General features: G+C 35.3%; 2 protein-coding genes across 2 annotated transcripts; both read left to right on the forward strand.

The window, feature by feature from the left end:
- Positions 1-26,654: 26,654 nt before the first annotated feature.
- On the forward strand, positions 26,655-37,661 carry LOC141395244 (uncharacterized). The gene is made up of 2 exons (XM_073970869.1): positions 26,655-27,958; positions 35,711-37,661. Exon 2 carries the CDS (start codon positions 35,713-35,715, stop codon positions 36,652-36,654), a length of 942 nt encoding a protein of 313 aa, XP_073826970.1. The 5' UTR covers positions 26,655-27,958; positions 35,711-35,712; the 3' UTR covers positions 36,655-37,661.
- On the forward strand, positions 31,609-34,441 carry LOC141392513 (uncharacterized). Its single transcript, XM_073965451.1, has 2 exons — positions 31,609-34,374; positions 34,424-34,441. Exons 1-2 carry the CDS (start codon positions 31,609-31,611, stop codon positions 34,439-34,441), a joined length of 2,784 nt encoding a protein of 927 aa, XP_073821552.1.
- Positions 37,662-72,089: the final 34,428 nt, after the last annotated feature.

The raw sequence follows: 72,089 nt of genomic DNA on the forward strand, positions 1-72,089 counted from the left end.
ATCATGTTTTTGGTGAATGCCACAATAAAACTGCAACACTTCTTTTATGCAAAATCAACAGAAAACTAAAAAAAAAAAAACAGGAATGCTTTATGAACTTTTTTGTTGGATTTTAAATTAAAAGCAAATTTCAAATATTTATAGCCTGAAATGATGTTCTGCAAATTGATATTTATTTATTAGTTTCAATGAGTTCCATCAACAAATCAGTCTTGTGAAAAAATATAAACATGCCAAATAAATCGATTTCCCTCTTATGCCTATAGCAAAAGTTCTACAGAGATATATACATTAGGGTTATGACTTTTTTACAACTCGTATCTTTATTATAAGGTAATTTGATAAAAAAAACTCACCCACAAAGTCATTTGAAAATTTTCTACATGAGTTTTTTTGACAAACTTTTGAAACTACTGTGAGCAAATATTATATTATTGTTCCACAAACATCCCATGCGGGACAAGGGAGACTTTTCACATATCAGTGAGTGCGCCCCGATTCATATTAATTTTTATACAGAACAAATATCAGAAGGGTTTTAGTAATCGCAGTCGATGCGGAAACTTTTTTCACCGAATCGAACTAAAATTTGCGTTTTCGTTATCAGGACAATATTCTACACATGGTATTAGAGTGGTATTATGTTGGCTATAGCCCTAATATACATATATGTATGTGTTTTATTGTGTATTTTTTTAAGGTTTTCTATAGATGTAATTCCAAATTTATTCATTGAATTGGAAAAAATTAAAACGCCTAATGTACAGATTGAAAAAACTCAGGATTTGATTACACACAAAGTTACATTCACCGTTTTCAAATTGAGAGACATAGGTCGAGTTCGAAGATGGGCTACATTCGTCCTCTATAAAGACAGTACCCATTCGGGCATTAGAAAGTTTCATTGGAAACTTCGCTACCAAATAAGACGGCATATCCTAATTTAAGGAATGTTTTATCTAGGGGAGTTCTGTGTAAAAGTTTAGCCCGGATGAACTAATGGTCATATTTATTTAATTTTTCTCATTCATCGTGAGTTGTTCTATAGTACTGTACATACCCGATTAGGAAGTACACTTTCAAAATTATGGTATTATTATATTGCCATATTGAATTCCATGAGCTTCGAAAAAAATTTCTTTTCATGAACTTTCCATAATAACGTGTTACTTCCAATAAGCTTGTGTAGTGTTAACAGAAGTACCTTAACAGGCTGACTACAGTTTACTTTTATTTACTTTTATAACATGTTTACATTTAATTGGACAAACAAATGTTGGCTATAATAGATTTACAAAATAGTTTATATTTTTTGTATATTTACTTTTATTGCAACATTAATAAAGAATATATGTATGTATGTAGGTATGTATGCTGTGTATTTATTTAGGCATGGAAAGAGAAAAATCTGTAGTGTCAATGTATTTCATTAAATTTTCAAGCAAAAATATATTTTTTAAATGGCCTAAAGGTAAAATCATAAAAAAACAATTGATAGACATTAAATTCGGTGGAATTGATTTGAAAATAAAATACTTCAATAATGAGTTTTTGTTGTAAAAGTTAATGAAATGTCCGTTTAAATATAAACATATGGGGATTTCTAAGTGAAATCGGACACTTTTTCAAAAGCGGTTTTGGCTCATCAGCAAAACATTTCAGTATATTTTCAAATTTGTTTGACTAACGGTTAGAGATGTCGCTCCTTGAAAAAGTCTAATTTAATAAACAATATATGTAAAGAAATACTCATAACTTCTTTAATATTGGTCCAAATAAAAAAATCTTTTTTTATTAAAAAATATGAAAAAAGTGCACAGTGTGCTTGGTTTCGATTTTCGCAATTTTATATGTAAAATCAATTTTTATAAATTATTGTACTCTTGGTTTTTCTTGACAAGTTTTAAAAAATGCACGAATTTAAAAAAAACCAGTAAGGAAAGGATCAAAGTCGGGCGGGGCCTACTATATGATACCCTACACCACTGTGAATATGTAAAATATAAATCGGAGCTATATCCAGATCTTAACCGATTTTGATATAATTTGGCACATTTATTTCCAGACCGAATTTAGTCACACATTCCAAATATCATTGAAATCGGACTTATATATCGTGTTTGGAGCAGAAAATACACGAAATCGGGCGAAAATATATATGGGTGCTATATCCAAATCGGAACCGATTTCGATATAATTTGGCACATTTATTTCTAGACTGAATTCGGTCACACATTCCAAATTTCATCGAAATCGGAAAAATATAGCGTGTTTGGTACATAAAATACGTGAAATCGGCCGATAATATATATGGGAGCTATATCCAAATCGGAACCGATTTCGATATAATTTGGCACACTAATTTCTAGACCGAATTCAGTCAAGCATTCCAAATTTCATCAAAATCGGACGTATATAGCGTGTTTGGTGCAGGAAATACGTAAAATCGGGCGAACATATATATGGGAGCTATATCCAAATCTGAACCGATTTCGATATAACTTGGCTCATTTATTTCTAGACTGAGTTCAGTCACACATTCCAAATTTCATCGAACAGGTAGGACAAGTGTACGAAAGCGACTTATTGGTAGACAAGGCGTCCAGTAGTTCATTAGATAACCCAACACATGCTGGATGCACCCAAAGGTTACAGCGGCAACATTGAACTCCTCCCTTCGATTTGCAAATATAACCAGAACAAACAGAGCACTTGGCTGCTGACGGCATTGTCGATTAGGTTATAATAAACAATCGTTCGTGTAAACAACAACAAGTGCAAACAACAGAGCAGCAATCGAAGATCAACAATTAAATTCAAGTAAAACACCTTAGAACTTGAAAATTTTTATATCATCCGTAGAAATCGTAGTTATAAATCAATAATTCCAAAATTTGCAACAATAATTATCCAAAACTTTATCAAATAATGTATAATTAACAAGAGTTCGATCAGCCAAACAAAAAACGCGTGCTACTCAGGCATAGTGTTGTCAACTTTTTTTCTTTGTACAGTTGGATAGGTAATGAGGAGATTAGCAACGCATTTTAAATGCTTTAAATTCAAACTCTTTTTACAATCAAAAAGTAAAGCAAATAAACTCGTTTCAAAGTTAAAGTTATTATTAAATTTATAAAGTAGTCCCAATGCCCATGATATTTTACGCTGTACAAATTTTGTGTGGCTATACTTTGTAATATTAGTCCTAGATACCTTAGGGAGCCTATCGATTTATTTCTAGACTGAATTCGGTCACACATTCCAAATTTCATCGAAATCGGAAAAATATAGCGCGTTTGGTACATAAAATACGTGAAATCGGCCGATAATATATATGGGAGCTATATCCAAATCGGAACCGATTTCGATATAATTTGGCACACTTATTTCTAGACCGAATTCAGTCAAGCATTCCAAATTTCATCAAAATCGGACGTATATAGCGTGTTTGGTGCAGGAAATACGTAAAATCGGGCGAACATATATATGGGAGCTATATCCAAATCTGAACCGATTTCGATATAACTTGGCTCATTTATTTCTAGACTGAGTTCAGTCACACATTCCAAATTTCATCGTAATCGGACATATATAGCGTGTGTGGTACAGGAAATACGTGAAATCGGCCGAAAATATATATGGGATCTATATCCAAATCCGGACTGATTTCAATATAATTTTGCACACTTATTTGTAGACAAAATTCAGTCACACAAAGTTTCATCAAAATTGGACGTATGTAGCGTCTTTGGTGCAGCAAATAGGTGAAATCGGGCGAAAAATATATATGGGAGCTATATCCAAATCTGAACCGATTTTCACCAAAAGCAATAGCGTTCTTCCTATGGCTGAAAAAGTTGTAATCCCCAATTTTCAGCTGAATCGGACAAAAAATGCGACCTGTATGTTGCGAACAAAAATACATGGACAGACGGACAGACAGACAGACGGACGGACGGACACGCATAAATCGACTCAGAAAGTGATTATCCCCATAAGGAACTGTGGGTCTATTTCGTTTCCTTTTGTATGTTACATACAAATGCACAAAGACATAATACCCCTTACCACTGTGTGGTGTAGGGTATAAAAATAGAAAACATAGTAATTATTCGAATCCCATTACCTAATAGGAATTAAAATTGTTGTAATTAATCGTAGTTTAATACAACAAAAATTCAAGAAAATCGTAGGGTACAATCATTGAGGAAATCAAAAAACCACTGTTTGAAAAAAGTTTGATCTCACTCAGAAATCCCCAATATACTTTATAGGGTCGCAAATGATTATTTCAATGCGTTACACACGGAAAAACAAACCTATGGCGGAGATCATAAATATATTAATCTATTTAATTGTTATTTATAAAATGGGCATATTAATATTTAATATCATACGCTCAAATGCCATGTTAATGAAAATAATAATTCTTCTATTGTGAAGACTGTAGATTATGTGGAGATAAAGGAACTATCAAGCATCTACTTTGCATTTAACCCTTCCTACATAAAGGAAGACATTCTTCAACTATGCAAACTCTATGCATCAACTAGACAACACCATATCCGATGATTGGAACTTAAGCATTCTCTGCCTCAAAAAAAATTCAAAAGAGTGTTTCACATAGATAACAAAACGACTAAAGCTTACTTACAAGAAAATAATTACTTTATTATAATCCGGGTTTAGACTTGGGAAATCTGGCTTCCACCATCGATATCAAAATTCCGGCTAATTATGTAGGCTACTCAAGAAACTCAGTTCGATACCTTTCACCGTTTAGTCGACTATTAGGCTGCATTTGACCGCCTACTACTTTCAAAGATATCAAAATTACGGCTATTTAAGTAGGCGACTCAAGAAATTCAGTTCGACATCTTTCACCGTTTAGTTGACTATAATGCTGCAAAGATATTGCAAAATATTTTATTTTGATATACCCGTAAGCTTAAAGCAGAATATGTTATACCCCCAATGGAGACAAAACACAAACTTTTACCGATTTCAGTTGATATAAGGTGGCTATAAACTTAAAGTCCAATTTACATATGCACATTAAATGATTTCGTTTTACGAAATCCTAGAAACAAATGAAGTGTATTTACATCTGTTTTTTGCGTCATTTGCTTACGCACACAATCGCACATACACACGGATACAATAACACATACACACGCACACAATAATTTTAATTCCGAAAAATAAGAATTTCACAACATTAATGTTTACCAAATAACTTGACTTAATTCAAAATTGAAAAAAAATTATTTTTTGCAAGTTTTTTAAACATTTATTTACACTTTTGTCATCGTTTGAGTATTTTTGTTTTTATACAACACACACAAACAAACAAAGACATCATAAAACAGTTGCATTTTTTGGTAGTTTATGACGAAAAAGCAGGGTTGCGTATAATAGTATGGTGTTTTCGTGCGTTGTTTAGAATAAATGACACAGCTATCGTCATTTAATTTTGTATGGTAAATGACGCAAAATGTTGCCTGTTTTAGCAAATAAATGACGAAACAGCTCTAAATGACGAAAAAGTTGCCAATGTAAATTGGACATAAGACTTCTCGGAGGGAATGTCTTATACCCCTTATAAATACCTACGTACCGTTTTTGCGGATGGATAATGCGACGCACAGTGGTTCAGAATCGACTTTTCCTGGTCAAAATTCTGAACCTTTTGGACAAATACTTACTTACTTACTTAGCTGGCCTTTTACAGAACATTTGTTCCATAAGCCGAACTAAGAAAAAATCTCCAATCCTCTCTGTTTGCTGCTGTATTTTCCCAATCTGGGATATGTAGCTTTGTGATATCTCGTTTCACTTGTTCGCTCCAACGAAGCTTTGGCCTTCCAGATCTGCGAGAACCTCCATGCGGCCCGTATTTATACGCCTTTTTAGCGGGTTCATCATCACTCATTCTTATAACATGGCCTAGCCATCGCAATCGTTGTATCTCGATTCGTTCAACTATATTGATGTCATTGTATAGTTGATACAGCTCGATGTTCATACGACGCCGATATTCGCCGTCAACACAGATTGGCCCGTAGATCTTTCGAAGAATTTTTCTCTCAAACACACAAAGCACTGCCTTATCTGCTTGAGCAAGTACCCATGCTTCGGAACCATACATTAGCACGGGTAGTATCAGTGTTTTTGTACAGTGTTATTTTTGTTTGACGAGAGGTGGCTTTATTCCTAAACTGCTTACTCAGCCCAAAGTAGCATCTGTTAGCCAACACTATTCTTCTTCGTATTTCACAACTGATGTTATTTGTTGTGTTTATGGCGGTGCCGAGGTAGACGAAGTCCTTTACTACCTCAAAATTATAGGTACCAACATTCACAGATGGTGAGGTGTTTATGGACATATTACGCGTCGATACCATCAACTTGGTTTTTACGCCGTTTACTGCCAGACCAACTTTAGCAGATTCTCTTTCGACTTTTGCAAAGGTGTCAGTTACTTCCTTTACCGATCGACCCATGATGTCAATGTCGTCGGCATAAGCCAGTAACATGTGGCTGTTCGTGTATATCTTTCCATTTCTTTTGACTTTCGCGTCTCGTATGACCTTTTCCAGCAGGATGTTGAATAGATCACACGACAGGCCGTCTCCTTGTCTGAAACCTCTTTTGGTAGTAAACTCTTCGGAGAGGTTCTTTCCAATTTTAACTGAGGATCTCGTCTCAGTTAATGTCATTCTACAAAGTCGAATGAGCTTTGCAGGAATACCAAAATCAGACATGGCTTGGAACACCTTTGAACGTATAGGGCTGTCGAATGCTGCTTTATAATCGACGAAAAGATGGAAGGTGTCGATCTGCATTTCTTGGGTCTTTTCCAGGATTTGTCTCAAGGTAAATATCTGGTCAATGGTCGATTTGCCAGGTCTAAAGCCGCACTGATAGGGTCCAATAATTTCATTGACCATAGGCTTTAGTCTCTCACACAATATGCCAGATACTATCTTATATGCAATAGGGAGCAGACTTATGCCCCTATAATTGGAGCACACAGTCTTATCACCCTTCTTGTGGACTGGACATAGGATGCTCACGTTCCAATCGTCGGGTACGCGTTCTTCCTGCCAGATGGTGCTAACTAGCTGATGCATACACCTTATCAGCGTGTCGCCTCCGGTTTTGAACAGCTCGGCTGGTAGGCCATCTGCTCCTGCCGCCTTATTATTCTTCAGCCGGTTTATTGCTGTCCTTACCTCATCTTGGCTGGGCGGTATACATTCAATACCATCATCTGGGATTGGATCTGTGGTATCTTCGCCGTCTTCACTGCTATCGGATACCAACAGTTTGGAAAAATGTTCTTTCCATATCCTGAGCACACTATCTGTATCAGTTACCAAATTACCTTGTTGATCTCTACAGGACGATATTCCTGTACCAAAGCCATCAGTTTGATGCTTCACTCTTTGGTAGAATTTTCGGACTTCGTTCTGTCTCCTGTACATCTCCATTTGTTCACACTCCCTCTTTTCCATTTCTCTCTTTTTCCTGCGGAAAAGACGTTTCTCCTCTCTCCTTTTCTCCCGATACCTCTCTCGTGCGCTACGCGTTGCTACTGATTGTAAAGTAGCCCTATATGCCGCATTTTTTTCTTCGGTAGCAGCACGGCACTCAATAGGGTTGGTTTTAAAACCGACAAATTTCATGTGGAAAGTTTTATACCCCCAACGAAGACTAAATGCCGAATTTCAGCTATTTCGTGGGAATATTGAGGTCACAACTTCCAACATACCGAAAATAGGGAGGTGCCGTCCTGTGGGGGCTATCTGAAGACGCGGACCTATTGCGACAAATTTTTGACGGAAAGTCTTATACCCGCAAAGAAGTCTAAGTACCAAATATCAACCATTTCGGTGGGATAGTGAGGCTAAAACCTACCGTTATATAGTGGCTATTTTAAAACATGCATTTATGCCCACAATTTTTGTAGATAGGAAGCCTAAAAGCCAAATTATAACAAATTGTCCCGTTATATAGGGGCTATTTAAAATCGTAGACATATGCCCACAATTATTGTTGGAGGCGTTTTTTGGCCGCTGGGAAGTTTAATTGCGAAATTATAGCTAAGTCGGTCTGAAAGTGAAGCTAAAGACGTCAAATACCTGAAATCGGGCGGTACCGTTATGTGGTGGGGGCTATATCATAAACTAGTCGAACAAAGTTGCAACCAGCGCTGTTGTTAAGTGATTACGGTTCTACAATGCTCTATTGATGTTAACACACAGTTGAGAACACAGCTTTACTCTATTCAGTTTGCTTCTTACTTCACTGACGGTTTTAATTCGCGGTCTGCATTACAACTCACCGTCCTGCTATTCTACCTTATTTTTAATCGCTGCCTGATGCATAGAATATAGCATTTTCAATATTGGATGTTTCACAATGATCATGCGGCATGTCAGTCGATTCGCAGACAATTAGATAAAAATGTAAACAACAAATGGGCAGAGGTAATAAATAAGTCAGAGTAGGAGGATGACTGGATGGATGACCTCACAATGGAGAAGCATAAATAAATAATCAAAATAAATAAGAGAGAGATAGAGAGAGTACAGCAAAAACGATAGCAAAATAAACATGGAAACAGTGAGCTAAAATCCAAACAGTAGTTGTTGTAGAAAATTTGATTTAAATAAAGTAAATGTTCAAATACGCCACAATTTCAAATCCTTAAATGAATAGAAATTTATGTAAAATAACTTACCCAGCAAAAAGTTTGCCTCCAAAGAGGCAGTTAAATCATATGTACAAGTGATTTGGAAGTGCATTAAATTATGCAAATTATGCTGATCCTTTGGAGGTAGAATAGGATGCAGTCCAAAGCACGTGTTTTGATACTTTCTGCGGAATGTGCGCAAGCCATTACAAAATATCCCAGAACAAATAAAATACATTTATTATTTGTGTAAAACAAAAATATTAAGAACTTTATTACATTAACACAAATGATGAAAATTCTCCATTGAATTCAATTGCAACCATGCGTATTTCCTCCGCTCTCCATTTAATCCAAGCTGAATTGTTCTTGCTTCATCTGCTAAATGAGTTTGATATTGTCTTCCCATCACCAGTTAAGATTTCGACATGTACTCCAACAGCACTCCATTGGGAAATTTTCTTACCGAAAAAATCTTCGCAAATTAAATATTTTTATTTTATATTAACAAATTTTTGGAAATGTTAACGTGCTTATCTCTTTTTGGAAAATGTATGCCGCTGCCTGTAGATATGTACAAACTGATTGATGTACTTGTAGGGATCTCTAATAACTGCTAATAAAATGTAGCGAACGGAGTGCGTTTTTCACGACTCCGTTTGGACTGCATCCGGATGCTGTTAAATTGTGAGGAATTTGAGTGCCTTTTCACGACTCCGTTGAACTGCATCCGGATGTTGTTAAAATGTGACAAGTGGATGTGATTCTTTAGATTGCATCCAAATGCGGTTAAAATGTGAGGAATGGAGTGCCTTTTTTACGACTTCGTTTGAACTGCATCAAAACATGCCGTGAAAGAACGAGTCAACATTGCACTACGTCCAACTTATTTTGCTGGGTTAAGTACTAAAATAAATCAATAAATTTTTGTATTGAAAATTATTATACCCTACACCACAGTGTGGGGAGGGTATTATAAGTTAGTTAAGGCCAACAAGTTTGTAACGCATCGAAATAATGGTCGTAGACTTATATATACCAAAATGATTGTCTCTACGAGCTGAGTCGATCTGGTTATGTGTGTCCGTCTGTACATCTAAACCTTGTAATCACGTCACAGGTCGCAATTTTAATCCGGTTGTCACCAAATTTTGGGTGTTGATGAAGGTCCCGGAGAAGAAGAAGCCTATTGATTTTGGTGATGGTCGGATAATATTTAGGGGTCGGAATGGGCAAAAAACTTATTTGAAGAAAAAGTCAACATGTTATTTCAAAGCGAATATCTGCGCTTTTATGTAGGGTATATCAAAAGCAAATGAAAGCAGAAAATATCACCTTTGCAACGAAGTAACTTAGGTTGTCGTATGTGATCAAACAAAGAAGATATCGCAATAGCCCCTAATAGAACCCAACTTTTCAGTTTTGCGATTTTAATTATAATGACAAATATCACAGCTTTGGTTGGGGATCTTACAAAAACAAAGTCTGACTATGAAAGAAGGAAATCCCGCCTTTACAATGATGTAAAGCAGGTTGACGTAGGTGGCAAAATAACGGAGACATCGCAATAGTCGGTAATACATCCAATTTTTCCATTTTTTTTTTTTTTTTTTGTAATCACGCTACTGGTCGCAATTTTGATCGGTTCGCCACGAAATTTTGGGGGTTAATGGTGGCCCTGATTTTGGTGATGGTCGGATTATATTCAGGGATCGGAATGGGAAAAAAATGTATTTGGAGAAAAATCCAACGTTTTATAAAGTGAATATCTCTTTTCTGTAAGAGGTACATCAAAAGCAACACCTTGCAAGGAAAGTAGAAAATAACACCTTTACATCGATGTGAAGTAGGTTGTCATATGTAGTCATACAACAGAGATATCGCAATAGTCGTTAATGCATCCCTTTTACCGTTTTTTGTGCAATCACACTACAGGTCGGAATTTTGATCGGATCCTCTCGAAATTTTGGGGATTGATGTGGTCTCACAGATAAAGAAGCCTATTGATGATTGGCGTACATCCCACTTTTCCTTTTTTTGAGTTGTACTGACGATGCACTTAAATGCGTTTCAACAAAATTGACCTGTGTTGATGAAGACATTAAGAGCAAAGGTGCCAAGCTATCCCAATTTTAATATTTTGAATTTTACCAGTCAAAAGCTTATGTACAGGGGTAGTGGTTAAGGGTATCACATAGTCGGTCCCGACCCGATAATAGCCTTGGCTCAGTTGTTAAATATTTCCGTTTGTTTCCCAAGAATATTACGGGTTTAAGGGTAAAAAGATATACAATAATTCATATTAAACTTAAGTCTACATATTTTAAATTCCAAGAATTCAATTAAAGAAATGTTTTACATTTGTTATTGAATCATTATTGCCTCTTAGAAAAATATTATCGATAGTGTACACACATACCAATATTAGTTACTTTGCCTTAATTCAGATGACTACCGATTGCCAACAAGAAAATTGGATTATAGAAAAGTACATCCAGATAAATGCACATTTAAATCTATTTCATACTCCAACTATTTCGGTATGCCCCAATTCAAACTAAGAACAACAGCATTGCAACAAAAAAGTAATCAAATGAAAACAAAAATGTTAATGCAAATAAATCTGTTCAATATTTCCATTGTATTATTATCCACTTGAGAAAGGTAACGAAAGGAGCATCAATGATGTCATTGCATTTTGATAACATAAATCCCATTATTATTATTTCTTTTTATTATATGATATTTGTTCGTATTACTGTTCCCGTTGATGTTAAATCTAGAAAAAGTCGTCATTGAAAAGTGGTTTCTGGCAGCATATTGGGAAATATACACTCCACGTCAGTAGAATAGAACACCTAATTTTTTGTTAATGTTAGCGTATTTATCCCAAAACGAATAAGTGTACGATTTTAATCTTGTAGGGATTTAAAGCCTATGATGTTCCGTATCAAACACAGAAAAAATTATGTTTCTAGCTTTTCGCGAAATGATTTTCTGATCATTTTTCCGATAGTACTATGAAAAATAGGCATTTATTTTCGGTCATCAGGATAGAACAGTCATTTTATTTTCGCGAATTGTGGAGATATTAACGCCGAATTTTCTTTCAGTCGACAAAGCGGGGTTTTCTAATCATTATTCAGCAATAAAACAAAATAAATAATTCCGCGGACGCCGAAATAACAGCGTCAACGGGTTTAAATTGACAGATAATAGAAACATCTCGGAATATCAATAAGAGTCGCGCAGCTATGTCATATTTCTTCACAATAGGATAGAATATGACACAGACAACCTCGACGGATACAATCCAGTGCTTCGGATGCTGATAACATGGAACATTTTCAAAAGAAGTATGAAAAACGTCAAAATTTCTTAGATTCATTCGCTTCGGGATAAATAAGCTATCATTAACAGAAATTTAGGTGTTCTATTCTACTGACGTGGAGTGTATCTAAAACTGCAACTGCCTTCCAGTTTAGTGTTCCACTTCTTTCCATGTCCTAGAATCATTCGACCGGAGAATGAAATTATTTTGGCAAATTCATGAGGCTATCGTGTATATTTTGGGTGTTTTTTTGCAATTCTTCAACTATATGTAAAGGGTGGTTTTTTAAGCTAGATAGAACTTTAAATTGTAAAAAGTAACACAACAAATTAAATTTTGATGAAACTTTTTTTTATTTGTTTCAGTATACTCTGACAAATCATCATGAATAGACTCACGCTTGAACAACGCTACGAAATTATCCAAATTTACTTTGAAAATCAGTCGTCGATTCGCGCAACTTATAGACGACTTCGACATTTGTATGGCGTTCAGCAATGGGGCGTATTTTTGGTTTAACGGGTTTGTTAATAAGCAAAATTGCCGCATATGGAGTGAGACCAATCCACAAGAGACCCTACAGACTCCATTACATCCAGAAAAATGCACCGTATGGTGCGGTTTTCACGCTGGTGGCATCATCGGACCTTATTTCTTCAACAATGAGGCCGGAGCTCGCGTTACGGTCAATGGAGATCGTTACCGCACCATGATCAATGATTTTTTGTTTGAAAATATGGATGACATTGATCCGGAGGAGATGTGGTTTCAACAGGATGGCGCTACGTGCCATACGGCGAACGCAACCATCGACTTATTGAAATCAAAATTTGGCGATAAGTTGATTTCGAGAAGTGGACCTGTCAATTGGCCTCCAGGGTCGTGCGATTTATTCGATTGGTTCCTGTGGGGCTACGTGAAGTCACTGGTTTATGCTGATAAACCAGCAACAATTGATGCCTTGGAGGCCAGCATTGTTCGTGTTATTCGTGACATACGGCCAGCAGTGCTCGAAAAAGTGGCCAAAAATTGGACGTCCAGAATGCATTTCGTTAAGAAAGCTGCAATGCCCATATGCCCGAAATCATTTTCAAATGTTAATGTCACGTATTGATCTTTCGAATAAAAAAAAAATTTTGATTACAATTTAATTTTTTGTGTTATTTTTTACAATTTCAAGTTCTATCGGGCTTAAAAAAACACCCTTTACATCATTTATTGTTGGTATTGGTATTGGAACAGTGGAGTACAAAGCATACACTTAATTTCGAATTCTTTCAAAACACCATTAACTGTCCAAGTATGGTAGCTATTTTCTATCAACAGATATTTGTAACAAATTTAAAATTGCAAAAGATCGTTTCGTCTTGACTCTAAAATGTGTAGAGGAGAAATTTTAGCTTACTCGAAATCTGCACAATTAAGGGATTTTAAACGCATCACAAATTAGAAAACAACATTTTTTCTGATAGTGCAGAAGTATCATGGCAAAGAACTGACGTTCCTTGGAACCACAGATAGCAATTAAAGAACCCATTGGGAATAATACAGAACTCATTTTGTAACTAGTACAGCTCGTGGACTGAGGATATTTCAAAATCAGAAACATGTACTGCTATACGGAGGTGTTCGGATTGGTTTAACTATGGATATACGATTCCTCTTCATTTCGATTAAACACCTTCTCGCCTGAGGTTCTACGACTAACCTAGCCAAAACCACTTGGTTTTTGACAAAAATATAATGATGGAGAGAAGTCTCCCTTGTCCCGTCCGGGATGTTTGTGGAACAATTATATATAATGATGAAAAATTAGGTAGTTTCAGGAAGAGCGAAGTTGATCCATTACTCAAAGCAGGATGTTCCCTGGTAGGTCTTCAAGTTGTAGCACCTAGATTCCATGAGGTCACTAACGTCGACAGCCAATAAGGATGCAGAACAGCATGCATATATTAAAAGATTCACCTTTACCAATGACATACAGAATGAAAAGACTTCTAAAAATCAGCATTAGACTCAACCATTTGAAAAAGCTTCTGTAAATATATCCTAAGAAGAAACGTGTCCAGTTTATATTACTACTTCATGCAGATCTATTTCGAAGTCATTTTGTTGAGCAGTGTGTTACTTCTGCAATACACTCGATTCTTCGATCCTCCACCTACGGAGCCAATTGAGAAAGATTGCATTAAGAATCAATTGCATAAATAAGAAAAACATTTTACCTCACATATTTCAATTTTCATCAACTGTGTGTGTAGGTAAAATTGCACTATCTTTGTTTGTCTTTTCATCGTTTTATACTGTTCTGTTATTTCAGCATTTAGCAAGCGATTTGAACACGCAGTTGAAGTAGTTTCATCTTACTACTAATGGCAAGTACTAAAGATATGATAAAAGGAAAATAAACTATTTGAGTGAAAAATTTATAATAGTTAGTGTTTAAGAGAAGGTTTAAGGTGTTTATCATGTTAAAGGTGTTTCTCATGTTACTTGCAATTTGACAAGAAGATAATAGTAGTTTTATTGAAATATTAAATGTATTCTTTAAAGTTTGTAATATTTTCATATTTCAATGCATTACTTTTCAATTGTTATTGGTAAGTTGTTTGCAGTGTTCACCCATATGAACCTTAAAAACTTGGGTTTGGGCCACGGATTAGTAACCCTCCCCTAGAAAAAAGCCGCATACTATGAAAAAACGAAAGAAAAAATACAAACCCCTCTAAAGTTGAGGATCCCCGCTTTAAGGACCGTTATCTGTGAATCTGCACCTGAAATGTTCGCGTTCTTTACAGAGAAGGTGCAGTTTACGCATTGGCAGATGCACTTGAAAAGAACAAGGCGGACATTTCGGCCATATAGGAAATACGATGGAGTGGGAAAGGCGTCACAATAACACATAAAGGTGACGTATCGTGTTATAGCTGCCATGACACAAATCATGAGTTTGGTTGCGGATTTGAAGTTGGTCGGAGGTTAAAACATATGGTCTCCAGCTTCACCCCAGTGAATAAAAGACTTGCTGCAATACATATAAAAAGAAAATTCTTGAACAATAGCTTTATCTGCGCTCATGCTCCAACCGAAGACAAGGACGAACAGACCAAAGATATATTCTACGAGCGAGAAGAAACATATGACTGTTGTTCTGCACACGACATTAAAATTGTTATAGGCGATTTTAATGCCAAAATTGGAAAGGAGAATATCTTTGGACAAACAGTCGGGAAATTCAGTCTACATAGTGAAACATCTGACAATGGTATGAGGCTGATAGACTTTGCAGCTGCAAAAAACATGGTAGTTAGCAGTACCAGATTTAAGCATCTCGATATTCATAAGGGCACTTGGCTGTCTCCAGACCAAAGAACAATAAATCAAATTGATCACGTTGTGATAGATGGAAGACATTCATCGAGCGTGTTGGATGTACGATCGTTCCGAGGAGCAAACATAGATTCGGACCATTACCTCGTTGCAGCAAAGGTACGTACCCGTCTAAACGTTGCAAAAATGCACGGACAGACACAACACGAAAGTTGGACATCGCCAAGCTGCAAACACAACAGATAGCCACAGCATATTCCACTCAACTAGCCCAATTGCTTAACGCGAGAACTCCTTGTCCCGATAACATAACAACACAATGGCAACATATTGCCCACTCCATGCAAACAGCCGCAAAATCCATACTTGGATTCCAGAGACCTCCACAAAGGAATTCATGGTATGACCAGGAGTGTCGTGCTGCTACCGAAGAAAAAAATGCGGCATATAGAGCTACTTTACAATCAGTAGCAACGCGTAGCGCACGAGAGAGATATCGGGAGAAAAGGAGATAAGAGAAACGTCTTTTCCGCAAGAAAAAGAGAGAAATGGAAAAGCGGGAGTGTGAAAAAATCGAGATGTACAGGAGCCAGAATGAAGTCCGAAAATTCTACCAAAGAGTGAAACATCAAACAGATGGCTTTGGTACAGGCACATCCTCCTGTAGAGACCAGCAAGGTAATCTGGTAACAGATACAGATAGCTTGCTCAGGATATGGAAGGAACATTTCTGCAATCTGCTGGTATCCAATAGTAGCGAAGACGATGATACCACAGATCCAATCCCAGAAGATAGTATTGAATGTATACCGCCCGGCCAATATGAGGTAAAAACAGCAATCAACCGGCTGAAGAATAATAAAGCAGCAGGAGCTGATGGCTTACAAGCCGAGCTGTTTAAAACCGGAGGCGACGCGCTGATAAGGTGTATGCATCAGCTAGTTAGCACCATCTGGCAGCAAGAACGCGTACCCGACGATTGGAACCTGAGCATCCTATGTCCCGTCCACAAGAAAGAAGATAAGACTGTATGCTCCAACTATAGGGGCATAAGTCTTCTCCCTATTGCCTATAAGATAGTGTCAGCGATATTGTGCGAACGACTAAAGCCAATGGTCAACGAAATAATTGGACCATACCAATGTGGCTTTAGACCTGGCAAGTCCACCATTGACCAGATATTTACCCTGCGGCAAATCCTAGAGAAGACCCAAGAGATGCAGATCGACACATTTCACCTTTTTGTCGATTATAAAGCAGCATTCGACAGTCCCCTCCGATCAAAGATATTCCACGCTATGTCTGAATTTGGTATCCCCGCAAAGCTCATCCGGCTTTGTAAGATGACTTTAACTGATACTAGGTCTTCAGTTAAGATTGGAAAGAACCTCTCCGAAGAATTTTGTACCAAAAGAGGTTTCAGACAAGGAGACAGCCTTTCGTGTGACCTATTCAACATTTTGCTGGAAAAGGTAATACGAGATGCAAATGTCAAAAGAAATGGCACAATTTACACCAATAGTCACATGTTACTTGCCTATGCTGATGACATAGACATCATGGGACGATCAGTAAAGGAAGTAACTGATACCTTTAGGAAGGTCGAAGCAGAATCTGCGAAAGTGGGTCTGGCGGTAAACGGCGAAAATACCAAATTGATGGTGTCGACGCGCAAAGCGTCCATAGAGCTCGGACCAACTGTGGATGTTGGTACCTACAATAATGAGGTAGTTAAAGACTTCGTCTACCTCGGCACTGCCATAAACACAACAAACAACATAAGTTGTGAAATAAGAAGAAGAATTGTATTGGCCAACAGATGCTACTATGGTCTAAGTAAGCAATTTAAAAACAAAGCCACAGCTCGTCAAACAAAAATAACACTATACAAAACGCTGATACTACCCGTGCTAATGTATGGCTCCGAAGCATGGGTACTTGCGCAAGCAGATAAGGCGGTGCTTGGTGTGTTTGAGAGGAAAATTCTTCGAAAGATCTACGGGCCGACTTGCGTTGACGGTGAATATCGACGTCGTATGAACCACGAGCTATATAAGCTATACAAAGACATGAATATAGTTAAACGCATCGATATGCAACGATTGCGTTGGCTAGGCCATATCATGAGAATGAGCGATGATGAACCCGCTAAAAAGGCGTATGAATACATGCCACATGGCGGTGCACGCAGAATCGGCAGGCCTAAGCTTCGATGGAGCATACAAGTGGATGAAGAAATGAAAAGGAGCGGTATTCCAAAAAGCGAAAAACAGAGAGGAATGGAGATATTTTCTTAGTTCGGTCTATGGAACAAATGTTCTGTAATGGGCCAACTAAGTAAGTAAGTAATTGAAGTATATGAAATATTAGTATATTACTTCAAAACGCTAAATGCAGGAGATTAGTGTTAACTCGATCAAATTTTTGAGGAATTTGGTTGTGAAAAGTGTCCAGATTCATGAAAAGATTTAAGTTAAGAGATTTAAGATTTAAGTTAAGATTACATTGTAGCTGCACCATGTCCTTGTAAAAATCATGACTTCTTTCACGGAAAAAGACATAGTCACTTGCACTCATGATTCAACTACTTTTTTGGCTACAAACAAAGATGCAGTCTGACATTTCTTGCACCCATCATTATCTTTTTGCTGAGTAATTAAAATACCATAAAATAAATTGTTTCTTGTGTTCTTAAGAATTTTATTTGCAAAAAGTTATTAAAAATGTAAACATTGCTAAAATGTGAAAATTATATGAAATGGATTCAAATCGGACATTGTCAAAATGTGAAGAACGGAATGCATTTTTCATGATGCTGCGTGGATAGCTTCTAAAAAAGCTATTCTGTCACTACTTCAAATAGATTTTGGCTACATACATGTTTCTTCAACAAAGTAAAATGTATAAAAAGAAAAATTTTAAAAAGGTCTTTATAAACAACTTTTGGTAATTTTTACCGAATCGAAATAACGAAAAATCGACCTTAATTCGAGGTGTCACATTACTTTTGACCAAAGGTGGCACAACAACTTTAGGACACCATACCTAATTGAAATTGGTATCAATTTATCTACTATGATTTGAAAAATCTCTATCATTACCGCGATAGTTTGTAGCATGAAAGTTAAATGTAGTTCTTTACAAACAAACCAAAACAAGCACGAACGGCTTTAAGTTCGGCCAGGCCGATTTTGTTATACCCTCCAACACGAGTTATATTGAAGTAAAATGGATCAATTTGTTTCCTTTCGTTTATGAAAAAGACTAAATACCAAATTTCAACAAATTTCAAAATACCGAAATTCGGGATGCACCGTTCAATGGCACGTCAATCTATACCAACAAATTTCTGGTAAAAACTTTTTAGACTCAAAGAAGATTATTTAATCAAATTTCCGATATTTCGGTAAAACCTTCAAAATAACGAAAATCAAAGGGTACGCTTCTAAGGCGGATAACGGAACCCGCGGACCTATACTGATAATTATCTTCCGGAATATTTCAAAATCCCATGGAAGACTAAATAAAAATTTTCAGCCTTCCGAATTACGAAAATCGGGAGGTACCGTTCTATGGGGGCTATATTGAAACGTGAACCTATACCGACAAATTTCAGTCAGAAAGACTTTTACCTCCAACAAATACTAAATACCAAATTTTAGTAATTTCGGTGGGTTGCAGTGGCCACAACCTTCAAAATACTGAAAATCGGGAGGCACCGCTTTATGAGGACTATACTAACGGGTGGACCTATACCGAAAATTTTCTGGGAGAAAGTTTTATACCCCCTAAAGAAGACTAAAACATTCAAAATACTTAAAATCGGGTGGTACCGTTCTATGGGGGCTATGGAATGTTTAATACCACAAATGAAGACCAAATACCAAATTTCAGCCATTTTGGTGGAATATTGAGGCCACAATCATCAAAATACTGGAAATAGGGAGGTACCGTTCCATAAAGCATGGACCTGTACCGACGAGTTTCTGGGGTAAGTTTTATAGCTCCAACGAAGACTAAATAACAAAATTCAGCCATTTCTGAGGAATATTGAAGCCACAACCTTCAAAACACCGAAAATCGAGAGGTACCGTTTTATGGGGACAATACTAAGGCATGGACTACACCCACGAGTTTCTGGGGGAAAGTTTTATAGCTCCAACGAAAACTAAATTCCAAATTTCAACCATTTCTGAGAAATATTGAAGCCGCAATCTTCAAAGCACCGAAAATCGGGAGGTACCGCTTTATGGGGGCTATACTAAGGCGTGGACCTATACCGACAAATTTCATATGGAATGTTTAATATCCCAAATGAAGACAAAATAACAAATTTAAGCAATTTTGGTGGAATATACTAAGGCGTGAACCTGTACCAACGAGTTTATGGGGGAACGTTTTATAGCCCCAACGAAGACTAAATACCAAATACCAAAGCCATTTCTGAGGAATATTGAGGCCACAACCATCAAAACCCCGAAAATCGGGTGTTACCGTTCTATGGGGGCTATATGAATGCGTGGACCTATACAGACAAATTCCGTGTGGAACGCTTAATACCCCAAACGAAGACTAAATACCAAATTTAAGCTATTTCGGTGGAATATTGAGGCTACAACCTTTAAAATACCGAAAATCAGGAGGTACCGTTCTATGGGGGCTATACGAAGGCGTGGACCTATACCGACAAATTTGTGGGGAAAAGTTTTGTACCCTCAAGAGTATGTACCGAATTTCAGCCATTTCGGTGTTATAATGAGGGTAAAACCTTCAAAATACCAAAATTGGGTGGTACCGTTTTATAGGGGCTATATCAAAACGTGGACCGATATAGCCCATTTCCAATACCAAACATCCTAGGAGTAATAGATACTGCTATTCCAAATTACAAAACTCTATCTTAAAAATTGCGAGCTGTATCTTGATTTCAACAGACGGACGGACATGCGTGTATCGACTTAAAATTTTACCCTGCTCAAAATATATGTACTTTAAGGGTCTCCGATGAATATTTCGATGTGTTACAAACGGAGTGACAAATTTAATTATTCCCTCCATATTATGATGGGGGGAATAACAAGAAAGGAACCCACTTATAAGTTAGACAGTAGTTCAGTTATCTAACCGCTACATTTATGTAATTTGCGTTAAGACAGAGGTCAAGAGTTGGTCTTCAACTATTGTTTACGTAATACTTTTACAGAATATTTCCCCTAAAAATTTAAATATGGACCAAAAATTAAATTTGGAGATTTTTCCCAAAAAAGTTAGGGTCAATTTCTCACGCTATATACTATCCGATCATCATCCAAAATTATTGGCATCTTCCTTTATCAAAATTTGTAACTCCTCCAAAAATTTTCTGTATTAAACAATAACTGCGAACTGTGTCGTGGTGATGTGAAAACACAGTTAAAATTGGGGGATACTTTATGTACTAGGCTGTAACTCACATAAAATTTCGGCCCATTTTGCCCGCTAAATGCTATCTGATCATCATGGTAATTTGCAAGCTTCTTCTCTATCATAAACTCACTGATTGGACTATTATGGCGACCTAGCTACAAAATCGGATGATAATTTTGTGTTTCGTTCATTTCACTCCCTAGCCTGTTGCTTGATTACAATTTTTAATGGACGGAAGGACACACATCTCAAAATCGCTTTATCTTGTCGAGATATGAATTTTGGTATACCACATGAGGGGTTTACGACGAATATTTTGCGGTGTTACATGAATTTTTAGCAAAACAAACTTACAGTACCCTTTCCACATTGAGGGGTAGGATATAATGATGTCTCATTTGCGTATATGTTACTTACACACAACCTGCGTCAAAATGTATACATCACTCAAAATTGGAATTGATTCGCTCTTTTACACATGAGATAATCAACTTAATATTTTGTTTAAAAGAAATATAAAATATTCTTTTTAACATAACGTTGGTAAAATATTTCAAAGACAACAATATTCTCGAGAGGAGCTAATTCAAATTCATATTACAACAAAAGTTTTCGCACAAACATCTTCTTGTTATCCCTCCTTTGCAATAGGAAAGCATTTAGGATATGCCATTTTACCCCTATACAGATGTTAATGGCTTCATTTTACCTCAAATTACCGTTTATGTGTTTTTTCTTCGTATAAAAAATGTCCATATGAATCAGTGTTGGTGTTATTTTAGATGTAAAACAATTTGCTTTCTTTTTCAAAGGATGTTTTCCAGTTGAGATTACTTCTGTTTTTCTTTTTCCTGCTAACACTTACAATGTTGACATAAGGGGAAGCAGAGATTTACAGACAAGAAATAAAGAAAAAGTACGAAACTGTGTGGGTTTGGTGGGACATAAAATGCTTATCACTTAGTAGGGTGTAGTATGTGATTACAACTTTTTTCACATACATAAATATATTTTAAGAGAAAGGATGTTGCGCAATTGTATTTTTAGAGCAAATAATTTTTGCATGTATCTATATATAACGAGGGTTAACCACAAAATGAAGACATTAAAGGTCGATTATACAGTTTCTAAATTAAATATTTAAGAAGTAGTTAATTCAGATTAAAAATATTTGTTATTGTTAAGCAAGTAAGCAAGGGCTATAGTAATGTACAAATTTTGATTCAAAATATTTTAAAGATTTGCTATTGCTAAAGAAGTAAGCGAGGATCGGAATCGCAGTACAATTTGCCATTGCACTATAGGTAATTTGGCCAGTGTTTGAGGCAAAAAGTCGATTTTGCAACTTTTAATAATAATAATTTTTTAGTTGGCATTGAAAAAATAACATGTCAAAATTTATTAATATGAATGATATTTTTCAAACTAGCGTCATTATCGCGGTTTAAATTGCAGTGAAAATGAGAATTGCGAAGAAGAACTAAAAAAATATATATTTTTAGGCATATTTCAATGTATTTAAAATCGCGGAAAAATAAACCAAATATAAATATATGTAAAATGGAATAGTTTGCCAAATGCGAGAGGAATTTATTTAATATACATATAATATAGCTTAAACATTTTGGGTAGCGACCAAAAAACACAAGAAGTCAGAAATAAATATTTTATTTTTCATATTGATGTATGTAGATGTTTCGGCTGAAGGTCATTAAAAACTCAGTGTTTTAATTTGATTTTATTTTTCCTTTTTATTTATCCAATATTTTGATTGTCATCGACAATCATCTTCAGGGATCTATTTCAAAAAACAATTTTATTACAAAATGATAAGCGAAATAAGATAACACAAAACATTACATTTAGTTTGGAAGAAAATCGTCTGCGCGAATTTAACGTCAACGCTAAAATAAGTTCTCTTTCGTCTGTGCTTATGAACTAGATTCCTGTAAATGTGTGCACAGTGGTCCGTGTCAGTTTTGTAATTCATTCTTTTGTCGTTAGGTATGTTTATAATATGTAGCATCTCTAATGTGAATCGTCTCCTATAATTATTTTCTTGAGCTAATATGTCGACTTTTTTTAAATTAGGCTTGTGTCCTGTCAGTGTGCAATGCGCTGCTAATGCTGTTTTTTGTTCAAGTGGTTTGTCTGATTTTTGATCCGATTTATGCGCGGAAAGTCTAGTTTTAAGTTTTTTCGTCGGACCAACATATACCTTTTGGCATACGTTGGTTTCGTCACCGTTACAAGCTATTACAAAACTGACACGGACCACTGTGCACACATTTACAGGAATCTAGTTCATAAGCACAGACGAAAGAGAACTTAGTTTAGCTTTGACGTTAAATTCGCGTAGACGCTTTTCTTCCAAACTAAATGTAATACAGTCGGACCTCGATTATCCGTGATGGTCGGGACCGGAGGCATTACGGATAATCGATTTTCCCGGATAATGGAGGCAATGCTTTTACGCAGTTTTTGAACATATGTTTTAAGTAAAAATGACATAGTATTGTACAATAATATGAAAATCTGCAATTTTTATTAAATTCGTTACGGTAATCCACCAAATTTTAGATGGATACATAATATCATCATCATCAGATTCACCTGAACGGACTTGGTCCCATGGTTTTTGTGATACGATAAATACACAAATTGTATAATACGAGATAATTTCCAGTTTTCGTTTGTTTAATTGGAAAGTGTGTTTTTACTCCCGGACAATGAAGTTTATAACGAAAAATAGAAGAAATGGAAAAAAGTCCAACATTTCTTTTCTATCACGGATAATGGAGGTTCCCGGATAATCGATTCACGGATAATCGAGGTTCAACTGTATTTTGTGTTATTTTATTTCGCTTATCATTTTGTAATAAAATTGTTTTTTGAAATAGATCCCTGAAGATGATTGTCGATGACAATCGAAATATTGGATAAATAAAAACGAAAAATAAAATCAAATTAAAACACTGAGTTTTTAATGAAATTCAGCCGAAACATCTACATCAATATTAAAAATTTACCAGGTCAACAATAACAAACAACAACAACATATTTTATTTTTCTTAAACTCACTTCATATAGACTTATACTAAATTGGCCGTGTTTGGCCGTGATTTTGCCACCTAGAACACAATACTAAAAGTCTTCTGCATTGGTATTACTAGATTTCAAAACCCGATTTTGCCCGTTTTTTGATATTTATGAGATTTTGTTAGTTCACTTCTCAATAAAAAGTCTAAAAATTGTGTAAGTTTGGTTTGAGGAAATCTATATACAGTGGCTCCAAGCGAAAGTCGTACACCTAATGCAATTTTTTTAATTGACTTATATCTCCGGCACAAAATGGGATATGAAGAAAGTATTTACGCAGCCTTTTAGTGCATTTAGTCGACAATTTAGAAACATGATATAATAAAATAATCAACCCGTTTACATTGTTGAAAAATTAAATTAGCTAAAATACTAAGAATTTTAGCACCAAGCGAAAGTCGTACAGCAATTATAAAGACAAAGTATTTGTTAAAATAATTAATTCTAGTACATGATCCTGTTTTTTGTGAAATCCTACGATCGATTTAGCGTAACATCTGCGCTTCTTTACAATTGACAGGGTCCATTCTGAAAACTTCTATCAGGTTAAATGGGAAAGAAGCGTAAAAATGAAATAAAAATTATTTTTATAAAACAACATGAGAAAATTATTTATTTAACTTTACAAAAACAATTTTTTTAGATTCAGCAGATATCGAAAATTAAAACTGCCAAGCTATTCAATACCTTGATGTCTACGAAAAAAACCCATATGAAATATTTAAAATAACTAAAACATTAAAAAACAATATTTTCTTTTGGATAGTATAATACACGAAGTGCAAAATGAGTGGATTTTTAATGTCCCGACACTCTAATCGATTGAGAAAAATATTTGGAAGCTTATTTTTCCAATGTGCACTCAAATTTTTACAACATAAATACCTTGTCAATTGGTGATAAAAAAAGTCGTAAAAAAGCTATACATAAATTTATCCAAGAGCAATTTTTAGAATATCAAAACAATAGCGATGAATGCATAAATTTTCTTAAAAGAGTGTAATTTTCATAGATCCAGCAAGTTCTGTCCGAAACCTGACATTACATTGTGAAACATCCCACAAATTGCTTCATGTCTAATACACGAATAATAGAACATAACGCATCAGTGTATTTGTGGGTGTGTGGGGCTTATCTTTCAGATTTGAATCTTTGTTTTATATTTTTTCTGAAGTCATTGGGAACCAAACTGTGAGATTTTATATATAAAATGAGTTCTCACTACCTGTCGAATAATGTATTGGTCAAGGTAAGCGTTGATCTTTCTGCCAAAACTCTGACTTCAAGCATAAAAGCTTATTATTTGCGACCACTGGTATTAAATAATTGTTTCAATAACATGGGTTGGCTGGACTGTAGTCCAAGCTTGAACAATAAATCGTCTTTAGTGGTTCTATAAATGGAAAATGTCTCCAGACGACTTATACTTCCAGACATCTTTATAGGAGAGATTTTCCAAACAAACAGCGACATATTTTAAACTTCAGCTGTTCAAAACTGGTCAAAAATATTCTAAATCGATTGCAGAATTCAACTGAAACCAGAAATATGCCGAAGGACGATTTATATTAATAAATATTTTGTCTTTATAATTGCTGTACGACTTTCGCTTGGTGCTAAAATTCTTAGTATTTCAGATATTTTTGTTTTATAACAATGTTAACGGGTTGATTATTTTATTATATCGTGTTTCTAAATTGTCGACTAAATACACTATAAAGCTGCGTAAATACTTTCTTCATATTCCTTTTTGTATCGGAGATATAAGTCAATTAAAAAAATTTCATTAGGTGTACGACTTTCGCTTGGAGCCACTGTATATAAAAAAGAATGATGTTAGTTACCACGCTTATAACTCAAGAAAGGCTGAACAGATTTTGACAAATCGCACCAATTCGGAATGGTGTCATAGCAGAAAAGGATAAAAACTAAAAAAATTGCGAAAAATTTGCAAAAATATTTTTTGAAGAATGTAAATTTTTCCACACATTTCTCTCGAGTTTTTGCGTTTGGAGTATATCGTGTTACTTTTTTATGTTTTTTTTTTTTTTGGCAAAAATGGTGTATGCACCACATGCTGTTGACTTTTTAAAAGATCTCTATGTCAATTTTTAAAAGTTCTATAAAATAGTTTTATATAATTTAATTTAATAAACGTCAGTTTTCATTTCATTCAAAATTGTGCAAATTAATTGCGAAAAATAATTTAAAAGACGTGAGTTTGGTCTTAGTTGTAAAAGGTTATTAGCAGCTTCAATTGATGTTACCATTCTCTGAATTGTTATTTCTGGAAAATCTAATAAAAAGTACGCTGGAACGCTGGCAGAATATAACGGATGTTTTCAAATGACTTCGAAGTTAATATTATTGAAGAAAGATGATTGAAACTGACATTAACTGGCCGTTCTATTGATGTGGCTATTATTATTTATGTAACCAAAAATTCATTGTTGTGTTCGTTGTCATCGACCCCACATACACACCGCTAAATTCACCATCGAATTGGATCTTTGTTACCACATTCTTATTTTCATCAACTCAACAACTTGAATTACGCACATCATTGCATAGAGTTCGTGCGTAATCAAGGGATCTGTTCACAACAATGTAAACATCTAATGGATTTAGTGCCAACATGTGAACGGGGGCTAAGATGTTTTTTAACGCCGTTGAATTTTTTGGTGCTGGCGATGGGGTGTGATCTTTTGCATTCCTCTTTTTTCACCCACACATACGCACCCAAAAGCAACGGTTTTGTTTATATGTTCCAGAAAATATGTAAATAATTCCAGCCGGCAAACTGGTTTGCTGCTGGATAGGTTTTATTCGTTTGATCATTCGTTGTTACAACCTTAAAATCGTCGGAACAGTTTCTGCCCCCAAAAGTGACAAAAACACCAAAGAACAAAACAACAACTACACAACAGATTAAAAGTTAAATAAGTTAACACATAACAAGTACACGAAAGTAAAATAAAACGCATTGTACAACATAGAACATATCACAAATTACAAGAATAAATAAGTTAAAATTTTAAAACTTAAAACTAAAAGTTAAAGGTCTAAAACTTACAAACTAGGTGTTAAAATCCTAAAGTCTACAAACTAAATACTTACCTAAGTTAAAATCTAGAGTTAAAAAGAAATACTTACCTCCTAAAGTGAAAAATTATATATGTTATAAATACTTACCTACAACATATAACCTAAAACCTATGAAGTGAGATTGTTTTGTATAAATTGAACTACCTAAAATTACCTACTTAAAGCTAACCTCAATTTGCCTACTTAAAACCTTACGAAAATTGAACTACTTAAAACTACGCGAATTGTGCTAAGAATTTTATATATATATATATAGCCTAAAAATCAAAGCCCTTTTTGTAAATAAACCTAAATGAATTAAACTACTTAAGCTTAAAAAATTGTGCTAAATTAAAATACTTAAACCTAGAAAATTGTGCTAAACTAAACCTACCTAAAATTGCCTAAAATCGAAATAAATTAAAAGTTAGCTACAAAACCTAAACTATAACCTAGAATAAAAACCTACAAAAAAAAGAAAAAATCTTGAATAAAACCAAAACCAACTGAAAATCAAAGAAACAAAGTGTTGTAAATAAAAAGGCAAAAAAGGTTAAGTATAACCCCGAAAACATTGGTCCTCCGAAACCGGATTCAAAAAATAGTGAGTTTTTTTAAATAATTAAAAAACAAAATACAAGTGACAAACATATAAGAGTGGTTTTAAAAGACAAATAGAAGTGAAGTGACAGTTACAGTGACAGTGGGAAGACACAAAATACAACAAAAGAGTTTTTTTACAAATCTAAAAACAAAAAAATTACATAAACTCCGTGAGTGCAAAAGTTACAAGATCGGCAAAGACTATAAGAACAAATATAAGTTTAAACAAACAACAACACTAATCAACAAGTGCAACAACAACAAAAAGCAAAACGGTACGGGTCGCGAAAAAACAAACACAGATTCAACAATAAACAACCAGCAACAACAACAAGGAACAAAAGGGCAAGTAAGACGTACATAAGGAGGAACACAGACCCACACACATATACAACCCAGCGAAGAAAGTGAGTACCTGTTCATTTTTCATTATAACCCAAAAGGAGCATATTGGGAGCTGGCAAATTCTCAATATTTGCTTTGACCCATATACTTCGTATGAAGAAAAAACAATTTTGACCCCTTTTGGTATACTGCCTATTGCCACAAGACTCAAAATTTTAAGAAAACAACAATAGTGGACCCTGACTCGAACAAAACAGGTTTTATTCCGCTATTTTGGACAGACACATAACGGGTTGTATATACATTTGTTGGAAAACTATATATATCTGTGGAAAATACATATTGGAAAGTGCTGAAAGTGGTGTTCAAGCAAATATATAAGCGCCATCTTGCCACTAATACACAATCATACATAATATACTGAAAATATAATGAGAATTTAGGCTACCCAACGTACATAAGCGCCATATTAATTATGGAATGTACATAAAGCAAATTTTTTTTGAAAATATCGTCGTATATACAACTCGTAACACATATATGCATGATTTTTTATACCGCATATTTAACCTAACAATCACTAACCTAAAATTATTTAAATTTATTGCGCAATTTGAAAAACAAAAATAAGAAAACGAGAAAAGAAAGTTGTTTGGCATTTTTATATTCCGTTTTGTGGATAGACACACAAATTACAAAAGAAACCTGAACCTAGATCAAAGTTTTTGGAAAAATAATTGCACGTCTGGTGGACAGACAAAGCAACAACACAATCTTATTAAACCATATACATTTTTGGAATTTTTTGGATAAAATTTTTAAAAGTCTGGTGCACAGACACACAAATAAGAAGAGCCATTTTGCATCACAGGTTTGTACCCATTGATTTTGGCGCCATAAACTAAGCGTCTGAAGGACAGACGGCTTAACAACCCAGCACACAATTACGTTGATATTCTCGAAAAAATATTTTTTTTTGCCAAACAACATACGTCTGGTGCACAGACGAAGGAACTGAACTAATTAATACTAACCCCTACTATATTGTTTATTGATTTCATAAAATTCTATAAACTTTCAGCAAAATTCTGTGACCCAAAATATTTCTGTGATTCATTGCAGAAGTATTTTGCTGGTAAATTTTTTCTTGAATAACCACTTTGTGGTAACACATGCTTTTTTAATACTTATTGCTTTTTTATCATTCTTGAGACCCTATTGAATTTCTCCTATGTGATTACGACCCTACGTATACACATTTTGAGCGTTCTTTTTAAATATTTGTCGATTTAGATAAATATTTGACACACATCAAATTTAAAAGGAAAATTGATTATAAAAATCCTCCTCCTATAGGACATCAAGAGATTTTATACATTGTCGGCGGTTAAAGGAGGTGAAAACATATTTTCTCTTCGTTTTGATACGTGCAACCCAGCACACATTTTTGATTACGTCTCCGGTTAATTTTTTTTGTGATATTTTTTGCTCGTTTGCTTCATTAATATTTTCTAAATTTGAAATAATTTTGGGAATTATACAACTTTTTGAAATTGTTGATCACTTATGTTGTTTAGACCCAATATTTTTTAAATTTTTGAAAAATTTTTAAAATTTTTTGAAATATTTTTTTTAATTTTTCATTTTCGAAAAACTTTTTGGAAACAATAGCTGATTTACTTGACCCAAAATTGTATCAACTGCGATTTTTATTGCTCTTTGTGGATTTTCTTGTTGTCGTTTGATTCAGACATTCAGATTCTTTTGGAAATAAGTCTTGTTTTAAAAAAGATTTTTCATCAAAAGGCCATAAAATCCTCCTTGCCAAGGATATGTAAGAGATTTTATGCACATTTTGGATTATTCACTCGTAAAACTCATTGATATTCGACCTTTGGAAGTTTGACATCCCAGCAAACAATTTTGCGACGTTCGTTTGGTGGATAGAAAAATTATTATACACCTTTTTTAATTAGTTTTTTCGGATAAATTCATTGATTCTTCTTGATGCGGCGACTCGCTGGATGATTATTTCAAGGTTTTGTTTGTTTTTTCTTCATTAGTTTTTTCACGTAATATATGCTTTCATCTTTCTCTCAAAAATAAATTTTCTCAATTGATTTTTCGCTTAACCAAATCATTCGCATACGTTTTTGAGAAAGCATTTAACGAAAATTAAAGATTTTCTCCACGTATTGGATCGAAAACCTGTGAAAAGGTCTACCAGGGTTGAAAATTTTGAAGATATTTTTAATATTTTCAAAGCCTTTGTTCGTTTTTTGGAAAATTGGACCCAATTATTCGTTGTCAGCTACTTAAAAGGAAACATTTTCTTACTTTTGATCATCAAAAGAAAGATAAAAGTTGAATTCCTTAACAAAGAGTCCTTCTCGTTGGGCATCTTTCGGATTTTGGAAAATAAACAAAATTTGTGGAAAGTTAAACGCACAAAAGGAAGATGTATAAGACATTATGCGATAGATACGCGAACAGCGTCAACGACCTGTTGGATTATATTTCAATTTTTTCAATTACCAACCCAGAAGACACAGCGGACACTTTGGAGACAACCCGAATGGAGTTAGATTCACATTGGAGTTTAGTCAAGAGAGCGTATGTTGAATGTAGAGAACATAAAGCAGAGGAAGGAGGAAAAGATATTGACAAAAATAAGTTAAGGAAGAACTATATGGAGGCAATGGACTCTTACAAAAAGGCATTAAGTGCCATCAATATACAATTGCAAAATGTTCGTGATAAAAGGATGATGGAACAAACTAAAAGAGAATCATCAATGACCCAAGAAGGAAAAGAAAAGGAATTTACTTCCGTATCTCGATTACCACCATGCGACACAAATATATTTAAAGGAGGATATCAAGAATGGCCAACATTTCGAGACTTATTTACGGCGATTTACATAACAGGATCAAAATTAAGCAATGTCGAAAAATTATTCCATTTAAAACAAAAAACCACTGGGGAAGCAAAGGAAATTATCAGCCACGTTCCATTAACGAATGATGGATTCGAATTAGCTTGGAAAAATCTTACGGATAGATACGAAAATAAGAGAATGCAAGTAAATGAGGAGATAAAAATTCTTTTTAATCTGCCAGGAGTTTCGGCCGACTCAAGTCATTCACTACAAAAGTTACAAAGAACCGTCAATAGTTGCATTCAGACCTTGGAATTATTGGAAGTAGATGTCAAAGGATGGGACCCTCTTCTAATATACATTTGCTCTTCAAAGTTACCGAGGAATTTTTTGGAAGAATTCGAGAACTCACTCAACAATTGTAAACTACTACCAACATGGGAACAATTCAACACATTTTTAACAAACAAATTCAAAACCATGGAATCAGTGGGAAATATCAAGCCTTCAACTTCAAAATTTGCTCAGCTGAAACAAACCACTTACAACAAACCTAGATTTTTGAACACATTTCAAACAAATGTCACAAAACCTACAAATAAATTTGGAGATAGACCCAAAACGAACCAACCTCAACAAAACAAAGCATCAAATCTTCAACATTGTCAACTATGCAAATCGAACCACTTTGTCAGAGATTGCTCAGAGTTTTTAAAGAAGAGTATCAACGATCGGATTCACTTAGTAAAAACTTCGCATTTATGTTACAACTGTTTGTCATCAAATCATGGAGTGAAAGATTGCAAAAGTCGCTTTGGGTGTCGAAATTGTTCAATGAGACACCACACCTTGCTGCATAAGGGAACGGAAACCCAGTCAACAAATACATACCTAGCTCGAGTGGAGACACAACCTAGAAACAGTGCCGCCACTCATACACAACAAATACAGTCCACAACAAACTTAGCACCAGAAACTGTTACAACTTTGACCCTCCAAGATAAACACATAAATGAGAAACAATCTGGAGGTACATTACTGTTCACTGCCATGGTACAAATTGAAAACAGAGGACAAATTTATGATGCCAGAGCTCTGATAGATTCTGGATCACAATCAACATTCATTTCTGAGAAACTGAAAAATCTTTTGAAATTACCAACAAGAAGCAACCTGGTTCATGTCACTGGCTTAAGTCAATTTGTCTCGGAGACATCTACAAAATCTTGTTTATTTACAATGCGATCCAAATTTGACCCAGATTTTAAACTGGATGTGTGGGCACCAGTTTTAAAGACCCTACCTTCGAATTTACCGCCACAAAACTTAGACAAATCTCAACTACAAGATATTACATCGTTGGAATTAGCCGATCCGAAATTTTATATCAGTCAGCCTATCGATTTACTCATAGGTATGGACATAGGACCCTTGATATTTGCACTTGGAACTCCGATGAAAACATTTGGATCAATTTTAACCCAAAAAACTAAATTTGGATGGATTGTTGGAGGACCCATTCCTGGGAATACAATTCAACGAAAACAAATTGCTTTGCTCAACACAACATCGATAGAAAAGATACTTACACGTTTTTGGGAGGTGGAAGAGACCCCTAAAAAAGTTTTACGGTCAGAAGAAGACCAATTCTGCGAAAGAAATTACATTGATACAACTGTACGTAACAAGGAAGGAAGATATGTTGTGACTCTCCCATTCAAAAAGTGCGAGGAATTGGGGAATTCTAGAAATATTGCCTTAGCCCAATTCTTTCGAATGGAGAAAAAACTAATGAGAACACCCGAAATAAAAGAGGAATATGATAAATCAATTATCGAGTATTTGGAACTCGGTCATATGAGAAAGATTAATCCTGAGGAAATTAATGACACACCCAACTATTATTTACCACATCACGCAGTGATTAAACCTGATAGGCTCACAACGAAATTAAGAGTTGTGTTTAACGCCTCATGCCCATCCTCAAACAAAACTAGTCTCAATGACACATTGTTTCCTGGACCCATTCTACAACAGGATTTGGTGATACAAATTTTAAAATGGAGATTTTTTAAGTATGCCTTCAATGCTGACATCACAAAGATGTATAGGCAGATACTTTTGGACTCGAGACAAACCAAATTTCAACGAATTCTCTTCAGAAAATCACCACAAGACCCAATTGAGGATTATGAATTGTTAACCGTGACATTTGGAGTAAATTGTGCGCCTTTCCTAGCTTTGAGGACTCTTATTAAATTGGCAGAGGATGTAAAAGATACCTATCCAAAAGCAGCCAATATTATTTTGCAAAATCTATATGTTGATGATGTTCTTGCTGGAGGACACACGGTTGAAGAAACAATTCAGGCCCGAAAGGAACTAGTAGCAGCCCTAGATTCTGCGGGTTTCAAACTTATGAAGTGGGCTTCAAATCATCACACCATTATAAAAGATATCCCTGAAGAGAATTTATTACCGCTTAATTGGTTGGACATCGCCGAAGATGCGTCCACCAAGACATTGGGAATTAGATGGAACATATCAGGCGACTTTTTCTCGTTTATGCCCCCAGAGATGGAAAATAGAAATGTTTACACAAAACGAGAAGTGCTGTCTACTATAGCCAAGCTGTTTGACCCATGCGGATGGCTAGCACCGATCATAATTGTAGCCAAACTTGTAATGCAACAGATATGGTTGGATAAAATCGATTGGGATGACACTTTAAAGCCCCTTACACTCATAAATTGGAAAAACTTCGTGAGAAATAGCAAGGATATTGAGCTACTGAAAGTTCCAAGATGGATAACATTTACATGGAATAGTTCTGTGGAAATACATGGATTCTGCGACGCGTCGGAAAGCGCATACGGGGCTACGTTGTACATTAGAGTAGAAACCCCAGGTCACAATGTTCAGACTTTTCTGTTAGCCGCAAAGACTCGAGTGGCACCAATCAAAAAGTTGTCAATACCACGTCTCGAATTATGTGGTGCGGTTTTACTTTCCAAATTAGCGGCCAGCACCATGAAAAATCTTCAGATATCGGATTATACGACCCAATTCTGGACAGACTCCACCATTGTTTTAGCCTGGTTGAAAAAGCCTCCTTGTCACTGGAGCACATTTGTGGGAAACCGAATTTCGGAAATCTCTGAAAATGTCGGCCAAGAGAACTGGCGACATATAGACTCAGAAAACAATCCCGCTGATATAGCCAGCCGAGGATGCTCGCCCACAGAACTTAAAGCTCATAGACTCTGGTGGAATGGACCTCATTGGCTTACAATGCCAAAAGATCGGTGGCCATCGAATCAAACTCATAATGAAACAGACCTAGAAGCCAAGGCGGTCAAAGCTCTAACGCTTTTCGAGCAAAAAGATGACCCCTTGAAAAATTTTTCGTCGTTAGCAAAAGTTTATCGGGCATACGCATATGCCTTAAGACTCTGGAAAAATACAGGAATTAATAGACAACATCTTAGAGCCTCAACATTGGATCTGACTGCCACCGAGATTCAGGATGGAAAACGATCCAGTATCATACAGACGCAAAAATTCTTCTACTTAGCCGAATACGAAGCCTTGGAGAAAAAGGCAAAAATTTCTTCAGCTAGCTCACTTCTAACTCTGAATCCATTTTTAGACCCTAAAGGAATTATGAGAGCCAATGGTAGATTGGTACAATCGACAGCCTTAACGTATGGCGAGCGGCATCCCATAATTCTTCCACATGGAGCGACCCTTAGTCAGCTACTAGTCGATTTTACACATAAAATAACATTACACGGCGGTAATTTATTGATGTTAAGAGTGCTCAGGTCCGAATTCTGGATATTTGGCCTTAAGTCACTTGTAAAGAAAACCATACGAAACTGCAAAGTGTGCATCATTCATAAGAAAAAGACCCAAAATCAATTAATGGCATCTCTGCCGCCCGAGCGAACTTTCCTCTCAAGACCCTTTACAAATACAGGTGTTGATTTTGCGGGACCCTTCAATATTAAAAGTTATTCTGGCAGGGCCTGCTTTCTTACCAAGGGCTACGTTTGTGTATTTATATGCTTTGCGACAAAGGCCATACACTTGGAGCCGACAAGCGACTTGTCGACATACGCGTTTTTGGCCGCCTTTTCGAGGTTCGTTAGTCGCCGTGGCTGCCCAGCTTGTATCTATTCCGACAACGGTACAAACTTTGTAGGGGCAGTTGATCTTTTAAAAAGGGATAGAATAGCCTTCGTAAAAAACTTTCAGACTAGTGTTCTTCAAAACAACTTTTACCAAGATCTTAACTGGAAATTTATTCCACCCGGAGCTCCGCACATGGGCGGCTTGTGGGAGGCCGGAGTTAAATCTTTCAAGACCCATTTGAAAAAAAGTATTCCCAAAATGAACTTTACCTTCGAAGAATTCACAACGATTTTAACTCGAATCGAAGCTTGCCTTAATTCACGACCCCTCAGTCCTGCAAGCGACGACCCAAATGATTTCTCTCCTTTAACCCCTGGACATTTCTTAATCGGCACAGCTCTTCTTACGCCAGCTGAACCCGATATTTCTGACACTGATATCAGTCTCGTTAATCGTTGGAAACGACTCAAAGTCATTTCACAATATTTTTGTAATCGCTGGAAACTAGAATATCTCCACGAACTTCATCGAAGAACAAAATGGAAATATACTCGGGAGAACATTAAAGAGGGAGACTTAGTAGTTATAAAGGATGACCGACTCGCACCTAATGAATGGAAAATGGGGCGCGTTGATAAAACTTATCCCGGTAGCGACCAAAACACTAGAGTAGTCGACGTTCGGACGGCCAGTGGCTCAATAAGCAGACCCATTACAAAACTTGTCAAATTGTTTTCCGACTGACTAGTCGGGTTATTTTCCTTAATGAAAGAATGTAGTACTCCCATCTCTTTTTTTTCAGAAATGGCCGCATACTTACCCAACCAAGATTGGCGACTCGAGGAAGGAGCAGTGCGTGGGGCCCCCGTTGCCAACCCCAATCGTCAGCCCAGGGCCGAACAAAACGTCAGGCGAAGCAATGAGCGCAGTCGTTCAAATCAACGACGAAGCCAAAGGGATGATAGAAGGGACAGACCGGGTCAATGGCAGTACGCTTGCGGGTTGTGTCAGGAGGATCATCCGCTCAGCTCATGTGACCGATTTCTACAGCTCACCCCCTATCAACGATATGAAACAATTGAGCGCCGTAGCTATTGCCGCAACTGTTTGGCACGAAGTCATTTGGCCCCGGACTGTACCTCCCTCTCAGCTTGTCGGCGTTGTGATTATCGCCACCACACACTAATTCACGGGGCCCCACAGCTTGACAACTCGATTCAGCCCCCAGCGCCCGCCTCAGTCCTCAAGTGGAATTTGGTGTTTATCCCAACGGCTACGATCCGCATAGTAGGAGAAGATCCAACTACTTGGGCAACTCTACGGGCTCTGATGATTCAAGGGTCGTCAATGTCAAGGTTGTCATATTCGTCGTTTCAGAGACTCGGGCTCCGGTCCTTTACGTTCCTGGGGAGAAGATTTACTACATTCAAGATTAAGCCTCGCAATTTGAATGCCACGTGGACGCTAAAGGTGCATGCGCTAATAACGGACGAGCTACCCTATAAACCTTATTGCGATCCCATCATCGAAGACCCAACCCGTGACTTTACCGGTGGAAGCCTAGCAGACGTGGACCCGCGAAGCAACACTCCTATCGAGATTGAGCTGGGGGCTGACACCTATTCGGCAATCTACCAGGAGGGGCGGACTTTCTCTGGCGTTGGAGGTGTGTATGGTTATCAGACGGAGCTGGGCTATGTCTTGGCAGGCCCCATTCGAAATTTGCCGCTCAACAGCCCCTACTAGAATGGTCAACACAACCACTGCGGGGGCAGAAAATGTTCACAACAATGTAAACATCTAATGGATTTAGTGCCAACATGTGAACGGGGGCTAAGATGTTTTTTAACGCCGTTGAATTTTTTGGTGCTGGCGATGGGGTGTGATCTTTTGCATTCCTCTTTTTTCACCCACACATACGCACCCAAAAGCAACGGTTTTGTTTATATGTTCCAGAAAATATGTAAATAATTCCAGCCGGCAAACTGGTTTGCTGCTGGATAGGTTTTATTCGTTTGATCATTCGTTGTTACAACCTTAAAATCGTCGGAACAGTTTCTGCCCCCAAAAGTGACAAAAACACCAAAGAACAAAACAACAACTACACAACAGATTAAAAGTTAAATAAGTTAACACATAACAAGTACACGAAAGTAAAATAAAACGCATTGTACAACATAGAACATATCACAAATTACAAGAATAAATAAGTTAAAATTTTAAAACTTAAAACTAAAAGTTAAAGGTCTAAAACTTACAAACTAGGTGTTAAAATCCTAAAGTCTACAAACTAAATACTTACCTAAGTTAAAATCTAGAGTTAAAAAGAAATACTTACCTCCTAAAGTGAAAAATTATATATGTTATAAATACTTACCTACAACATATAACCTAAAACCTATGAAGTGAGATTGTTTTGTATAAATTGAACTACCTAAAATTACCTACTTAAAGCTAACCTCAATTTGCCTACTTAAAACCTTACGAAAATTGAACTACTTAAAACTACGCGAATTGTGCTAAGAATTTTATATATATATATATAGCCTAAAAATCAAAGCCCTTTTTGTAAATAAACCTAAATGAATTAAACTACTTAAGCTTAAAAAATTGTGCTAAATTAAAATACTTAAACCTAGAAAATTGTGCTAAACTAAACCTACCTAAAATTGCCTAAAATCGAAATAAATTAAAAGTTAGCTACAAAACCTAAACTATAACCTAGAATAAAAACCTACAAAAAAAAGAAAAAATCTTGAATAAAACCAAAACCAACTGAAAATCAAAGAAACAAAGTGTTGTAAATAAAAAGGCAAAAAAGGTTAAGTATAACCCCGAAAACAGGATCCATATTTAATATGAATAACGAGATGCGAAACCGAGATGGTTATGAAGACAGATAATAAATTGAAAAGGTTGGTTGAAGGTATGTCGATTCTGTGATCGGATGTTTTTGAGAAAACCGTCCAATGTACATCTTTTTCCAAAGCTTTTGATCAGATCAATGCTTGCCTCAAATTCTCTTCACCAAAAGAAGCAAGTTCGCCTGGGCCGAATTTTTTATACCCACCACCACGAGTTGAAACTTAGTAAAATGGAACCATTAGTTTCTGTTCGATTTTGAAAATACTAAACTCTACGGCTTATTCCCAGTAGCCGTGGAATATGCTAACTGCTAACTTTCTTTTAAATCAGGTTTAATACGAATAAGACATCAACATTTTCTACTCATACTGAATCCGAAATACCATGTTACGTTCATTCCATTTGGTCGATGCGGGTACAACCTTCAAAGTTCATAAAAACTGGAGGTTCCTTCAATTGGGATATATACAAATATATGTACCTATATTGATCATTTTCTGTGTCGAAGTTTTGTGACCATTGAGAATCCGAAATACCAAGTTACCGTCACCACAGGAGAAAAATCTTTTAAAAAATTTCACATCGACCGGCATGGTTGTACCTTCCAATCTGACAACCCACAATACCAAATTACTGCACTTTCGGTCAGAAGAAAATATGGACCTATGTCTAAAATTTTTCGTGGAGTTTTCTGACCACTGAAACTTTAAATGTGAGATTAAAGCTAATTAAGTTAGAAAATAATCTTAGGATTACCACAAATGACCAAATAAAATTTAATTCGTTGTTAGTTCTATGTTCATTTCATCAGACCGACAGACGGACATAGTTAAATCGAATTAGAAGTGTATGGTGATCAATAATATACATATGTACATTAGATTTATAACTTTTTTTTGCAATTTTTGCACATATCAAAATACCACCGCATAGCCGTGTAGAGCATGAAAAACTACTATGAAATATGGTGTTATTTTTTCTATATCGAGAAAAAAGTTTCCACACCAAATGCATTGAAGTTCAGTAATGCATAATTTAATTTTATTTGTTGTAATGACATATACGCTTTTCGTAATACCTTATTAATAGCTCTAATTAAATTTAAAATCAATATCAAGTCTTTTTGGACCAATTTGTTATCAAATCGCGATATTTCAGAGCATTAAATGCACCTTTGACAATATTGCAATTTTTTGTTTTTCTTTATAAACTGGAGAATTTTATGATCGTATTTATTGTACCTATCGGATTAGATGAATGAATAATGAATAATGCTTGCCAAAACCTTCAAAATCGAATGCACCTCTACTATGGAGCCTATATTTAAGAGTACACTACCTATACCTACAATTCTCGGTATGAATTATTACCCATATCGAATACTAAATACCAAACTTCAGTCATTTCGGTAGGATAATGCGGCTAAAATCTTCGAAATACTGAAAACGTGGATCTATATTGAAAATTTTATGGGGAATCATTATGTAGCTCCAAAGAAGACTTAATATGAAATTTTCGGGCCAGTTCGGTGACAAAATATGACTAAAATCCTTCTTCTTCTTCTTTATTTGCCAACCAGTATTCGGGTGTTAGCCATCATGCAATTATGTTTTACATTGTTAACAATTTAATTATATTTTTTATTCCATTATAGATAGGTTTCGATTCTTGGCAGCATTCAGGAGGTTTCTTTCGTCTTGCAGTCCCGTCCATTCTTGAATATTTCTTATCCATGATGTTTCTTTTCTGCCTCTTGGTCTTCTTCCATCTATTGTGGTTTGGATAATGGCTTGGAGGAGCTTATATTTTTCCTTGCGCATATGACCCAGATAAGATGTTTTTCGGCTTTTTACATCGCGTGTTATTTGTCGTTCCACATTCATCCGTCGTAGTACTTCTTCATTTGAAACGTGGTCAGTCCAGCGAATTTTTAGAATACGACGATAAATCCACATTTCAAAAGAATTTAGTCGTTTTTCGTCGGCTAATTTTATCGTCCAAGTTTCTGCAGAGTATAATAATACTGACCATATGTAGCATCTGACAAAACGTATTTTCGTTGAAAGGCTTATGTCATGGCTGGTTAGCGTTTTCTTATATTTGGAAAATGAATTTCTTGCCATTTCGATTCGGCACTTAATTTCACTTGACATATCCCAACGGTCATTTATCTGGACTCCTAGATATGTATATGTTCTTACACGTTCTATTTCTATGTTATTAATTATCATAGGTACATTATTTTCCACCTGTTTTCTGCTGACAATCATATATTTAGTTTTTCTTATGTTTATTGATAATCCATATTTTTCACTGGTCTCCATGAGTGCATCTATTAGTCTTTGTAGCCCTGCTAAGCTGCTTGCCAGTAATGTGGTGTCATCAGCGTAACGAATGTTATTGATGAGGATGTTATTTATGCTAATGCCAATGTTTTTGGAAGCTATTGATTCTTGAAAAATTTTTTCAGAATATATATTAAAGAGAAGAGGTGACAAAATACATCACGGCAAGGAAATACATCACCTTTCGAAATTGGGATATTGTCAGATAATTCACCATCCACTTTAATATTTGATACTTGTTTCCAAAACAAATAAAATCCTTAATATCACCTAAAATCGGGAGGTGGCGTTCTATGAGGGCTATATCAAAACATGGATCGATATAGCCTTAAAAATGGGTTATATCAACATCCTAGGAGTAATAAAAACTGTACCAAATTATAAAGCTCTGCGTTCTCCGAAGAATATTTCGAAGTGTTACAAACGGTATACAACTTTAATTATACCCTCCATTGTGGTTGAAGATATAAAACTTCAATGTACCTTTAATGACTGCGAGACGAAGTTCGCCGGGTCCACTAGTAAATAATAAATGGGGCGATTTGAAAACCTTAATGGGCCCTTCGCGTTTCATATTCCTGGGATTGAGCTGAAAAAAAGTCTACCAGACCATAGGTCTATCGTGAAAATCGAGCCTCCCGATTTTGACTTTAAGTTTTTTATCCTCGTTTTTGGGACATTTTGGCTGTTATACCAAACCATTGAGATTTTCGATCGAACACAAGGACAACAATTGTAGCCATGACAGTAGTTAAGAACTCTCTAATACATCGCAAAAGCATTGGAACGCTCCTGCAGGCAGTTTTGGCCTTGAGAGGGTGAAAACTTTTCGAAAAATGTCGATAAAAGGCACTGTGCTACAAAAGTTGACCAGAAAAATATTCAAGCGTTCTGATCAAAATTATATCGTGTTGGGATCCATGGACAGCGACAATACCTTTAGTTCAATTGTATCACTTCGTTTTATTTTTTTATAACGGTAAAAGTAGTAAAAATCTGGGTTTCTTACATTTAAAATTTATTTAAACGGACATATATTTTTTTCACAATGGATTTCTATTGATTCTGCTTCCTTTTAAAGGGGTGAGTAAAATCTTTCGAACAAGTTATTATTTTCTTAAATTGGTTATTATTTCATACGTGAAATCGGCCGAAAATATATGTGGGAGCTATATTCAAATCTGAACTGATTTCGACATAAACTAACACATTTATTCGAATCTAGTCACATATTCCAAATGTCATCGAAATAGGACGTATATAGCGTATTTGGCGTAGCAAATATGTGAAATCGGTCGAAAATATATATGGGAGCTACATCCAAATCTGAACTGATTTTCACCAAAAGCAATAGCGTACTTCCTAAAAAATTATATTCCCCAATTTTCAGCTTAATCGGACAGTAAAGGCGACTTGTACGTTGCGAATGGACGGACGGGCATGCATAAATCGTGTCAGAAAGTGATTCTATGTATATTCCCAAAGCGAACTATCGGTCTATTTCGTTTCCTTATGCTTGTTGCATACAAATACACAGTGTGGTGTAGGGTATAATGAAAGTTAATATTTGGTTAAAAAAACCGATCGAAAACAAAATTGTTGTTTGATAATTCCAACTGTTCTTTTTGACAAGACCATCTAAAAACAGATCTGATTTTTTCACATTGATTTTGTTTGGAATAGAAGTGAAGATATTCGCTGAAGAGTACAAGTTAAAAATATAAATCAAATGCTGTATATAACAAGTAAAAAAGTATCAGTCGGCTTTGCCGACAGAGATATACCCTCAGCCTGTGTATATTGAAACAATTTTTTTTTCCAAAAAACGCATGTATTTAGGGAGTTTTAAAAATTTTGTGCGTTTGAACTGACAAAAATGTTGATTAGGATTTAATATCAAAAGTTTTGCGGAGGAGATACTAAAAAGAATGGATCTCCATCCACTACATATGGTACCATAGAGGTTTTTTAGACCTTCAGGGATGTTTGCTCAAGAAGTATGAACTTGCCCCTGAAACAACTTTTACCATCGCAATTGAGGCAGCAATGCAAGTTGCTTCAACAAAAATCAAAGTGATTCGAAAGCAGGTCTTAAAGTGAACATGTATCCGAAATTTTGAGTGGGAGGTACCGGATGGAGTGGACAAATATAGTCCATATTTGAACCTGATCTATATCTGGTAGATATATTAGGATGTGTAAAGTATGGACCAATTCTCTTCAAGGGTTATCGTACGCACAATTTTTCCGAACATTTTTGAACTTTTGTGGGGGAGGTACCTGAAGGAGTGGACCGATATGGCTTATCTTCGAACTTAAACTATGTTTGGACAAAATATTACTAAGGCCAAACTTTGGACCGAATCGGCAGACCTGTTCGAGAGTAATTTTGCCCTCCAACCTCCTCACACGGTGTCATAGGGGTTTTTTTGCAACTTTCAGGTTATTTTCTCAGGAAGTATGGACTTGCCCCTGATGAAACTTACACCGTTGTATGGAGGGCAGTGAATACAAGTTGCTAAAGCAAAAATCAAAGCGATTCGAGAGATGTTTCTAAACTGAGCTTTTCCAAAATTTTGTGTGGGAGGTATCCGACGGAGTGGACCGATTGAGTCCATATTAAAACCTGATCTAAGTCTGGTACACGCTCCACGATAGGCAAAGTATGGACCAAATCGGTTACACCCTTCAAGAGTTATCGTGCGTACAAATTTTCCGAACATTTTCGAACTTTTGTGGGGGAGGTACCGGAAGGAGTGGACCGATATTGCTCATCTTCGAACTTAAACTAATTTTGGACAAAATATTACGAAAGCCAAAATTTGAACCGAATCGGTTCATCCCTTCGAGAGTTATCGTGCGCTCCAGCCAGCCAGACAGACAGACAGACAGACAGACAGACGGACGGACATTGCTCAATCGACTCCAAATTGTCTGAAACACATTTCGTCCAAACATACTTGGGGTCTAAAACCATTATTTCGATGAGGCACATTTTGCCCGTATGAAAGTGTATATACCCTTCATAGCCTAAAGGCTGAGGGTATAAAAATATATGTTTTTTTTCGACCATGACTTAAATAAATCCAAAAAATTCTTGTCTATTCTATCGAAAAGATGACATGATATATGTAGATGGGCTTAAGCAGGCACTTAGTTTCACGAGATTTCCACTTTTGTATAATATAAGGCGGATCTAGGGTCAAATGGTTCGATTTTTGAACAAGACGGTTTTTGATTAACCGAAATATTCAATTTTTTCAACAACACGTTATTACATTTCTCAAAAGCCGAATTAATGTCTACAATCTATTTTTAGGGTACAAATTTGTATACAAAAGATATACATTTTGTTAAAAGTGTGCGTAAAATAAATATAAAAGACGTTGTTATCATATGCTTATCTTATAAAATCCTTCAATTTCACATTCAGCCTCGAAGTAGGGACGGCAACGTTTAAACTGTTTAACCGTTCCAAAATTACATTTTTTATTATTATTTATTATTAAAGATAAAGATTATTATTAAAGATTATTATTATTAAAGATTATTATTATTAAAGATAATTTTATTCTCTTTAAACATATATTAACAAAGATACATATAAAGAAAAGGCCCTTTTAAAAAACAAACGAAAACGAAAGTTCATTATTTAAACAAAAATATTGTGACCACTATCAATTCGTACGGTCGCCAATTATCACTGTTAGAATTATGTTACGCCATAATTCTAACAGTACAATAGACATTAATTCGGGTCTCGACCCGCTTTGGAATGGTACTGACTATCTTTAGACAATCTTTTGGGGTTATCGAATTTTTACATTAACCCGTTAACAGTCCGTTGCGGTTCATTTCGAAGCTTTCTTTTCATAATAGCCCACAAATTTTCTATTGGATTAAGGTCTGGACAAGAGGATGGTGAATGCAGGACCTCGATTCCATTTTCTTCAAGACACTTTTTCGTTTTTTAGCAGTATGGGAAAAAGCACCATGCTGTTAAAATATGTATTCCCCACAGTCTGCTAATGTCGATACGAATGGTATCAGATTTTCTTCCAGGATTTTTTATATATTTTTCTGCATTTACGATTCCATCTATGAAATGGAGCTGACCAACACCTTCTGAAAACATACATTCCCATACCATAACGCTAGCTGTAAACTTTACAGTACGTTTTAAGCAGTTTTTATTGTATGTAATATCATATTTTTCTGGACACTGGGTGGTAAAAAATTCATAGTTCGGATGAATAACAGTATGTCTTACGAAAAATCCATATTTTACTTGTGGAAGAAGGCAACACACGCCTGAGTTTAAATAAATAAACTGTCGATATCAAAACGCTTCGTAAGAAGTATTGTTGTTTGGGCTTGAAGGACAACAAAGGGTGGTGAAATTTTTGTTTTTATAAAATCGAACAAGGTCAAAATATTTTAAACAACTTTTCTGAAAACTATTTAAAAAAAAGTGCAAACAATTTTGTTCTATCCCCTGATTTTTACATCCATCAGGCCAACGCCGTTAAAGACTAATATAATATAGGGTAAGTCTGGCTAATTTAGGATTTTCCATATATCATTAGATTGTTTGTACGTACTCTGGATATAACCCTTTATGATCTTTCAGAGTCATTTTTTGGAAAATATCTTCAACAGCTAGAAATGTCTAGCCACATTGCCTACAAAGCGACATTAATTACTATCATGCCAAATTAAGTCAGGAACATCATTTTTTCTATCGGAATCAATGACAAAACTACTGAAAACGATAGGGAACCAATTATTCCACCATTCTTATTACTAAAATGGCATAAAAAGCGAAAAAATTGGAAATTATCAATCGATTATTGTGGTGCATCATTTTCAGTGCTCAATTTAAAAATTCCCATTTTTTGTTTTCCGGTAAAATTTTAGTATAACGGTACTGTAAACGGAATATTTGTGTATGCCATCTTAAAGAGAAGTTTTCAGCCTACGAAATAGTTTTTTGATTTGTTAAAAAATCTCAATTCGTTTCCAAGTTATCAACGTTCACATTTTTCATTTCAGGTTGCATCATTTTCGGCGACAGTCACTGTACAACAAACTTGGATTCGTCGCTAAAGATAGTGCTGTCCCATTGCCGTTGAACTCAAAATATTCTCTTTTTAGTCCGTAATAGGCGTTTATGGGTGCCACCGTGGTGCAATGGTATGCACACCCGCCTTGCACGCTGAAGGTCGTGGGTTCGATTCCCCGGCCAAGCAACATCAAACAATTTTCAACGGTGGCAAAATACCCCTCAGCAATGTTGGCGACATTTCCTGAGTATTTCAGCCATGTAAAACTTCTCTACAAGTGGTGTCTTAAGACACGCCGTTCGGACTCGGCAATAAACAGTAGGTCCCATATCATTGAGCTAATATGAATCGGGGTGCACTCATTGATATGAGAGAAGTTTCCCCTGTCCCGTCTGGGATTATTATTATTATTATATGACAAATAAGTAGCTTGCAATTTGAGATGCCGATCAGATAATATTTAGATGGTTAAATGGACCAGAACTTTTGTGTGAAAATTGTGAAAAATTTTAATATACAGCTTATATCTTTGTTCCTGAAAGACACATTCTCTCATGAGTTATATTTTGGAATCTATTGACCTTCGCACTGATGTCGATTACGTTGATGTAAGTTTTCAGATAACAGAGCTACATCCTAATATATCCTGTTTTTTGTTTGTAGTGTAGTAATTAACACTCCAGAGGTCGCAATTACAGCTCAATAGTCACGACATTTTGCACGAGGTAAGAGTTCAGTTAGAAGAAAATGCCTATAATTTTGCATGATGATCTGATATTATTTAGCGGGTGACATAGACCATTACCTTTGGATGAAGAATATACAAATTTTATTTTTGGTCCATATTTTAATTCCTGGAGGGCATGTTCCGGCAAAGTAGCCTACATATGGAATAATAACTACTGACCTTTCCCTGATGCAAATTGTAATAATGTGTCTGCCTAATATATAATGGGTTTTGTGTAGAGAACCACAATTTTCTCCCATGCTACATATTGTCTCTATCATGACAGAGACATTTTCAGTTCAGTTCTAAAATTGGATTTTTTATACAAATATTGCAACATGGGGCCGAATCGCCACCTATTTTATACCTCAGGATATAGGGTAAAGAGGATACAAACAAAATACAATCAAAGATGTGTCTCATCGAAATTTTGGTTTTAGACACCAAGTATGTATGGACGAAAATCGTTTCAGACAAATTGGAGTCTATTTAGCCCTGTCCGTTCATCTGTCTCTCTTAATGTCTAGCTGGCTGGTGCGCACGATAACTCTCAAACGGATCTACCGTTTAGAGCCAAATATTATACTTCGTAATATCTTGCTTAAACTTCGTTTGAGTTCGAATGTAGGCTATGTCGGTCCACACATCCCCCCAAAAAAGTTCAAAATTGTTTTCGAAAAATTGTGTGAACGATAAATGGCGAAGTGAGCAAAGGATTTGGTTCATACTTTCCATATATTATTATTCCTTCCCGATATATATCAGGTAAGACCGTTTTTGTTCGACCTTTTTGTAATATTATTAAAATGATTACATTCATTTTAATAAGATCAGGTAGAACTATATCTGTCCACTCCTTCGGGTACCTCCCACGTAAAATTCGGAAAAGTGAAATTTAAGAGTCCTCTCGAATAGTTTTGATTTTTTCCAGCAGATTGTCCTTGCGGCCACCTTTCCGATGGTACAATTGCAATGGGAAGTCCATACTTCCTGAGATTATGGCCGAAAATTGCAAATCCGCAAGATAGCTCTCAATTGGATTTTCTGATTGGTCCAAACTTGGCATAAGGTGGTTCGAGTACCTCCCACACAAAATTTGGGAAAAGTGCAGTTTGAGGACTCGTATCGAATCTATTTAAATTTTCTTTAAGAAGGTTCTTTTCACGGTCTTATTACAACGGTACAATTTTTCCAGGGTAAGTCCATACTTCCTGAGATAATGGTCCAAGAGTTCCAAAAACCCCTGCCGGCTCCAACTAAAATTATAAATTCGAAAAATAATCCTCAAACATTTTCAAAAATCAGAAAATTGATTCAGTATTTTGAAGCAAACTTGTGATAGAAAATCAATATATTTTTATACGGCATAAGTATTGTGTTTGTTTTTTTTTTTTTTTGGTCAGAGGCTGAGGGTACATCACAGCTAGCGCAGCTGATTTATACTATCTTCTTTGGTGTGTAATTGAATATGCATAATTTTAGGTTTTATACATTTCTTTGAATGCATATTATTTGAATTTTTATTCATTATTAGTTATTTCTATCGGCATAAAATATATTTTTGATATCACAATATATAACCACAATGAACTATTTTCGAAATAGCTTGAAAAACACAAAACTGCATTATCAAACATATGTGAGGTACAAGTGTACATTTTTTGGACGATAGATCTTCAATAAACTCACAATTTTCCCAAAAATCAAATATCAGAGATATAGAATTGCATTGAATATATATTTATTTATTTTCGGTGTATTCCCAAAAGAGACAATTTGGGAATGTTGCAGGTTGGGCTAAGCAATGTGAATTTTCCAATTTTCGAATATTTTGTAGAAATGAATAATTAATATAATTGTTCCACAAACATCCCAGTAGAGACAAGGGAGGCTTTTATTATTATATCAATGAATTCATATTAAGTTATTGATATGTGACCTAGTTTTTATCGCCGAGTCCGAACGGCGTGGCCCAAGTTGCCAATTGTGGAGACGTTTTTCACGACTGAAATACTCAGGAAATATCGCCAACATTACTAAGGGATATTTTGCCACCCTTGAGAATTTGATGTGGCAAGGCATGGGAATCGAACCCGGACATTCAGCGTGCAAGGCGGTTGAACATAGCTAATTCCTAGAAGTTGTGGTGTAGGGTATAACATGGTCGGCCCCGTCCTACTATAGCCTTTGCTTACTTGTTTTTTTTTTCCTTTTCCTTTGTTTAATGAAACATAATGAAACTGTTTATAAATACATTATAGCCTCTACCGTACTTGAAAATCTTGGTAGAGCGAAGTTGTTTGGTGTTATTCAACCCGTATAGACTTTTGGCAAACATGTTGGTTATGGCGGCCTGAAAAATAAATTTCTTGTTGCTTTTCTTTTTAATGATCATCATTAAGTTGTGCTAAAGCTTTATTTGGTTTGCGGGTGAATACTTCAGACTTTTTCAAAGACCTCCATTCTACTTGCTTCCTAGCTACAAGAACTACAAAAGCAACAGTGCTTTATGCCTTGCTTAAAGCACCCATGCCAGCACCAATGCGGAAAGTCATTGCATTGTTTGACGGTTGTGAAACAAAAGATTAATGATGGTAAAAATTGTTGCACACTGAAAGCGAAAGAAAACCAGAACACAACAACGGTCGGCGAGTAGCTGCTTCTGAACGTGGGGAAATGCAAGAACAACTAAAACATCAACAGCCACATCGCCACAAAACACAATGTTAGTGGACTCAAAAAACAGTAAATTTATTACGCTTTTGCCCCCCTTCAGTGCAAAAGGGCAAAGGGAATTTTTGGTGGAAACCACTTCAGATGGCATGGCAAAATATTTATGCATGGCTTAAGGACCAATGGCAAATTTCAAAGCAAATAACTATGTGTAATAAATTTGAGTTCAAGTATTTCCATTATCAAGTGAATTGCTATGTGTTTGATGATTTTCGATGGTTTGGTTTTTAGAGGTACACACGTTCGGTAATGGTAGTTGGTATGAATTGTAATGTATATTTAGAAATCTGTTCGTAATATATTGTTCAAAGAATGAAAACTTTTCACATCACACCAGGTAACTATATTTCGAGGGATTTTTTCGTTAGGTGTTCGCAGAAAGGAAGCATATCCTATATCATTAGCAGCAATCATTAATATGATGAACATAATTCTTACTTCTAGGATATTCATAGGAAGTAGTTTTGCATAATCCAAAGCTAACATTTTGCAATTTTGTTCTGTTCAATATTAATTATTATAACTTTCTTTGAATGACCCCTACAACATAGTACCACATCAACAGATTTAGACGTCAACGCTGACATTTTTTTGTGACACAAAGTGTTACATTTTACAAAAAAAAAACAGAAAGGGTTAACATAATATATCAATTAGCTGTGTCAAGCGAAATGACATAGATGGACAAAAAGGGTGAACACAAAACAACAAACCTTTTTATCTCACTTTGACCTGAGGAAAATAAATAAAAACAAGTAAAAAAGTATCAGTCGGCTTTGCCGACAGAGATATACCCTCAGCCTGTGCAAATTTAAACACTTTTTTCACAAAAAACGTATGCATATAGGGGGTTTCAAAATTTTGGTCGTATGAACCGACAAAAATGTTGATTAGGATTAAAGTTCAGGGGGTTTTTACACCCTTCGGGCTGTTTTCTCAAGAAGTATGAAACAACTTTTACCATCGTAATTGAGGCAGCGAATGTAAGTTGCTTCAACAAAAATCAAAGTGATTCAATAGCAGGTCTTAAAGTGAACTTATCCAAAATTTTGTGTGGGAGGTACGGGATGGAGTGGACAAATATAGTCCATATTCGAACCTGATCTATATCTGGTAGATATTATGAGAATGTGTAAAGTATGGACCAAATCGGTCACTCCCATCAAGAGTTATCGTGCGCAAAATTTTTCGAATATTTTTGAACTTGTGTGGGGTAGGTACCTGAAGGAGTGGACAGATATGTCTTATCTACGAACATAAACTAAGTTTGGAAACAATATTACGAAGTCCAAATTTTGGCCGGAATCGCCATTTCCGTTCGAGAATTATTTTGCGCTTCCACACATAAACATGTTGTCATAGGGTTTGTTTTTCAGCTTGCAGGCTATTTTTTCAGGAAGTATGGACTTGCCCCTGAGGAAACTTGTACCTTCGTATAGGGGACAGTGAATACAAGATGTTACAACAAAAACCAAGGCGATTCGAGAGCAGGTCCTAAACTGAACTTTTCCGAAATTTTGTGTGGGAGGTACTCGAAGGAGTTTACCTATTGAGTCCATATTGGAACCTCATCTAAGTCTGGTAGAAATTTCATAATGCGCAAAGTATGGACCAAATCGGTTACTCCCTTCAAGAGTTATCGTACGCAAAAAGTTTCCGAACATTTTCGAACTTTTGTGGGGGAGGTACCGGAAGGAGTGGACCGATATAATCCATCTTTAAACTTGAACTAAGTTTGGACAAAATATTACGAAAGCCAAATTTTAGACCGAATCTTCAGATCCGTTCGAGAGTTATCTTGCCCTCCAACCACTACGCACGGTATCATAGGGTTTTTTGTAACTTTCAGGCTATTTTCTCAGGAAGTATGGGCTTGCCCCTAATAAAACTTACAGCGTCGTATAGAGGACAGCGAATACAACTTGCGTAAACAAAAATCAAAGCGATTCGAGACCAGGTCCTAAACTGAACTTTTCCGAAATTTTGTGTGGGAGGTACCCGAAGAAGTGGACCGATTGAGTCCATATTGGAACCTCATCTAAGTTTGGTAGAAATTACACGATGTGTAAAGTATGGACCAAATCGGTTATTTCCTACAAGACTTATCGTGCTCACAAGTTTTGCGACAATTTTTGAACATTTGTGGGTGAGGTACCTGAAGGAGTGGACCTAAATGGCCCATCTTCGAACTTAAATCGAATCTAGACAAAATATTTCGATACCCAAAATTTGAACCGAATCGATTGATCCGTTCGAGAGTTATCGTGCGCACCAGCCAGCCAGACAGACAGACGGACAGACGGACGGACATTGCTAGATCTACTCAAAATTGTCTGAAACGGATATCGTACAAACATACTTGGGGTCTAAAACCATTATTTCGATGAGGCACATTTTCGGCCGTATCAAAGTGTAAATACCCTCTTTAGCCTAAAGGCTGAGGGTATAATTAACAAAATTAAATTTTGATTGACATAATTTTCTTTTTTATATTTTGGGGTCATCAGCAAGGTCATGGCGCATCTAATAAGAAATAAAATAACAAACATTAAATTTGCAAAATTCTATTAAATCATATTAGTCTTCGTCGGTTACGTAGGGGTTGAAAAATTCTATGCAATTATTTTGTTATTAGCATGATAAAAAATCGGGGAATAATTAATGTTATTTTGACCAACTAATAATAATGGCCAGTTTATATATGGCGAAAACAAAAATCCTTTGCAATTCCATTTGAAAAAAATTAAAAAATTTTTTTGCGATCACATCTACAATTTTTGGCATAGAGGTTAAGAAAAAAATTCTGGTTTCAAATCGGTTCGCGTTCACAAATTTGGACGATGCGCGCAAAAGTTATGGCGGTTTTTATTCCCATATAAAGAAAAAATATTTAAAAATATCTTATTTGTTGTTATGAGAAAATTTATGCATAAATCGTTAACAGCATTCCATATCTATTCGTAGATGTTTAAATAGTTATTAAATCTATTATTATTTTCGCGGAAAATCAACAAATAGTACAAAAAATTTTAAGAAAATCCAAATTATCCTGTCCCATAGTCCGTACAAACACTTAAAAATAAATTAAAAAATATATGCGGAATCTAGACAATGCGTATAAAAATATGATACCAAATTTATAGAGATTGGTTACATAAATTGCATATTATAGCAACAACAAAAGAGAAAAACTTATTATTGAAAAATATTGTTGCAAATATATTTTTTGGTTTGATTCGAAAAATAAAAAAAAAAATTTGGGAGTTCTCCAACTATTTCGCTAAAATCCCGTACAATAATTAATGTGTACTACTAAAACTTCATCAAGAAATATGGTTTACCATCGTGAAAGCTTATTTGCTTACTGTGATAACTTATAAGGATAGGAAATTAAGAGTAATATTGAAATTACAATCATTCAAAAAATGTGTAAATTAAAAGGCCTATTATTCGCGAATAAGTTAAAATCAGTTGATGCGCATCCGTTTATGGATACAGCGAATCAATCTCTTTCAATATTTATGCATACTTCGATGTTTCACTCTGCGGTCAAAGTGTGCCGCCAGTTGCATCACACAATGCAAAAAACATTAAAGTGGGTAAAAATCGCGCAATTTGCATACGATTTTGATGCGCATCCGGTTTCAGTAGCATCCATCAAAAATATGTTTATCTACACATATTTCAATCAGATTCTTCAAGAACCGCGGATGTGCCTCCACTTTCTATTTTTGGTAAAAATCCTATATTACTCGCGAATCTCTGTAATTTATGATACGCGTTTTCGCAAATATTGTAATCACATATAAAGGATTCCATTTACGTAAAAAAATTTAAAGAAAATCGCGGTTTGGTACGCGGATTTGTCAAAATAAATTTTTGCTGATTTTCCTATTTTCAGGGTATCTATATCCGAGGTTTTAGTGGATGGATTCGATCGCGGATGGGCTCATTAGATCCGTCGCGTAAAAAAAACTAAATTCACGCGGGGTACAAAGGAAATTGAATGACACTTGTAAATTTTAAACGCTAAAAATAAGTTTTTTAAAAAAAATCACACATCAAATATTGGATTTTAGACTCCAATTACTAGGATGCTGTAAGGAGCACACTCATGAGATACGCCATAAACGACGTAAAATCACGAGTTTTATAATCCAATTATGAGTTTGGAATATTATCTTGTTGCGCGTCCGGATTATTAAAAAAATTCAAAAAACCCCGAAATTCCGGCTTCAAAATGTCAGCATCAATTTTAGGTGGATGTAGTGGATATATTGAAAAATGATACACCAGTATCATATTGCCCATGAAGTATTCTTTGAGTCTTTCTTTGGGCATATGTCTATAAAATGTAAGGTTAAGCCAGAAATCGGAATGGAGCATAAAAAAACTTGTTGGCTTCAACCCATTTTTACCTATTTTTCTACATTGATGCCAACACAGCTTCCACGTAAATTAATTTTAATGGTCGATATTATGGGATCCCTCCTAAAACACATCATTTTAAAGAATGTTTATCATACTATATAGAATATGCTAGCATTCCGCGAATTCTGAATGGGTGAAACTCGGATTCATCGATTGTAAAACATTTTTGTTTTTCGCCATATATTGATTTGAAAACAAGTAAGAAAAGCGTAAAGTTCGGTCGGGCCAAATTTTTATACCCTCCACCACGAACTGTATTGAAGTAAATTGGAACAATCAGTATGTTGGAAAACTATGAGAAATGTGTGTATGTTTTCAAACAAACACAATCTCAAACAAGTAAGAAATGGGCCGACCATGTGATAACCTACACCACTACCTCTAGCATTAGTTTTCGACGAAATTTCCTTTATATGATTGCTACAAACATATTTCGCCGCCAAGTCAGACATACATAAGATATGTTAGGTTAAAGGATGACAGCTACTATGAGACCTTATGGTCCATTGTATTCAACCTGGTAGTATGCTGAAAGAGAAAATATTACGGAAAAGATAGTCGTGGTGGACAGACAGAGTATATATACAGGTTAGAAATTAGATTAGATTTATTAAGGTATATAGGTTTACGTAGCGTGGGTATTTTAAATGTTTACTTTCCGTTGGAGCCATCTCAGGCGAGGAAGAACAGACTTGTCGGCTCGGTTTTGCAGAAGGCTGTTAGAGATTGGATCGTGTGTTGACCCGTGGTGTGCAATCTTCTAGACACAAGAATTGGACAGCGACATAATAGGTGCTCGATTGTTTCTACCTCTTCTTCATCTTCACACAGCCTGCAATACACACATGAGTTGATATACACGGTAACATAAGAGAGATATAACACATACATACACCGTTATTGCTGGAAATGTAAGACTTTTCCCTTATTTTATAATGGAGCAAAACTGTCCGACTGCTTTGTTACATATACGTACATATTTCTTCAACAAATTAAAGTTCGCATTAAACTTTAGATTACTGAATAGGTCCCTGGGGACCTTTTTAATTTTCAAACTCAAATTACATAGAGATCGTCAATGGGAACTATGTCCAGCCTCCACAAATATTCCAAAGAATCGTAGAGAATCGTTATAAAATTTCAATATAGCTTTCGTTTATTTTTACCTAATGAACCAATGAAAAACCGACCAATCCATTACATTACTGTTGACCAAATGTAGCACAAAAACATCAAGACCCTATACATAATTCTAATTAGCATCAATTAAAAATATATATATGGAATTTCTCTATCATCATTTCAAAACTTTACTGTAATGATGGCGACCTTTTTGTAGCATGGAAGGTAAATGTAGTTCTTTAAAATTCATTATCTTACCTCTACATTGATGTAATTTGCATTAAGGCAGAGATCAATAGTTGGTATTCAGGTTTGGTTTTCGTAATAAATAAAATAAAATAAAATAAAATAAAATAAAATAAAATAAAATAATTTACCGGAATATGTGTCACAGAATTTAAAATATGGATCAAAATTAAATTTTCCCGAAATGGTATTGTCAATTTCACCAGCTAAACACTATCCGAACATTATCCAAAATTACTTGGATCTTCCTTGACCAAAACTCTTACAAAATTCTCGTGCCAATTTTTGTCCGTATTGAAATATAACTGCGATCTCTTGCATGAGTCTGGCTACATTACACACAATTACAAATGTGGGATACCTATATATTAGGCTGTAACTCTGTTGGATGGTGCATGATGGACACCAATGGGAAGATCGAGACTTCCTCTTCCAAATATAACTTACGTGGGTCAAATATGTCCTCCAGGAATAAAGATATAGTCATAATATTAGCAAAGTTTACCAAGTTTTACACGAAAATGTTGTTCCATTTAACCAGCTTAATATTATCTGATCTTCGTGGTAAATTACAAGCTTCTTCCTTGTCGTAAATTCAAAAACTTAAACTTAAAATTTTACGCAGATCAGAATATTATTGCGACCTACAGAGCCGGTAAAAAATCGGATACAAATTTTGTTTTAGTTCTTAATATTTTGCGATCATCGCCAAAACTATATTTCGTCATATTTCGTCCATACAAAATTTCGTCAAGATTGGTCCATAATTGCGGCCTGTAGTTTTATTACATTTTTAAGGGACGGACGGACACACTTCTCAAAATCGCTTTATCTCGTTACCACGAGGAATATTTTACGGTGTTACATGAATTTTTCGAAAGACAAACTTATAATAAATACCCTTTCCATATTGTGGTATAGGGTATAAAAAAACTGATGTATTTTATATGCACAGGCTTGAATAACTGCAATATAGGTTCGAAAATTTGACAAAAAAATCCCTCGAAATACATAAAATTAGGCAATGCCGGCCAGACTTGAACTTGGATATACAGTTGCGAAAACAATAATAGCACCGCCATGAACAACTGGGGAACAATGTTTGATATATATGTGCCCCCATACCATTGCTATCGCAAACGATTCGTTTTCGAATGTTTTTCGATAGTTTTGCGGATATTTTGTTCGAAAACGACACACGAGAACGAATTGAAAACGATTAATTCGTCGCTCAGTTTGTGGCAGGAAAACCTTCGAATTCGAAAATCATTAATAATATTATTAGCGAATGAAAGATGATAGTTTTTACGATAGTGGCGAAAAACATTTTTGGTGGATGTTTCTGTTATGTGCCTTTTTCGTCTTAATTTTTTTATGTTTGCGATTTGATGTGTAACTGTTGATAAACATTGTTGTCTTGTGTTTGGCAACCTACCCATATGTTGTCTTTATCATCACATCTTATTAATATTATAAGTAGCATTTATATTGAAAATATTTGAAAAAAGCAAACGGGAATTTTTCACGATATACATAAAATTATTTTTTAAAACGTAAAAAATTTCCGAAGTAAAAAATGTTTCTTGAAACAATTTTTCTTGTGAAGAAAAAAAAAACATTCGCCAAATGTTCGAAAACGATATCGTTTTTAAACTTTTGACGAACAAAAGAACAACGTGCTTGTGTACACCCGAAAAACATTTGCCAATTCTTCGAATGTGATATCGTTTTCGAAAGTTGTGCCGAACATTCGAATAATATCCGCAATTGGTATGAGGGGTGGGGCTAAATATTTATGTTTGAAGGGAAATATTTTCTTTTCACAGTTAGATGTCCTCAAAAACTCGTAATAGAACCAAAAATATATAACAAAGCCCATTAACAAAGGATTGTTTCAAATTAAACCATGATTTTTGTTATTTTTAAATTCTTTAGAGTCGTTTAGTTAAAAATAAACATAAAACGGCCAGCAAAATTTGCACATGTAAATAAGAATGCCAGCACAATATTTCTGTGGGAGGTGGTGCTATTCTTTTTTCGCAGCTGTATATGGATATTTATTTTTGCGAGTAAGTTTTCTATTTTCTGGGAAGACAGAATTCCAATTAAAAACCAAGTCGGTAGAAAAATTGCGAACCGTATCTTGATTTCAACAAATAGACGGACGGACAGATGGGCATGCTTACATCGACTTAAAATTTTATGCTGAACAAGAATATATATACTTTAAAGCGTCTCCGACGAATATTTGGATGTGTTACAGACGGAATGACAAATTTAATTATACCCTCCATAATATGGTGGAGTGTATAATGAATGTCAAAGGAAAACTATCAATTTCCATTGTGCTTTTATGTATATCCTCCACCATAGTATAGTGGGTATATTACATATGTTTCCCGTGTGTAATGCATAGACATAATCATTTGTGAACCTATAAAGTTTATAGATTCTTGATCAGAGTAAAAGAGTCGGTCACTGCATGTCTGTCCGTCTGTGGTAATCACTCTAGCATCCATCAAAATTGAGAATATGCGTCTTTTGTTTGCATTTAAAGATATATCGATCTACGCTTTGAAATAGCCTCTACATAATGGTACCACCCGAATTCAGGTATGTTGACGTTGGTATCTACGTTTGCAGACTGAATTGGTCCCACCCGATTTTCGGTATTTTGGTTTTTTAACAACATTTGTAGACACAAAACTTCTCCAGCGAAAATTGTTCATGTTTAGGTATAGTCCCCTTAGAAGGATACCTTCCAGTTTTCGATATTTTGAGGATTTTAATTACATTTTTTTACTGAACTACCAGTAATTTAACATTTGAGGTCCCCTGCAATCACGAAACTGCTCCACCAATTGTCAACATACACTGGTGGCCAACACATTTGCTCCAAAAATGAACTCTTTGTAAAAAATTATTTAAAATATTTTTATACCCTCCACCATAGTATGGAGGGTATATTAAGTTTGTTTTTCCGTTTGTAACGCATTGAAATACTCCTTTGCGACCCTATAAAGTATATATATTCTTGATCAGGGTAAAATTCTGAGTCGATCTGCGCATGTCCGCCCGTCCGTCTGTGGTAATCACTCAAGCATCCACAAAAATGGAGATATAACGCTGAAATTTTAGGAAAATGCGTCTTTTGTTTGCAGGCAGGTTAAGTTCGATGATGGGCTATATCGGTCCACGTTTTGGTATAGCCCCCATATAACCCCACGGAAAAACAAACCCCTCGATTTACGGTATTTTGATGTTTTTAGATACATTTTCAGACCGATTTAGCTATAATTTAACATTTAGGGTTCTCAAGTGCCAATAAACTTATATAGGAAAACTTGTGGACATAGGTCCACGTATTGGTATAGCCCCCATATAACGGTGCCCCTCGATTTACGGCATTTTGACGTTTTTAGCTACATTTTCAGACCTATTTAGCTATAAATTGATATTTAGGGTTCTTAGTGACCAAAAAACTTATATTCGAAAAAATTATGAACATAGGTCCATGTTTTGGTATAGCCCCATATAACGGTACCTCCCGATTTTCGGTATTTTGAGAGTTTTACCTACAAGTTTTAACCGAATTATCTGTAACTTGAACATTTGGAATTTCAAATTCTTAGTGGTCACCACACCTCTCAACCAAAAATTGTCAAGAAAGGTCGATGTATTGATAAAGCCCCCATATAAAAGTACCTCTCGATTTTCAGTAATTTGATGATTTTATCTACAATATTAAACCGAACTAGCAGTAATTTGACATTTAAAGTTCTTAGTGGTCACAACACCTTTCTATCAAAAATTGTCAACATAGGTCCATGTTCGGATATAGCTCCCATATAACGGCACCTCCCAGTTTTCAGTAATTTGGCAATTTTAGCTACAATTTTTAACCGAACTAACTGTAATTTGACATTTGAAGGTTGTAGTGGTCACCACACATCTGCATCAACAATTTTCAACATAGCCCCAATATAACGATACTTCCCGATTTTCGGTACTTTGAGGATTTTACTTAAAATGTTTAACCGAACGTAGATCCATGTTTTGGTATAGCCCCAAAACAAACCTCCCGATTTTCCGTACCTTAGCCTTATTTTTTGGACGAACTTTCTGTAATTTGAAATTTAAAAGCCAACAAAAATTGTTCATTTAAGTTCATATTTTCTTATAGCCCACATACCTCCGAACTATCTGTTAATGACATTTGAAGTTCCCACGTTATGTACCGATTTTCGGTATTTTGAGGATTCTAGCTACAATTTTTAACCGAATTAGGAGTTATTTGACATTAAAGGCTCCCATCAAAAACTGTGAACATAGGTCCATGTTTTATTATAACCCCTATATAACTGTACCTCCCAATTTCTAGCCCACCAAAAATTGTCGGCATACATAGTTAGATACAGGCACCATAAAAAAGGCCTCCCGAATGAAGCATTTTATGTACATTATCTGACATTTTAACGTACCCACTTAAAGTTGGGGACAGGAATGAAAACTAATTATTCCATTTTAGTTCAGAATATTTTATGGTGGAGGGTATGAAAAGTTCGGCCCGGCCGAACTTAACGCTTTTTTGCATGTTTGAACTTAAAATTACGAAACGTAATGGTTGAATTTGTGGGACTTCGGTGGATTGCTAATTTTTCAATGCACCTCTTAGGTCACCACAGCTCAACTCGAAAAGAGAATTCGTTCAAATATCACTATAAAATTACCTTCGCTTTAACCCACTTAGCGCCGAGAATTTTTTCGCGAGAAAACTTAAAATTGTTTATGGAAATATATTTTTGAGACTTTCTAAGCATTTTAAAAAATAACTTTTTCCTCTAAAACGTATAGTTTTCCTGCAATCGGGCCTTCTTTTAAAAGTGCCAAAAACTTTGGAGGCTAATATAGGTGTAACCTTATATGCCAATCCATTGGCTTTTGATTGAGAAAATACTCTTACTATATTCCTAACAAATCACTGACTTTATATTATTCTAACATTTATGATTAAATTTTTATCGCATATTTTGTTTTTTCAAAATAGTCTGGCTTAATCCCATTGTTGTTGTTTTAATATTTTAAAACAACTATTTTATTAGTGGAAAAGATTTGGCATTGTTCGCCAAGGGGTAAGGCAGGGAATACTATAGTTTCGATCCACGCCACTGGATCTCATCAGTTCCCTTGTTTCTTGTTTGTGGATATTCTCCACCGAAGTTATTTTTCAATAACTTCTTCAACAAGAAACTTTTTATACCCAAACATCAATCGTCAGCTCGAAGTATAAAGGTAAGCGAAGAAAAAAGTTCAATGAGAAGTTTTTCCTTGGCAACCTCATACAACTCCGACGAAAGTGTCTGCGAAAACAATTCAAACCTCTTCCACTTGTATGTGTCGTCGAATTTAGACGAATGCACACACCAAAATTTGGTTGGTCTGCTTTACAGCAAAAACAACACACGTCGTGCCAGTGTCTTCAATTTGAAGCATTGTGGCGTTTTTTTATTGGGATAGCGTTTGCAATTTTGTTTTTTCAAAATAGTCTGGCTTAATCCCATTGTTGTTGTTTTAATATTTTAAAACAACTATTTTGAAAAAACAAAATTGCAAACGCTATCCCAATAAAAAAAACGCCACAATGCTTCAAATTGAAGACACTGGCACGACGTGTGTTGTTTTTGCTGTAAAGCAGACCAACCAAATTTTGGTGTGTGCATTCGTCTAAATTCGACGACACATACAAGTGGAAGAGGTTTGAATTGTTTTCGCAGACACTTTCGTCGGAGTTGTATGAGGTTGCCAAGGAAAAACTTCTCATTGAACTTTTTTCTTCGCTTACCTTTATACTTCGAGCTGACGATTGATGTTTGGGTATAAAAAGTTTCTTGTTGAAGAAGTTATTGAAAAATAACTTCGGTGGAGAATATCCACAAACAAGAAACAAGGGAACTGATGAGATCCAGTGGCGTGGATCGAAACTATAGTATTCCCTGCCTTACCCCTTGGCGAACAATGCCAAATCTTTTCCACTAATAAAATAGTTGTTTTAAAATATTAAAACAACAATGGGATTAAGCCAGACTATTTTGAAAAAACAAAATTGCAAACGCTATCCCAATAAAAAAACGCCACAATGCTTCAAATTTTTATCGCATATTTAAATTTTTCATCAAAAGTCGAAAATTACAAAAAAGTCGATTTTTTTAATAGCTTTTTTAATTGCTCGAAAATGCATAAGTCAAATGAAGCTTTATATGTGTGATATGACAGATAACAGACAATACTACTATAACAAAATGCAAAAAAACACAAAAATATTCGAAAAACCAGAGTTTTACGTCAATTTTTGCAACCATTTTTCGTGGAGTTTAAACGACCAGTGGCTTTATCTGGGTTAATAAGGCAAAACAAAAAATGTTTTCAAAGTTAGCAGGGTGGAATTCGAACCTGTGTCTCCGACATCCAAGTGACACGGTTGCCGGCGTCTTAGCGTTCTAAGCAACTATCAACTTGTCGAAGCTTCCGATGACAAATATTGATGATCAAATCTTCTGATACAGAAGGACAAATACAAATAGAGTTGGAAAAAGCTGTCATAGTATTTGTAATAAAGCATTGGAAAATAGGGTTGTCAGCAAGTCGGAATATAGGAAAAGTTTGGAATTAAAAAACTGACAATAAAATAAAAAATAAATCGAATATATAAATTTCGAATTATTTATGGTATAAATGCCTGATATGTATTTTCATAATTTTTGTTGTATATTGTGTCAACACTTTTTATTTTCTTATTTTTGAAGCAATTAAGTATCAATAATAGCAAAAATATTCGTAATTTTACGTTCAAAACAATATTTAAATTTTTTTTTTGTAAAACGTGAATTTTTGTTGTAAATGTATTGGCCATCACCGGCCAATTTTGGTAAAGACCCCATATGACGATACCTACCGCTTTGCCATATTTTGCGGGTTTTGTCCACATTTGTTGACTGAACTACCCGTAATTTGGCATTTGATGTTTTAGCTACATTTATTGGCTTTTGAGATACCCTGCAGTCATGACACTTTCTCTCCAAAAATTGTCAACATAGGTCCATGTTTAGGCATTTCTCCATATAACGATTTTCCGTATTTTAAGGGTTTTAGCTACAGTTTTTTTTACTTAACTAAACGTAATTTGACATTTGGGGTTCTTACAGTCACAAAACTTCTGCATCAAAAATTGTCAACATACGTTTATGTTTTGGTAAAGACCCCATATAACGGTACCTACTGATTGCGATTTCGAGGATTTTATCTAAATTTTTTGACTGAACTACCGGTAATTTGACATTTGAGGTTCCCTGCGTTCCAACCAAAAATTTTCGACAAAGGTCCATGTTGCGGTATAGCATCCATATATTGGTACCTCTCGATTTTAGGTAATTTAAGGATTTTTGCTACACTTGTTGAGCGAACTAGCTATAATTTGACGAATATGCTAAACTCATACATATGGTGTTTCCAGTGTTAAAAAAAATCTCCACATAAAATTGTGAAAATTAATTATTACATACAAGTAACTAATATTTACTTGTGGAGATTTTTTACATGTTTACATTTTGTGTAGTTAATAGCCTCGGACAATTATATATTTCGAACATAGAATGTATAGTTATCCCTCATTATATATTAGTAGGTGAGCCAAAATTCGTGCACACGCTAACCCTATGAACATACATGTATCGCTTGTTTTCTCTAACAGAGGTATAACTCAAAAAATAGTTATATTCAACGTCTTCTACTTTATCTTTTTTTCAAATATTCATTTTGATATAAATGAATAATAATATTTTTTAAGTTGGAAAGTTACATTTCAATCGGCAACTTAAAGCGCTTTTTCTCGAAGCTGAATTGTTTGAGATGTGACACTCTTCAGTAAATGTGCGATATAAATTTGCATTATGTTTCAGCTAGGCCTTACATTCGTACTTACATTCAAATGATTTATCCTCCCCCAAAAGCTTATAACACGAAAGTATCAAACAATAACAAAAACAATACACAATGTTATAAATTTCAGCTTATCACCACAACAAACCTCTGGTTAATACCAAAATGAGAAGTCGAGAGAGACCGATGTATGTATATTGAGTTGGTTGGGGGCGGCTGTTCAAATAAACAACGACGACAAGAGGAAATTACGTTTAGTTAAGAACTTGATTTATTGGAAATATCGTATTATTATTGTTGCTTTTATTACCCCGTGACCCACACACATTCAAGGTATTAACGTTAAGGTCTACTGAAATATTTGCTAACAGGAATGTCAATTCAACAAGAAACCGAATATGTATACAACCCCAGGGAACATACTTCCTTCTATAAACACATTCACAACACAATTGATGGTAACGATTTTGCGAAAAACTGAAACATTTATAAAATCGAACGCATTCCGAACAAAGAGACACAAACACAAAGCATGATCTTTAAGCGTATCCCCTTGTGTGTGTTTTGTGTAGTGTATAAGATAAATATAATTCGCACATAAACTATATAGATGTGAAGTATTTTGTTAAATGACACATATTCGTATTTAATTTTTTGTATGTACATGTATATGTGTTCATTTGTATGCATGTACGTTGTGCGACGTAGCTGACATTTAAGTGGCTTGTTAACACAGTTTCTGTCTTCAGGCCAACAAATTGTTCATCACCAGCAACAGCAGGTCATTGTTGTTCGATTTATTGCAAAACCCAGAGAATAAAGAATAAATAAAATGTGAATATTCAAAAGTTTTATTCAACTCGTTATGATTGAAATTCAGTCGAAATTTCATTGTTTCACTTTAATTGGAGAGTGCCTGAATGCAATAAAAAGTTTTAATTAATTTAGCAACTTTTTGCAAAAAATATAAACAATAGTTTTCGAGAATGTAAATAGATTCTGTTAATAAATAACACTGGGGAAGCTAATAAAGTTTACAAGGGGACAAATTATTGGACATTTTCGATATTTGGGTATCCTTAAAATTATGAGACCAGGGGCATAATTACGATATTCGATTCGATCGAGTATTTGCTCGTGAATGAAAATATCGAACTATAAAAACCTATTCGTGCCACCAACTGTACATTTTGTAAGATAGATGCATTAGCAATTTGTTACAACAATGCCAAAAAGTTTAACAAAAGTAAATATATACGCACGGTGCGCACTAATTTTAAATGGAAGGTGCTTACACCTGGAAAGTTTTTGCAGATTCTGAAAATACAATGCTCATAGATGAGAAATATCAAGAAACAAAAAAAATCGCCGGAGGGATTTTCAAATGAATCTCGATTTAAGTTCACATTTTTAGGGGTTCTTTAGGTTTTCACGATTTAGCTTGGAAACCGCGAGTTCTATGTAAATGGGTCTAAAGAAAATGTTGTAGCAGAGAAAATTCTCCACAAGACTGACCTTTATGATATTTTCGTAAGTTTTACCATTTTTGAGATATAGAAGTTCAAACTGAGATAATGCACTGACTGTATCGCCTCCTTATAAAACAATGTCATTACTGCAATTTTCCAAATTAAACTTATATATCTTGCAAATGGTACAACCTAGGAAAAAGCAAATCATTCAATCTTGTAGAGAATTTTCACAGCTTCAGCATTTTCTTTAGTCTGATTTTGATATGGCTTGCGGTTTCTAAGCAAAATCTTGAAGACTTAAGATAAAAACCTAAAAATTTGAACTGAACCTCTATATCTCAAAAATGGTAAAACCTACGAAAATATCATAAAGATCTATCTTATGGACAATTTTTACAGCTACGTCATTTTCTTTAGGTCCATTTACATAGGACTCGCGGTTTCCAAGCAAAGTTGTGAAAACCTTGGTATTTCTTGTCTATGAGCATTGTAGTTTCAGAATCTGCAAAAACTTTCCAGGTGTAAGCACCTTCCATTTAAAATTAGTTAATGCACACCGTGCGTATATAAAGAACCTCGAAAAAATTGAACTTAAATCGCCATTTATTTGAAAATCCCTCCGGCGATTTTTTTTTTGTTTCTTGATATTTCTCGTCTATGAGCATTGTAGTTTCAGAATCTGCAAAAACTTTCCAGGTGTAAGCATTTTCAAAAATTGGTTAGGACACACCGTGATACGTACATGTTTCTAGCACAACTTCTTTCCAAAATTATTACCCAAAGCATTGTTCAACGATTTCAACAAATATTTGGAGATTTCTGAGTGAAATCGGACGCTTTTTCAAACTAAGGTTTTTGATTTCCTTTATTTTTTGCTGTGGTGATGCTGCTCCTCAGCAAAACATTTTAGTTATTTTCAGGTATTTGTGACTGACGGTTCCAGTGAATCAAATTTAAGTGGAAGGTGCTTACACCTGGAAAGTTTTTGCTGGTTCTGAAACTGCAATGTTCATAAATGAGAAAAATCAAAAAACTAAAAAAATCGCCGGAGCGCTTTTTAAATAAATCGCGATTTTTAAGGGTTTTTTAGGTTTTCACGATTGAGCTTGGAAACCGCAAGTCCTATTGAAATGGGATTAAAGAAGGTGTTGTAGCTATGAAAATTCTCTATAAGATTGACTTTCATGAAATCTTCGTAGAGATATAGAAGTTCAAATTAGGACAATGGTTTGACTGTATCGCCTCCTTATAAAACAATGTTATACACAGTGCACCTTAACTAACTTTAAATTAAAACCGCTTTTGCAAATTTTGAAACAGCTATGTTTATAGGTGAGAAAAATCCAAAAACAAGAAAAAATCGCAGGATGGATTTTCAATAAATCGCTACCAAAATTCACATTTTTAGGTTTTCACGGTTTTGCGAAGAGACCACAAGTCCTACTGAAATGGGACTAAAAAAAACGTTGTAGCAGTGAAAATTCTGTACAAGATTGGCTGATTGATATTTTCCTAGGATTTACCATTTTTGAGATATTTTTCTTGGGTCTTCATGTAGCTAGAAAACTGCTAATCCTTAAAAGTCTCTACAAGATTGGCTTTCGTAATTTGTTCCTAAGTTTAAGTTGGGAAATTGCAGTCATGGCATTGTTTTATAAGGAGGCGATACAGTAAATCCATTGTCCTAATTTGAGCTCCTATATGTCAATAACGGTAACAACTACGAAGATATAAAAAAACACAATCTTGTAGAGAATTTTCATAGCAACAATATTTTCTTTATTCCCATTTCGTAAGTATTTGCGGTTTCCCAGCAAAAACGTGAAACCTAAAAAACCCTTAAAAACGTCAACTTGAATCGCGATTTATTTGAAAAGCGCTCCGGCTATTTTTTTAAGTGTTGCATACGCCATTTTTGACTTTTTGAGATACAGGTGGTTTCTAGGGTTTTCCCTGAATTTCTAATCGGCTTTCTCCTATCTGCTCTAGTTTCCGATATATCCACGCATCGACGAGAAAACTTAAACTTTTAAAAAGACATTTCAAAAATCTCAACTTTAATTTTCGATTTAGAAATATTTAATTTATTGAGGCAAAACTGGATTTTTTTGTCACTTTGTTCCATGTGATGTACAATATTTCACATTTGTGTCATAAGTGTGGATATGGAACAAATCGACAAAAATTCTTTTTATAAAAAATCTCTATAACTTTTATATTACAATACATATTCCCCAATATTTTTGCAGTAATGTTCTATATACTGTTAGCAATATTTCAAGTCACAAATATAAATATTTCTTTAGTCATTTCCACGCAGTTTTGGCGCAAAATATTAAAATGCGATTATCTCAAAACGGGAAAATGGCGTATGGAACACTTAAGCATGACACCGACGATATGTTACCAATGCAGAAGACTTTATTTTCTTTATCTTGCGTGAACAAAGTGTTGGAAAGTCTTGAAAAGCAAAATATTAATAAAAACTTCTTGTTAAGATCAAAAGATGCTGCTGTACAAGGACGTACACAAGCCATTTTAGGGGGGCCCGGTCCCTCCCCCAAATGAATGATTTTCATACAGTTTTCGAATATTTTGATTCCATAAATAATATTTGGTCGACCGGTCCGAACTTTTTATACCCTCCACCACGAACTGTATTGAAGTGAATAAGAACAAAAAATATTCATCAATATTTACAATTTTCCGAATTGAGCTTTTGAACTCCCGGCAACACACAATATTAAATACGAAAATTTGACCAAAAAATCTCTCATGTTACAAACAATTGGGCAATACTGGCTAGACTTAAACCTGGATATATATAGACAGTTTGTTTGAGAGTACGTTTTCTACCTTCTGGGAATGCAATCCAATTGAGGACCAATTTGGTAGAACAGGTGCCCAAAATCGTCAAAAACCCCTAAAATGTGGCTACGGTTATATGGGGGCCATACCGACACCGGAACCTATACACAGTCAATGCATTGTCCCAATTTGAACTTGAACATATTTTGCAGCAAACAAATATATGTTTGCAACAGTCCCAAACATAACATATGTTTGGGTCCTGCAAACAAATATATGTTTGGTTGCAAAAAAATTATATGTTTGGGTGCAAACAAATTTATGTTTGGGTGCACACAATTTATATGTTTGGGTGCAAACAATTTAAATGTTTGGGTGCAAACAAAAACAAACCCAAAGCCACAAGAAAAAAAAACACATGAACCAGTGGGCGATTACTGAGAGCAAGGGAGCGTAAATTTCAATGTAAAACACTTTGAAATGTATTCTCTCTTGCTCTCAGTAAGAGCTCACTTGATATCTCTATAATATACACACAAATTGTGGTGTTTTTTTTATTGAAAAGCACAACAACAGACACATAGGTACATACAAAATTCCAAAGAAATACATAACACACTTTAATAAAAGAAAAACTGATTGAAATAATTTGTAAATAGTCACACTTTTAAAAAGAACCAGTAGGAAAAGACCAAAGTAATACCCTACACCAGTCGAAATATGTAAAAATGGAATAATTAGTATACATCCCAATACGCAAATGCTTAGCTTAATGATGAAAGTACTTAGCTCCAACGCCACGCCAAGTTTTATTCATAGTAGGGGTAGAACATTTAAATGGTATGCAGTTACTGCAATATATGCATTCCTAAAGATTCTTAATAGAAGTTAAGAACTGAAGAATCGACTCAGAAAGTGATTTTATGTATATCCCTAGAAGGAACTATGGGTCTATTTCGCTTCCTTTTGTATGTTACATACAAATGCACTAACACATAATACCCCTTATCACATAGTGGTGTAGGGTATAAAAAGTATATAAAAACTGCAGAGTGCCTAAAATCTAGCGGTACTTTAATATGGAAGCTATACCAAAATTCGGGGCTATATCAAAACGTGGACATATGTATGTCCATAATTCTTGGTGGAGAAGTTTTCTAATAACCCAAAACAAACATTAAAGTAAATTTTTTGAACTCATTAAACTCCAAATGGCAAATTGGAGCCATATTTGGGAAAAATCGTTAAAATACCTAAAATCGGGAGGTACCGTTATATGGGGGCTACAAAAAAACATGGACCTATCTTAACAATTTTAAGTGGCGAAATTTCGTGGCCACTGGGAACCACATATGTAAAATTTCAGCTAGTTCAAGCAAAAAATGTGGCTAAGATCCCTAAAATACCTTAAATCGGGGGAGGTATCGTTATATGGGGACTATACCGAACCGTGGACCTATCTTGACAATTTTTAGTGGAGCAATTTCGCGGCCATTGGGAACCTCAAATGTAAAATTTCAGCTGGTTTGGGCAACAAATGCGGCTAAGATCCTTTAAATACCTTTAATCGGGAGGTACCGTTATATGGGGGCTATAACAAAACTTGGACCGATAAAGCTCATCTTCGAACTTGATCTTCCGACGGCTAAAAAATGGTATTCCCCAATTTTCAGCGAAATCGGTCAACAAATGCGACCTGTATGTTGCGAACGGACGGACGGACGGACATGCATAAATCGACTCAAAAAGTGATTCTATGTATATCCCTAGAAGGAACTATGGGTCTATCTCGCTTCCTTTTGTATGTTACATACAAATGCACACATAATACCCCTTACCACATAGTGGTGTAGGGTATAAAAATATATAGAAACGTAGTTGAACGCTTCTCCTTAGTTGTGAAATAAAACAAATTTTACTCAAAGTTGACATCATCAGTGGGGAATCGGCATCTGGAATCAAATGATTATGTAAAAAATAAATATGGATATACCATATTTCAAATATATGTATATATGTATGTAATTACCAATATTAAATGCGATTTCTTCCTTGTCCAATAAAATAATTCCATTCAACTTTTCGATTCAATTATAAAATGTATTGGGCATTTAATTTACTAAAGACACAATTTCTTTAAGAAAACACAAAACACTGATTTATTCAATCATTTTACCGTCTTGACGCTACGCTGGCAACTAAAACACTGAAGAAAGAAAGACAAAATAATTCATACCATTTCTTCTTATCCTCTTCGCCTGTTACGTAGCTTAACAACAACAGAACAAGAAACACACGAGTTTGACGCATATACGCCATCAAAGCACCAAAGCCCCCTTCTTCGCTTCTACGTTTTCTACTACACAATACACACAACTCTTTATTATAAAACAGCCATGAGAGCACTGTTATTACTCTCGTTGACAAACATCCTCTCTCTCCATCCATCAAAAAGATGTTCTAACATAAAAAATATGTTTTACCCAAACATATCAAGTTGAGATATGTTACAAAATGTTGCAAACATATATTTGTTTGGATCCAAACATATTATGTCTAACATAAATTTTTCTGCGTGTATATTTTGAGGATCTTATCTCCATTTTTGCCCGAATTAGCTGTATTTTGGCATTTCCAATGATACAAACATTTCCTCACCAAAAATTGTGAACATAGGTCCTGGTTTTGGTATAGCCCCCTTTATCTTCATTTTGAGGCCGCCTACGACGGTACATGTCTCATTAAGGGCAAGTCCATACTTTCTGAGAAAATAGCCTGAAAGATGCAAAAATCCCTATGACACCGTTTGTAGTGTTTGGAGCGCAAGACAACTCTCGAACGGATCAACCGATTTGGTCCGAAATTTGGCCTTCGTAATATTTTGTTCAAACATAGTTTAAGTTCCATCATAAGCCATATCGGTCCACTGCTTCAGGTACCTCCCCCACAAAAGTTCAAAAATGTTCGGAAAACAATTCGCACGATAACTCTTGGAGGGGGTGACCGATTTAGTCCATACTTTACACATCCTAATATGTCTACCAGATATAGATCATATTCGAATATGGATTATGTTTGTCCACTCCTTCGGGTACCTATCACACCAAATTACGGATAAGTTCACCTTAAGAGCTGCTCTTGAGTCACTTTAATTTTTTTGAAGCAACTTGCATTCGCTGTTTCAATTACGACAGCAAAATTTTTTTTCAGGGGCAAGTCCATACTTCTTGAGAAAACAGCCCGAAAAGTGTAAAAAACCCTATGGCACCATATGTAGTGGCTGGAGAGCACGATAACTCTCGAACTAACCGATTTGGCCTGAAATGACTAGTGGGTGATATATCCCAAAATATAATCCACTTCCATAATGGACTATGTCGGTTCATTAAGTCCTCCTCTGCAACACTTTTGACCTTTAATCCTAATCCAAATGTCCAAGAAAGGCCGCAAAATAATGAAAATACCATAAATACATGCGATCTGACCTTAGATGAAAGTTTCAATTCACATAGGCTGAGGGTATATCTCTGTCGGCAAAGCCGACTGATACTTTTTTACTTGTTTTTTTTATTTTTGGCCAGGTTTTTCGGAACATTGGGCACTGTGCATGTCTTTGATTTTTCGATTGTGCACATAAAAATGTCTATGCCAATATGAATGACTTCAATAGACTTAATAAAAAGTTTAACAGAAAATTCTCCCAATTAGTATTCACAAGGTATTAGACTTTAATTAACTCAAGTTTGAAATTTAAATTGCCCACCAAGAAACTTTCCCGAAAGAGACCATCGCCAATCCTATAGACAGAAAAGTGGGGTTTCATTTTACCTTCTCTTTTTTTTGCACACAACCAATAAAGCAAGGCAATTTTTACCAAATACATTTGTATAGCAATTTAATACTGACAAACGAAGACAAATTAACATGGACAACAATATGGCCAACAGAACAAGATAGACAACAAACTTGTCCGACAATAACAACAGCCAATAAGCTTGTTCTCTGCTTGTTCGTTCGACCATTTATAGTTTACAAATTGTTTGAACTTTAAGCAATAATAAAAAAGTCAAATAATCCATCTTATTCGCAGTGTAAAAATTTTCGTTTTATGTTGTTGGGTTTTGTTCGTTTTTTGTGTTCTCTCCAACAGTTCAAATATCACCAGGACGAAGGGCAATACCATGAAATCAATGAAAATAAATTGTTTTTACTGACATTCACTGGTACGTTTCTTTTTTGCCATTCAAATGTCCAGCATGAGAAAGATTCGAAATCCTACCCAGGGGCGTAAGTATTTTGAGTTGAATAAACAAAGGTACTCTAATTTATTTGCACAGTAGTCAGTATTAGTCTAAGTAAGGCATTGTTTAAAGTAATAGAATCAATATTATGTTGTAAACTTATTTCAATAAAAAAATTGTCCATAATAATGTGAACATGAATTTGTATATTAAGGAAACACTTGTTTACAATTTTTATCAGGGACAAATATATTTATAGGCCTTTATTAAGGAAAGTATGACTTTCTCGAAGAGAAAAAATTAATCAGGGCCACAAAGTGGAACCCTGGCACGATTGTTCTCATGCCCACCTTACACGCTGAATGCCTGGTTTGGATTCCCAGGACACGACTTTAAAAAGTAAGTTCTATATCATTGGAATATACAGAACTAGATGGTGCGCATCGCATATTCTGTATGGGTATTTTTCCTAACACAAACCTTTTACTCCCGATGAATACAAAATATATTGATTTTGTAAATCAAGAGTTGTCCGTTCGATTTAGACCTGACCGCTTCTTTTGCTGGCTGGAACACACGATAACTCTCAAAATGTATTAACGCTTTGGTTGAGTAAGCTCAAATGCATTTTTTATCTGAACAAGTGAGAGAGGGCTATAGTCGGACGGGGCCGACCATGCGATACCATACACCACTTGACCTGAGTATTAGTTATCCACGGAATTTATTTTATATTATTGCGATACATTATATGTTACCTTAAAATTTGTATTAAGAAAAAACAAGTAAAAAGTCGTTAAGTTCGGCTGGGCAGAACTTTTTATGCCCTCCACCATAAAGTTGTCTTAATTTAAATGGAATAATTAGGGTCCTTTCACAATTTTAGGTGGAACAACTTTTCGACAATGGATAGACGCCTACTGCCTCCCACTATTGCTTGAATTACACTGTGAACACAAATGTTGGGGCAGAGATAATTCTTTTGGAGATGAAAGCCATTGGTGTGTGTATATTAAAAACCCTGAAGGACAGATGCGCCGTGAGTCGATCTTCCGTGTTATGGCGTGATAAAGTTGTTGCAAGAGACTCTGTAAGCCATCATGAATTAGCATTATATCTTTGTTTGTTTTTTTTTTTTGTAGAGCACTTAAGAAACAGTGAAAAAAGATATAACGCTAATTCCTGATGGCCCA

The sequence above is a fragment of the Musca autumnalis genome, unplaced genomic scaffold, assembly GCF_047663935.1.
Source record: "Musca autumnalis isolate F117 unplaced genomic scaffold, ASM4766393v1 scaffold_2, whole genome shotgun sequence".
Lineage (NCBI taxonomy): Eukaryota > Metazoa > Arthropoda > Insecta > Diptera > Muscidae > Musca > Musca autumnalis.

What these genes read in the sequence shown, in the direction of transcription:
- LOC141392513 (XM_073965451.1), top strand. Translation starts at nt 31,609, where the DNA reads ATGAGACACCACACCTTGCTGCATAAGGGAACGGAAACCCAGTCAACA.
- LOC141395244 (XM_073970869.1), top strand. Translation starts at nt 35,713, where the DNA reads ATGGCCGCATACTTACCCAACCAAGATTGGCGACTCGAGGAAGGAGCA.